This window comes from Homalodisca vitripennis, chromosome 4, assembly GCF_021130785.1.
Source record: "Homalodisca vitripennis isolate AUS2020 chromosome 4, UT_GWSS_2.1, whole genome shotgun sequence".
Lineage (NCBI taxonomy): Eukaryota > Metazoa > Arthropoda > Insecta > Hemiptera > Cicadellidae > Homalodisca > Homalodisca vitripennis.
The window spans coordinates 90,365,543-90,432,233 of record NC_060210.1 but is presented as its reverse complement, the minus strand read 5'-3'; the positions used below and the strand labels follow the sequence as shown (position 1 = coordinate 90,432,233).

Below are 66,691 nucleotides of genomic sequence, written 5' to 3'. Positions count from 1 at the left end.
ACAACTGAATTACAACTGTTTTACTTTAGAAGCAAAATAAATTACAATACTTATTAGAAAAGAATTTTGACAGAGAAGATAGACTAGAACATTTGATAAAAGGATAAAGGAAAGGCGTATCCTCATTTTTTATCCTCAACATTTATTTTAGTTCTGTATATGAAATGTTTGAATGAAACACAAGATCCCAATTATTACTATCAGCAGTTCTATGTGTACTATTAGTATACCAATGTTCCACTCAGAACAGTAGGGGCATTTCTAGCCCAAACAATAGGGGCAACTAGCCTTCTCAATCTACTTGAAATTGACACATTTGATTCATCCCGAGAAGATGACTTGAACAAGTCATCATCAATATCCCAGTATTAAACTAACAATAAAGAAAGACAACTGCTGTACTTTCTTATAGAGCATATTACTATGAGGAGATGGCATGTAACAAATAAAATAACATTTTTATGGTAGACTCATTAAAAATCATTGTATCTAAATTGCAATAACTATATCAATTTGATCTCCTGTCTTTTATTTTCAGTTTTTTTAATAAAATTAAGAATTAAATTTAAAATTGTACAATATTTGTGTTTTTTAAAGAATTATTCCAAAGATTGTTCAGATGAATGTAGAATGGAGAATAACCAATTAACTGAGAACCTTGTGATATTTCCTAAAACAGCTCTACTTCACTACTAATAGTCACTTTGACTTATGAGTGTGGTGCATCTATTACTCCATTAACACAAGTGATTGAGAATTATTTTTATGGAGAGATTGGAGAATAATTTGAGATTATACTTTTTAAATGGTGTTGGTTAATGAACGATTCTGCAATGGTTGTTTCAGAATAAACTAGTTTATATTTGAAGATTTTGTACTTTATTTTATTCAAAAAAACAATAATTGACAAAGATTTTGAGAACTATATGTTACTATTAAAATTATGTTTTACAAAGGAAGTGTACAGCTATGAACTCCAAATTTAAATAATCCATACTCATATACATAATTTCATATTATAACAATCAAATAGGTTTCATTCCATTAAAAAAACTAAATAAACAGAATGAGTTAAGAATTCCCTAATTCACTCATGTATAAAAATTCAATCATCCAATTAGCTGAGCATTAACAAAGCCCATCTATCACTTGAGAGGCTGGAAAGTTTTCATTTATGTCTGTCTGTACGCACAACATCTAATGAACTAACTGACCTATACATTTGAAAGTTTTCATGGAGATTTAATTCCATACAGGCAACACTGATTTTAATGATGGTCCAAGTCACTCAATGGAATTTTTCTGAGCATTAGCGAACATTTTTACATTGGTTCTATGGGTAACATGAAGGCAAAAAGAAAATTGCTAAATAAATAATTTTGTAAACAAGCTGAATATAATCATACCATGGTTTAATGTTTAAGACAGTAACATATAGAATAGCCTAATGAAATGTGCTATATATTTTAATTTTGCAACCTCAGCAAAGCCTGTTACATGAAATGTAAAATATAGCGCCCTAACATGTAAATAGCACATGAAGCTCTCCTGAGTTAAGTGATGGTCATTAATTATATCTTGCATTTTTATAGGTACCATCTTTGGGTACACTTTAAACTAATTGGATACTAAAGCATAAATAGTAGTGTATCAAAGCCCTGAAGTTGATGAATTAAACCATTTCTACGATTACCAATGAGATAAGCTAACTCAGATTTTTATATCCTAAATTTAATTTACTAAAAAATAATTTGGTTGAGTATCTTCTAAGATATCAGTATTATTTAAGACTACAGGGACAGAGGAGCCCTGAATTTAAAGTCCACACTTCTTTCTTAGAGAGTACCTATAATAGAATATGTCCTAATAATTTTTAAACTTAAGTAATCATATTTAATATAAACATTATCTTAGCTGTTAAAAATATTAATTCAAATTTTCAACACAATCATGCATTTTTATGACTGTGATGTTTTCTAAAAAATCAAAGACACGTCTCTGCCATCCCTGTTCACTGTATTATACTATTTCCTTGGTCACCAACTTGGGAACTATATTAATTTATATCTGATAAATATTGTATTCATCGTCACTACAACAATGATTCTATGCACTCCAGATGGTTTCCTCTACTTTCAAAAACATTGTACTTTGATGCTTAATTTGTATGCACTTTTGCAATATATATTGCACTTGTATGTTTCTCAGGACAGTAGTCTCATATGAAATCATTTGTTTTTCAATGTTAATGCCTTTAGGTGACAACCTTGTTCCTACAATCTTTCCTTCCACCATTGTATACATACACTGCTACAATATCAAGAAAACCAATTTTATGAACCTTATTCTGAATTTTGTTGATTAATTTGGGTTTTATCTCAATATTTAAATAATATCACCATTTGTAGCAAAAAAATAAATAATACTTGTGTCACAGATACTTGCAGTACATACTTTAATATTTCATAACATCTGCATTTAACACCTTCGCTACTGTAAGCAACGTATACTAATTTTAAGACTTCCGGAAAAATACTAATAAAAGTTCACAGTAGTCAACATATTATTAATTTATGATACCACTCTATAAATAAAGTATAGTACATGATGTTAACACATTCACTGTATCACAAAACATGTAGGCTACTACTTTGAGACTGCTGTAAAATTCTGTACAAAGAATCCACCACAGTTAACGTATTAAAGCATATTGTATTTTTCAATTAGAACCTTCAATAATTATCTAATATCGGTAAACTCAATGTATAGCAATAAATTTACACAATGGGTCAAATTAATAAGAAGTGTTATTGTTGACTTAATGTAAACAAATGTCTTAACCTCTCTCAAAAGTTCGTAAATCTCCACACATTTAAAAACAAGTGGGAAAGGGCAGCCCTTTATTGATATTCCTAACATTTATACACCTTGACCTATACATAATTTCAGAGTTTAATCTAAATTCATACAAAACTTCTACTCAGTCATCTGGTAGATTTTGCTATACAGAAAATCAATAATCCATACATTCCAACTTTTATATTTGTAATATAAATATAGTAAGATAATGTTTAATGTTAGTTTGTAATAATGTCCATAGTTTTTAAATTTATCTGTAGGAAAAAGGGAAAGTAAAGGCCACACTGCTGGTGAATATACAGCCAAATATTTGGGTTAAACGTTTGCTTGAATGTTTACTGAACATTTGTCACTTGAGTGGAGTTTTTTTTTCAACAATATTCAATTTTGTGGTTCTTTCCATACTACTCGCAAATACCACCCTGAACATTGAGGTGAACCTTCAGTGAGAATAATTTTCAACGATACTCAACTTTGTGGATCTTTCCATACTACTCGCAAATACCACCCTGGACATTGAGGGAAAACTTTCTGTAAGAATCATTTTCAACAATGTTCAACTTTGTAGATCTTTCCATACTACTCGCAAATACCACCCTGGATAATAAGGTAAAACATTCAGTAAGAATCATTTTCAACAATGTTCAACTTTGTAGATCTTTCCACACTACTCATATATACCACCCTGAACATTGAGGTGAACTTTCAGTAAGAATCATTTTTAACTTTGTGGATCTTACCACACTACTCACAAATACCACCCTGGACATTGAGGTGAACTTTCAGTAAGAATCACAATAAACAAGATTGATAACTCGAATGATAAGATCCCTGCTAACAGAAACAATAGTGTGAGATGCTAGCCCTCTTCTCATATCAAACTAAACCTAAAATAAAAAGGAAGTGGTGAACGGATTTACTCAACAGAAACTGAAATAAGTAGAATATGTTATTGTTGTAGTAGAAGCAATAGGGGAGAGGGGGGCACATGTGGACAAATTTTACATTTTATTTTTTTAAATTTTTGTTATGAGAAAAAATTGTCAAAGGTTTTATTTATATACTAATATAGGTGTTGAGGTATGTAAATATATGACATTTTTACTCTTTAAAACATCTTTTGAACTTGTTAATTCTTACCTTTAAAATAGTTAAACGGAGTGTCCACAAGTGCCCCTCCAGGGGGCAGTTGTGGACATAACCAAACATTTTTGGGGGGTAGTTGTGGACAGATAAAAACATCTTTCATATATCTTAAATATGATTTTTATTAATTAAACTCAAACATATGACTCTTTGTACAGTTACAAGGAGTAGTTTATTTCAACCTTTAAGTGAAGAAAGTAATAAAACTAGTAAAAAAATAAGTTCAATACTAACTAACAATGTATACTTTACTTAAAATGACAAAGAAAAACAAATAGGCTATTTAACCTGTGTTATAGCTTATAAAACATAACCCTACCTATGCTTACAAAACAAACCAAACCTATTTTCTTACATATTTAAAAAAATATGTGAAGAGTAAAAGTATGACATCAATTCGTAAAGTCAAGATTCGTGTTTTATTTTTTCCTGCAAGCTAAAACTTATTCTAGACTATTACTAAATTAAAACAAGAATGATAGAAAAACAATATTAATAGCCTACATACACATCAAGTAAACATTAAATTCAACCCATGTTATAGTTTGTAAAGGAAAAATTAAAAGATAAACATACTGACAGCTCTTTCAGTACCTCCTGAAACAGTCGGTAGGGGTAGTTTTACAATTATGTCTTCAATGTCAATGGCACTTACATCTGGAAGATCAGGTTTGACAAATTTAATTGATGATGTCCCTGATCCCTCTTTTTTCTTAAAAAAACTTACATTAAATTCAGTAAGACAAATCTTGTCATTGATTTGTGCTACATAAAATTTTTCACTTTTTTTACATGGCTAGCCGAACTAAAACAAAATCTAAAACATTTATGTTGGATCCATCAGACTCTACATTTCTCACCTTTACTTTCCTCTATATCACTATCTTCACTTAAAACTAATGGGCTCAAGACTTTATCACTGTAGCATTCAATATCATCTTCTTCGTTTTCAGAAGTACTAGAGCTATCCACATGTATTCTGCGTTTTCTTTTTTTCTGTTTAGATTTTCCTTTAGACTTAGACAAACCTTGTTCATCTCCATTAAAAAGTTTTTTCTTGTAGGCCAAAAAAGATTCTTTTATTTTTTTAATTCTTCTTTAATTTTCTTTGATTTTACTGCTGCCTCTATTCTATTTTTTTCAGGGGTATCTGTCAAGATACATGTCTTTCCTTTCTTTCTGCCCCTTGGCTTTTGAGTGTTATGTCTTAACGGTGCTTTTGGGGAATGGGCGAACTTGTTCTGGGGTTACAACTTTTACCTTTTTTTTGGATATTTTCGCACAACTGTTGGAGTGCATTTTTCATTTTCAAATTGAGAAATTTATTTGGTAATTTTCTGCATCCATCTGATTTGTACTGGTGTTTTCACTAGTACTTGCCTTAGGGTTCTTCTAGATTAGGCCTACAAGAACCTTCATTATCTCCATTTTCTTTTAGCCTGGTCTGTTGGCAAAGAGCTGATAAAGTCGGTATCACTAAATACTGAGCGCTGAAATGGAAAAAATTCCGGATTTTGCAAAGCCAGAAACAATATTTTTCCTAGAAAAAGCTTCATCATACGCCATTGACGTTAGATAAGCAACTTGTTTTTATTGATATAGTCATTCCAGGATTTTTCAGATAACCATTTGTTAAAAGAGGTTTTGCAATAACTTTTGAAAAGGTCCAAACACAGCAATGTCGAGAGGTTGCAAGCGGTGGCTAGTGTGAGGTGGAAAAGTTAGAATAACAATTCCATTTTCACGGCAGAAACATAATCACATCCAAGTTAATGTGCGACTCATGATTGTCTAATAAAATGAGGATTTGATTGTCTTTTGAACATGCGGTGTGTAATTTAACATGTTTGACCACCTCAAAGAAAACTTCTTGAGACATCCAGCCAGAACGAGTCGCAAAACCGACACTGCCTGTTGGTGCTCCATTAAGGAAAATGTCCTTATAATGAACACGGGGAAAACACATAAGCAGGAGGTATTGTGTTACCAGAAGCTTTTATAATCCCACAAAAATGTTACAAGCTCTCCTCGCTCTGCGGGAAACATTCTGGCCTACCTGTTTTTAACACCAGTCGGAGCAACCAATCTTTGGAGCTTGTAATACAGTAGTTATGCCAGATTCATCTATGTTTATGATTCTGTCACTAGTAAAGTGATATTTTTCCATAACTGTTTCCAAATTATTGAAGAATGAATCAACATTTTGTTATTAAAGTTTATATTTCTAGCAAAGCTGGTGTTTTCTGGCTTTCTCAGACTCAGTGTAGACTGATGACGGCGCATAAAACATTTTAGCCATTCAATATTTGCTAGTTTTTCATCTTCCCACTTACAAGGAATCTCAAGCCCAAGTTTTTTAGCATATGAATAGGCAAATTCACGTACCTGTCTATAGGTTAGGCCGTACATCATTTTTACTGCATTGAATTAGATAGTCTACTATCATATTTTCTTGTACATCTGTAAAAATCTGTCTGGTGTTATACTTGCTAGACCGGGGAAAAAGTAGATTGCACAGGATCGTCCTCATTTTCAGCGTTTGGCAGCTTTTGAAGTCTTTTGTGAAGCATAGATTTAGAAAGTCCATATGTTGCAGCAGCTCCACGGATTGTTTGGTTGCCATTCCGTATATCCTCAATAGCACATCTGACTGCATCCTCTGAAATTGCAGCTCTCTCGGTTTTTCTTATGTAGGTTCTCACCATCTTCACCCTAAAAAATAAATAAATCAATGTATATAACTGTTGTATTTAGATAAAGATAAAACTAGTTAATCTTAAAAAGCCTTTTGAAATCTGTATTGGGCAATAAATATTGCAACCTCCCTTGATTGATGTGGTGTCAAGGCTTGGTTAAGCTATAATTTACTTAATTTTGGTTATGGGAGCAAAAACAAAATGTTCTAGATCATGAAAATGACTAAAAATGATTCACAACAAGTGTACATGCTAGTTTATTAGCTATACATTTATGAGATGTTAAATAAGTAACTAATATAACACTTGTCCAAAACTACCCCCTTGTCCACATGTGCCCCCTTGAAAGTGTCCACATGTACCCCACCAGTAGATTGTAGGTGGTTTGAATGCATTCTCATCGATATTTTTTTTTAGGTTAGGATTTATGACATCTTCTACACAATAAAATGTTGCTTAAATATTACTAAGTTTATAAAAATACCTTATGTTATAAGGAAGAGCCCGAATAAAATAACTTTTAAAGTTAAAATTTGGGCTCAATTTTTACTTTTTACATAAAAAAACATAAAAAATATTCTTACCTCTTAAACATGTAGCCAAACAGCACTAAATTTATCTGGAGGGAAACAGTAGACCAACACTGTTCTGTGAACAAAGTTTGAACTAAACTGGTTAGTTGCATGGCGGGAAATTCAAATTGTCCACTTGTGCCCCCTGTCCACATGTGCCCCCCTCTCCCCTACTTATATATTTCAATAATATTTTTTTTTAGCAATATTTATATTTTTCCAAGAGTGTTTAATGTTAAAAAAATATATAAAATACATTTTGGGTGTATCATTTAATTAAAGAATAAGAATAATTTATTCACACAATAGAACTCAAAGGTTTTCTGTGCAAGTCAAAACATCAGTATCGAAAGTAATTATTTACAACAGAGCTTACAATTTAAAGGTAAAACACTTTAAATGTCATTAATTAAGTGAGGAATACCCTCTAACTGTCAGGAAGATACAGTGAAACTTATATTTTCATATGCAATTTTAAAATGAATCAAAGTATGTTTTATGTAAATCAATGATGCTGTTGAAATATTGAACTGAACAATTGATTTTGAATAAACTATTTAATAATTTAATTCTTATATATATATATATATATATATATATATATATATATATATATATATAATACATAGGTTGATTTATAAAGTAGTAACTAATCGTTTATGTTATATAAAATAAATTAACCCAATGACTTTAATTATAATGAAGCAGTGTCTGTAACACTGCTACTATTCGTATTTGCTACTATTAAATCCTTAATAATTTTTGCTAACAAAAGATTTGTTTATAATAATATTGTTTATATACAATAAAGCAGGATCGTTAGAATTTAAGCGGCTTTTATGTAGCTAGAACATTTTGGCCATTTTAGACAACACTTGTTACATTTAATCAGTAATAACACAAAATGTTAATTTTTAGGTGTGTTTGTTACAGATTAAGACCACTGTTACATAAGTTTTTAGATCAATAATTTAGATTGCAGGGATATTAACATTCGCAATTATACATAATTGTTATCGGCAATCTTGTGCATGAAACATTGTTCCTACTTCATTCACCCATTATGATTACCGATAACTTCTCACATTTAAAGGATTTAGGTAAGTGTAAATGATTTGTTCAATGTGAACCGAAACACAGACGACATTGTGACTGTGACCTGTCACACGACATCTGTCACTGTCACTGTTGGGGTTGACATCTGACAGCAAACTCTGTTTCTGACAGTGTGCCAACATCGCTGCTAGTGAATCAAGCTCTTAACCACAATCCAAGCATTTGACACAAAAATTTCACAAAACTAAAAATTGCATGTTGTTCTACAGTTATGGATTGGCTAATCATCAATAAATTACCTTGATTCACAGTAAATTTAAGGTCTCGTATTAAATACAGTACTATGTGTCACAAAAATTATAAGAATGCAGGGAAACTACAAGATCAATACTTTCAAGTTCTGAGACTATTTTTTAACTTAATTTTAGGTTTTCTGATTTTAAGACAAAAATTTATTACCTGGCTGTTTATTCTTATATACGTATATAGGAAGTTCCGAGAGTGGAGGGTCAAAGGTGGAGATAATTCAGGAGGTAATTTTCAACAAAAAACACTAAACACATGGTTATCCAATTCTTGGTATTTTCATAATTAATAATATTTTTGTGAGCTTAAACTAGAATTATATGTCTAAAATATGAAAACATTTTGTAATCATAAAAACTAATATCTCTTTTAATTCCATTATTGTTGTGGTAATACAGCATGAAATCCTCAAAACTATAGTAGCCTACTGTAGTAGCTATTTTCATATACTTAAATATAAAAATAGTTTACTTCAACTCTATCAAGTTTAAAATGTTCACCTATAAAAATAACTGGTTAATAACACCTTGTTAAGAAAGTGATCCATCATTTTCTAAACTTCCTATTTAATAAAAACTTATTTTACTAATTTACTTTCACTGTATTTATCGCAGCTACAAAAACAGTAATAAAATCTGAAATTGTATGTACTATTCCATGATTTTAAAACATTTAAATTTTAATATTTTGCTGTGATAAAGTCATACATTGACGAAAACTAAAGTTTTTATCTTTATGAAAAACGAAGCCTATAGCTCATTAAAAAGTTTCTTGCATTATGTAAATATGGCATGTAGGAATATTTCATATTCAGTGCTTGATTTCTAGAACTAGATGTTCCTCTAATGATGAGCTACTCTGCTTTGTTATGTTGAAGGGTATTAGAAATTGTAAAGATATATTCGTTCTGATTGATGGTAACAATTACTTTGACATGCTCACTACTAGTTTGTCTGGCTATCTGCATATATTTATAGGGTGTTACTTAAACTGTATAAACATTATTAGTTTCAACAGTTTTAAGATTCTATTAGTATTGCTTTAATTTTCTTGTGTTATAATATGTGTAAAAATATACAAAATGCACTGATCTAAAATGTTTATTGATTTTTTCACATTTAAGTTAATGTTATGTACTGTCATATATATATATATGTTAATGTCATTTTGTATAATATGTCATTTTGTGTCATAATGTGTAGGGGCCTACTTGATTTTTTTTTTAATTATTTAGAAAAGGAATATTTTCTAGTACAAAAGTTTACATTCAACCATTTTTGTTGCATTGGAAAGCAACAAAAACAAAACCATACATATTTAATAAGGAATTTGCTAAAGACACTTAGACAAACTGCATAAATTTACAGTTATAACTATGATTATTCTAATAGTATTCTATATTGTTCTAATAATGTCTTAAAAATAATTCTTGAAGGATAATATTTAACTAAAAATAGTTGTATGGTTTACCTTTTTAAATTCTTGTTTGAATTCAAGATGCCTTCAAAACATAAGGTATGTATTTATTATCTTGTATGAAATTGCCCATAGATGATAGCAAGGCCTTATTCGCAATTATATCTTGAGACTGGCGAGGCACTGTTGTCTGAAAATCTGAAGTATACTATTCTCAATATGTTCATACACTAGCAGAATATAGAAATCCTTGTTGTATTTCCAATGTCATCTTCAAACTGATAGGCTAGATTTCTCATGTGAATTTCTTTCCAATGACACACAATGACATGTATTATTATGATGACTCATTATGTGTATTCACAATAATCAACCTCGTCTTAAAATTGGTAAGACAAGGTTAGCTGTGAAGCTAAAGGACAGAATCCCAATATCTCCAAAATATTAAGGTTATTTGCCAGTTGTATTACAAATGCTTTTTTTTATATTTCCACCATTATTGAGTTAACTTTAATTTGGATCACGTCTCCAGAACAATTCACAAACATTGAATATCATCTAAGTTTTTCGAAGATAATAAATCACAATTTTAAAGTCAGGCAGGAAACCAGTTTCTTAGTATTAAGCATCTATGAGATAACAAGAATAATTATATAACAATTAGTGTTATCTGAGAAGTTCCTAAACTTTCAGTGTAGCTATATATACTGTTGAACTATGGTCATCTGAAAAAGAACTTTCTAGATTTCAGATATTGCTATTTATTAATACATTTAATATTTTCTAAATAAATAGAGCTACGATACATGTATTAAAATTTTACCTTAGGAAAAACAGGTTACTGCAGTCACCCCAATCTCCCCAACTTACTTAAATGACTAGATCAATTAAAAATATCAGTGAAAAATGAATGCAATGCTCAATTTTAAGACTTAAAAAACAATTGGTATTTTTTTTTAATTTTCCAGTAAAATACAATCAAACAATAATTTAAAAGCTTTCCATACATCGCTTGAAAGATTTTGATTCAATGTTTAAGCTCTGTCAGAAATCTTAATACGCTGAAATTACATCTCTGAAACAAATTCACTTCAAAGCATTTAGTATCAGAATATGTGTAGATATAGTTATGTACCATTCTAAAAATTGACAAAGTCTAGTTAATAACAACTCATTACCATTAAATTACCTGGGATTTTGCACATACCTCTTACAATATAAATACTTACATAACCTGTTTCACTAACTGATTACATATCTGTACCCCACTGTTCTTTATGCAAAAGAAATCACTTTAATATCTCACAGACTATAGAACAAAATTATCTTGTCAAAAATATATTTTTTAAATGACCTACAGTCTCTAATATCAGATCCCAAGATTGTCCTAAGGTATACATTTATGAAATGTTATATAATACTGAAAAAGCTAATATCCTAGAAAAGATTGAGACCCCGCACTGAGGATAAACGCATGCAAAGCTGTGTGTAACTGCTTGTAGCCTATATGTTTGAGAGCTGTGAGAAGAATAATCTATTGTTGTTTTCATTGAATATAAACTTTTATATCATGTATGTTACTAACATAATGACAATCCAAACTTTTTAGTGAATTTGTTGCTCAATCTTAAGTCTCCAAAATAGCTCTAGAATAAAATAAAAATTTAAATCAGGCTACACTATATTAGGCCTAACTGTTCTGTAGTATTTTAGATATTTTTCTATGGATCTAAATAGATTTAATTTAAGATAAACATAAAAGGTAAATCAAAACAAGTGATTATTATAATACAAGGTAGAGTAGTAATAAAGATTACCTTAATGAAAGAATCTCTGCTTCTTCATTAGAGTACTGCCCTGAAGAAAAACCAACAAAACGCACTAATTTTTATTATATGACAATCAACACGAATGGAATCAATAACACAAACCGTTATGAAGTAAACCCAATCATGAGACGTCAATTGATAGATTGTCCACAATCACAATAAACCCTGCACATAATCCAACGCATGATGTTTGACAAGAACTAGGGATATCACATAAATTAAAATTTTATAATATACCACTAACATACAAAACAACACATAAAAACGTAAACACTTCAGCGTTTAAACGAACTAAAATAATATCAAAACATAACCTTTCATAGAAACGTCAATTAACTTACAAGGTCCTCGCGTAAACTGACTAATGCGCATGTGTGATCTGCGTCGTCTGCTGTGAGTGACCGCTAATGTCTGCAATACAGCAGCCATAAGCCAATGAATGTATTAAATCATTTCAAAGGCATACAAGTTGTGATTGTTAATAATCAGTACGAGTTAAACCCATACTGTATAAAACAAACTTTTAACGTATCATACTTTATTACTGATATTAGGTTGCTGTAAACTCTTAGGATACTTTAGTATTATTCAGACGCCATTTCCAGAGGAGGGTTTTCTTACCACGGCCCATAAAAACTACATTATTAAAAAGAACAGACGTTATTTGATTTACTGTGACATATTACATGTCATCAAGACAAACAGGGGCGCAGTGACGGGGGGGGGGACGAACGGTACCTTCCCCCTCCAACAACATGTTGTTTGAAAATACTCGATAGCTTAACAGTCTATTTTCGATTAAAGATATAATTATGTAGCAACTTTGAAATAAATCATTATCAAATATATAAATTAACATCTCATATTTATTTAAATTTACTAAATACACGGAACTGCATATATAAGAATTCAACTTTGTTTAAACCCCTAAATATTTGAATTTTACCGCACGCTTCAACCACGAAATTAAGGTTAGTTCTTACTATTCTACTGGTTTCTACCAGTACCCGGCGAGTCAGTAACCGTGTAATGTACTCGTACTGATTTAGAATCACATTTTAAAGAGTTCTCTTAAAATTGTATACGTTCGTTCCAGGCACTGCTACTGCTAAACTAGTCTGAGTATTTTGTACCAGGAACGGCAGCAAGTGTGTACAGTATCGTAAAGTATCTGTAACAGTAACCTGTACTGTGTGCTTTCGGTTTGCGACAACTTGTACTGTCTGTACAAACGAGTAAACGGTACGAAAAGTATCTTTTGCAATAGTCTCGACGTGACCAGTTGTCACAGTAGTGAGTGACTTGCCAAGGTCTGAACAGTTCTGTAGGTCTACTGTCTTAGTTTGTGGCCAGTTGTTGTCGCTACGAGACAACACCGGCAGTCTGGTAATTGCGCAATAACACGAACAGTTACTGCTTACAGTGAATTAATAAAACTTGCTCAATTTAATCTGTATTAAAAATTCAAGTTTTAATTAGATTTGGATTTGCAAAGCATAGCTTTGATTGAAAATTGTCAAAATCCGGCATTTTTCATTGTTATCGATATAAAGACTGGAAGTTATATTATTAGGCAGTTAAACATGTAGGAATGCAGAAATAAAAAGCTATTTTTAATATAACTTCCGTTATTGTAGCTATATTTCTTAGTTTGTGGTCAACTTTTGAACTCGGATATCTGTACTTTTGATTCGAGAGTAGACATCAAGATTTAGTTTTGGTTTTGATTTGTGGCTTAAAATTGACTATATTAAAAAAAATCTTATGATTAAATTTTGTTTTAGTTACATACTACACTGCATGTAAACTGCGTGTGTTGAAGAATATTTTTAATATCCCTGTTTAAGCTTACCCTTGTTATTGGTAGTAGAGTTGTTTTACTGTAACCTTTATACACTGTGACTTGATAGAATTATTTTTTACGATTTTATGACCTGGTATTTCAAAACTTTTCATGGGGAGGTCTCCAGGACCTCCCCCCAGTATGTGGTGTTTTTCCTTACCCCCAACTCTTTGGTGCTTCGGACACCCCCTGGAGAATATTTCTCGGTGCGCCACTGAGGTCGATCGGTTATGGTTTTAACTCCAAAAAAGAAGTGATGTCGGCGAGGAGGCCACTCTTTCCCTGTCTACTATTTGACATTAAGCGATGTAAGTTAGTAGATTTAGATTAGGTTATCATAAATATGTTGCTATTAGTACCAAAGGTAAATATAAAATATAACATTTACAAGCGCTCACGTGATCTGAGCTTGAATTTCGGTACTATAAAGGGGGTTTTCTCTTTTCCCCCAGAAGTGCGGGGCCACCAAAGCCCGCACTGATAGCTAGGAGCATTCCCGATCTCAGATCACGTGCCGGATCGTCCTATGTGATCTGCATCGGAAAAGTTGAACTTCTGTGCCAGCCCGCACTCCTTGTGAAAAAAAGTAAAACATCCCTCAATAGCACCTAAATTCAAGCTCAGATCACGCGAGCGTTTGTTAAAGGTTTATATTTACAATACTTACCTATGTATTTACCTATTTAGAATAGCTCAGTAATAAATAGTAGATATAAACAGAGTGGCCTCCTTCTCGCCAACATAACATCGTTTTCTTTTGGGAGGCAGATAACAAGAACCAATGGTCATAATGACATGTAATTTTCACAGTAAATCAAATAAAGTCTGTTCTTTATAATAATGCAGATCACTTTCAAAGGCAATTAAAGCTTATAAACAACATTATTATTTCCGTGAAAATATTTCATTTATTTACTTCCAATGGACATACATATCCATTACTCATATTAAATTTACAATAAGTAATAACGACCTAAAAAGAAATAAATAATTTATCCAACAATAGCATACCAAATATCAAGAAATTAAATAACAAATAAGTTAATACCTATTATATTAAGAGTCACAAAGTAACAGAAAATATTACTGGGAAATTAGGAATAAATAATTATTGTATGTACCAATAACAACCAATGTACTTTATAATAAGTATGCCACTTTAGACATGTTTATCAATAATAACAATACACAAGAATTACAAAAAAAGAGGCTATATAACATTGGGGTTATATTGATACTAGTGTAAAGCACAACGCACATTCCGCTTTAGTGTTCTCGCACTATCATTAGTTAACAGAGGTAAATTGTTGCCAGGTTTTTGGTGGTTGCAACTATGCTAGGTGCATAATTTTTAAGCCCTGTAGTGACACCTAGGAAAGATTAGTTTATTAATACGGGTAAGTCAGGAGTATTTCAAAAGTGATCACTTTAAGATTTTGAAGCTAAATAATGTGCCATTCCAAATTTTGGAGATCAAGTTTGCTATATAAATCATTAACTGGCATTTTAAAACACTGGTTTTCAACCTGGGGGATAAAATGTTGTTGGACACGTTCAAATACTTCACATAGATATTTTTGACGAGTTTCTCAGAAAGTTGACCTCAATTCTAGTATCTGACAAATTGTCACATTATATAGCCCTCAGTGTAACTACACTCACTGCTCAGAGAAGTAGGAAATAAAAGCAACCATTTTATTGGACATAGTCGAGACACTGTTCATATTCAGGTTTTAATAACTGCTTGATACCAAGATCTTTCACTTCTTGCTCTCTATTATATGTGATTAATAAAATTAAACGAGGATGGACAGATAAATAAGATGACTCAAAAGCAGGGCAACAATTTGTCAATACTGCCGAACTAGTGTGTAAAGTTCAAATGAATATTTTCAGATGGACGTTTCAGCATGAACTCTGGGTTGCACCTTGTAAGTTATAAACCACTATTGTATGAAACAATTTCTGGATATCTGGTTTTTTAGAATACTAAAATCATCGACATCTAACTGTGCTAAAAATACTAACTGACAAACTAAAGCAAATCATGCAGCAAATCAACAAGATTTTCTTCAATATTTTGTGTACATATGTGATAGTATTTTAGGGACATGTACTCAAATAAGCTCACAGTTCTGGTCTTGCATCATGCATGCTGAAACTAAATTTGGGTAGAATGCTTTACTGACAATGACAAAACAGAAGGGTTTGTCAACTTTTAACTGTTTGAGGTGTGAAGGCAATTATTTGATGGGAAAAAAATAAAAAATGTATTCTTAGTTAGAAACAATGTATTGACCTTAACATGAAAAGTGTAGAAAACTATGAGATGTGTAAAATTAAACACAATATACACTTTTTCTTTAAATCACAATTCTATATGATTACCAATTCTTTTTTTTTTTTGTATAAACTGGTATGTTACAGTTACTCCCTTCTGACCAAACAGGAAACTCGTAGGAGGTTCCAGGGTAGTGTCAAGCCAGGTTATAGTTTTCACCAAATCTCAATAATAATATCTATGATTTTTTAAGCTATGGAAATTTACAACATAAAAACACTCCATATTGAAACATTTATATTTACAGATAAAAATATAACATTAGGTGTATCACAATTTACATTTTGTCAATAACTAAACTTTAAAATCTATAACTTCTATAAAAAGAATGTAAATGTAACGATAATCATGTATAAAGTAACAAACAAAATCACACAATATAAAAAGTGTAAAATAATAACCTAAACTATTAAGAATCTTCAATTTGACAGACATATGGTTGTAAGTAGCCTAGATGAAGGAAGAAGATGGAGTGTCCAGCAATTTTAATTGGCTGGAAGATGTCTACAGTGACAGATTGGAGGGATGGTGGAGAGTCACTGGGCAGTCTGAGTGGAATCCCGTTGAGGATAACTTCTCTATAACACAACATAATTATCTAGTTTACAAGTTGTCTAGATGTAGGAGGACAATTGAGTAAACTCCTTTCATTAGCTATTTATTCATGGCCATGACCTTTCTTGAATCTCTTCAGATGAACATGACTCTAGATTTCTGGATTCAAGTCTGCGACAGCATCTGATTTCAGACGCTGCACTAAGATGAAGGTGAGCTGGAGTTAAACTCAACATTCACATTAATTGTATGTGTGTACCTGTCTAAAATTGGAAGAATAGTAATTTGAAATAAAGTAAGAGAATACTGCTAATTACATATTAAATGCTTTTATACAGGTATTGTTATTTTTCAGTACATCCACTTCTGAATTTATAAATACTAGGAGTAGGCTTGTACCAGGTGTCGCAAAGTTAAGCAATCCGTGTCTGACACATCTACAGTTTGAGCATGGATGAGCACTTCTGATTTGAATAAATTATATTCACGGTGCCAAGTTGAATTTGACATGTAACCCTGATAAAAAAAAATATACATAGGTCTGAGAAGATTATGGTAAAATGCCTCTACTTGCAGCCCCTTGTACTCTACCTCCAGTATAAGGAGTAGAGTGAAAAAATCCCAACATGTGGCTGTACCTTTATATTCAATAGTCAAATATTGTTGCTAAATCCTTCTGCTTACGTCAAACCTTCTCGTTATAAAGGCGAACAGGGTAGACGGCATACATACACACAAACACAGACAAGAATTTTGGAACTGGCCTGAAATGTAATTTTTATGATGAAGGATTTGAATGACAATTATAAAACTCCACCAATAAGTATTATAAAAATAACAAACACTACATTTCGAAACCCGAAATCTGATTTTTTCCCCTCATTTTTGTTGTATCAGTAAAAAAACCTACTACGGCTGATAACAAACAAATTATACGAAATATTCTGACACAACAAAATCAGGAACTAAGACAAAATTATGTCAACTGGAAGTATACACAATTAGAACCAAGAAACAAATACAAATAAAATAATTAAATAATAATAATTAAATCTGACACCTAGAAAAAGATGTAAAGTCAGAGCAGTCTGCATTGTTCTCAGACAACATTCCTTTTTGTGTACTTTTTTTTTAAATTGTAATCAAACTCCTACAAGTAGGAATAAATTTATTTAAATATTATAAAACTTAACTACAATACAATGAATGTTGCCCACTTGATACAATTGAAGTTGAAAGAATTTAGAACTTACTGAGACAGCAAATCTGGTGCTGTCAACTGAAACAGTTGAACTGTGGCAGCTGCAGATTCGCTTGATGTTTCAACCATCAGCTGTTCCGGAGCGTTGCTGAGGTTCACTCCGAACATGACGACTGAGCCATTGTGGGAACAATGAGCGTAAAGACGCAGAGTCTCTCGTACCTCACCCTTCGCTTCGATAGACAACACAGTGGGAGCAACCAACTTCTTGTATACATACGACACCCACCAATCCTACTGGACCATTGGTTTTCATCAGTTAAAGAAAAGCTGGAAATGAATCATTCTTCCATACATTCATATCTTAATTATTATCACAACATTATAACTCAACTTACAGTATACCAAAGCTTATTTCTCCTCACACGTGAATAATAAGGTTTGCTAAAAAAGTTTCAATTGATATATTAAATAACACTTTACAACCACTACTAACTTAGAGTTTGCAAACTCAGAAGTCAAAACGTGACACATTAATAGAATGCCATCTAGCAAGAACACTGGACATCAATAAATTTCACCAAATTACGTACATGACTTTTACATGAACAAAAATAAAATTTTCCATTGTGTTATTTTTCTGATATTGGTAATCTTATTTTGCTGGATAAAATATATTTCACTACATTTTATCTATTAGAATAGAGGGCATCACATCTCCTATTAGGTCTCCATAGGATTGGTGGTGCATGTAAAGACTTTTCACTTTTGGAATAAAAAATATATTATCAAAACACATGAAAATTTATTTCTTAAAAATATAAGTAATTAAAAAATAATTTATAGTTTCCTTACCAGATGAATAATGTTTATCAAGTTTAGTCTATGTAGTTATCTTTTATCTATGTAGTTATAGTATTATTTTATTCTACACAATTGTTTGTAAATTACAAAAGTGAATATAAAACTAATAAATTATATTAATAATGGATCTGACATTATTTATTGTAATCAGCAAACTATGTGTATTTCACTGGAATATGTCTAGGCTAATGGCCTACACTAATAGGCCTAAATAAATATATTCCTTTAGATCTGTTTCTCAAAGTTAGCAGTTAATAAAAGATTTACGCTAAGAAAATAAATAAACTTTTTAGAAAATAACTGTTTTGGGTCATTTCTAAGACTTTATCATTATGTTTAGGGTTAAAGAAAAGAGTAAAAACAAACATTAAATAATGTTTTTTAGTCATGGTAATGTTAAGAGCCCTTTTAATACTAAAAATACAGAAAGCTTTATACATAAACATCAAGTTTAGAACAGGTGTCAAATAAATAATAATAATATAAATGAAAATCAATACAATGTAATAGAAATAAATTGTCTTTAGTTCCTTGTAAGTTTTTATTAGTTGTTGCGGCTATTTGCATGTTCAAGGAATTCACTCATTGAGTGTAAATTGATTTCTTCACAAGCCAGGAATATAATTTTTTAGTTTTTTTTTCCAATTGTAAAAATGGTTGTTACCGTAGCTTTGTATATGCTGATTTAAATGATGTCAGAGAAAAGCTGTTACCGGATTTGGCCGAAGCGTGGTTCGGTCGATTAGGGCATAGTGACCAGCGTAGAGAGACTGGCGAACTACAAGGGCTACCCCTTCCCTTGCAGCCAGCCCAAGTTTGTCAAGCAACAAGAAGCTTGAGGCAAACCGGTTTGATAATCCTGGTACTCCACCTCCACAGACAGAGCCACTCTCTGCTGCAAAACACAATAAAATGTTATTTAACAAATTCTATTTTGAAGTAAAAAATCAGTTATACTGCTATTATTAAAAAGAGTAATAACTTTTTTCAAAAGCCTTTGTTTTGAGTTAAAAATCTAAAAATTTAAAAGCACACATATAACTTTTACAGACCACCATTACGCTAAATTAAAGATTGAACTCTTACAAAAATGTACTACTAACAGATGAACATAAAGGGTCATATACAACAACTGAACAGAGTACAGTATGTGCCAAAATAATCACTACTGGAACTACATCAGCTGTGTCAACTTTTGATTGTTGCCACATTTTTCTGTTTATTACTTCTTTCTTATTTAATGTTAATTTTTAATGACAGGTGCTACCTACTGCAGAGAATGCTTTGATCGTGGAGCATTATTATCACTCACATGGAATTGGACATGTTTGTTACATGCTGAATTACATTTTCACAAAAATCTGCCTAATTGATTACGCTGTAATTGATAGCGTTGTTAAAAAACAAAAAACAAGTAGTTTCGACACAGTGGAAGGTCTGCTCTGGTCACCCAACTATTGGTTACATAAATGAAAATTATGAAATAGTAGTAGTATAATAGGATTTTGGACATTTGCTTTTGTTATATGTTACAAAAGGTATAACACAATGTTTCGAGAATTGGAATCTGTCCTCTTCGTCAGGTGGGAGAGGTATAAGTATTTACAAAAAACCAGAAAGAAGAAAAGAAGAGAAAGAAAAGGGTTCAAACATACTCAAAAGCTGCTTGGAGTCTACTCCAGGATTGTCACTGCAGAGAATGTAAGTCCTGAGCACAATTCACGAGTACGAGAAACACAATCACACCAGCATGGATAAAAGTGGGATATTAACACAAAAATCGATGTTGTTTCTTTGGCACTGTGTCGTCTAAAACAATGGGACAGGAAGGCGATGGTCAGGAGGAGGAAGGGGTAAAGGCAAGCCACTTCCGGCCCAATGTTTTGTTCCTAGACCTTAGTGTCATGGTGTGTGTACGAATTTTGTTGGTTGAAGTTTCTCTAATTGGTATAATCAGAAATCAGAAATCAGAAATTCTTTATTGATAATCTTTAAGATTACAAGTAGCGTCAATTAACAAAAAGTTTACATAGTTATAAAATATAAAAGTTCATGTTTGTCTCTGTCAAGTTGTCAGTCTCCATAAGTAAAATTCCTCCACCACTGTGTAGATGGTTCTTTGCAAGAGCCAGTTCTTTATTGCAGTCTTCATGTTAATGTGATTGTTTCCTATTTTCTTAATTTCTTCTGGCAAGAGCATTAAAAAGTTTTTTTCCCAGCATAGGTTGGTTTTTTCTCAAATACAGCTGTTCTGTGAAGAGGTAGTGGAAAGTCTTGACCATGTCTTGTGTTATGTTCATGAAGATTACTATTTCGAGGGAAAGTCTTTTAATAAGCAGTACAATATCGTTTCCAGAATATATAGAGAAGTCACTGTCAGTATATTCAATTCTTTAAAAGTAGCTCTGCAGCTTTCTCTAGGTCCTAGCTTCCCCATTAACCGGATTGCTTTCTTCTGAATTTTGAGGACTTTTAGTAGGTTAAATTGAGTTGTGCCCCCCCATGCTGCTATCCCATACCTGAGATGACTTTCAAATAGGGCATAGTACGCTATTTTGGTAGATTCAAGAGTGCTTGTTGCATGGGTCCTTCGCAAAGCATAGAGTGATGAATTTAGCTTCAGGCATAAGTTGTCAATGTGATTTGTCCATGTCAATGTATTATTTAGTGTTATTCCCTAAATAATTCATGTCCTCTGTTTCTTGAATACCAGGGATTTCGGACACATAGTTTTTATTAGTTCCTAGAGTGAGTTGTTTAGTTTTCAAGCTGTTTAAGACCAGATCATTGTATTTGCAATATTGTTGGGCCATATTGAATGAGATGTAGGAGTTTATTTCTAGCTGTTCAACATCCTTCTGGGCTGAGAGTAGTACGGTATCGTCTGCGTACATGATGGAATTTGTGTAGTTTTCCAAGAAATTGGCAGGTCATTGGTGAATAAAAATATATAACACTGGTCCTAAGACGGAGCCTTGGGGAACCCCTCGAGTCATAGGTAGTTTTTTCAGATTTAACAGTACAGGTCTCTCCCATTCTTCTCTGTTTAACCTCTACAACTTGGTATCTTTCGTTCAAATAACTCTCAAACCATTTTAAGGCTGACTGTTGGACGCCAAGAGTTTGTAGTTTGGCTAGGATGAGCTTATGGCCAAGACAGTCGAAAGCTTTGCTCAAGTCTAAAAAGATACTAGTGATGGTGTTGCCCTCTTCCAGGTTGTCTGTAATATATTCAACAAGGTCTATTATTGCAGTTGATGTAGATCTTTCTTTTCTGAAGCCATGTTGATTATTGGATAGGAGGTTATTGTCTTGTAGGTGAGTGAGTAGTCTAGAAAGAGTGATCTTCTCTTATTATTTTTGATACAGTTGGTAGTAGTGAAATGGGACGGTAGTTTTGTTGCTTCATCTTTGTTTCCTTGTTTATATTTTAGGGTATACTTTGGCCTGTTTTAAGTTTTTTGGAAATTATGCTCTGTATAAAGGATATGTTAGTGATGTGAAGGATTGGTTTTCAGAAGTTCAGCTTCGCAAAATTTTATGATTTTTGATGAAATCTCGTCCAAACCCGAGGAGGTTTTACTTTTCAATGAACGGATTGTTTGTTTAATTTCTTTGGCTGTGGTTGGGGTCATTTCTGTCATTGTGGTATCTATATTGTAGCATGGACTATACAGTAAGTTGTCATTCGATATTTGGTGTTGCTTTAGCGTGTTTTCTGCTATATTTACAAAGAAGGTGTTAAGGTGGGTCAGCGATTTTCTTTGGGTCCGTTTCTTTTATTCCGTCGATTGATAAATGATTCAAGTCAAGTCTGATGTTGATTGGTTCTTAGCAGCTCTTTCTCTATTTATGAGTTCCCAGACTGCTTTTGTTTTGTTATTAGCGTGATATATGTGGGTCTGCATTAGCTTAGCTTCCTTCCTAAGTCGCCTGAGTTTCAGATCATAGGCCTTCTTCTTCTGGTTTGCCTCAGATTTATCTTCAGTTCTTCCTGTGACATTAAACTTATTCCTGCGCATTGATAAATTCCTTTCGTAATCTTAAGGTTTCTTCATCATAGACTGTGTTCTTTCTAGAGTGGCTTTGTTTCTTGGTCTTGAGTGGGCAGGCAAGATCTAATGCCCTTGTAAAGGTATTAAGGAAGTTATCGTAAGCGTCATCAATGTTGTTCGAATTGCGTCACATTCTCCCAGGTTTCTGTTGCTAGGATAGATTTTAGGTAATTTAGGTTCTCACGCATGTGTTTTGTATGTTGAGAATGTTATATTTTCAAATATTTTAGGAAGGTCAGCTGTGCAATATTGGCCAGTATGATCTGATAAGCCAGTGTTACAGATTTCGACATTTAGTTTACTGGGTGGGAGGTCAGTGCATATAAAAGTCAATAGAGGAGTTAGAGGTGGCTGTGACTCTCGTTGGTGGCAGGGCAAGTCTCTTTAGGTCATGTGAAGCCAGCAGTTCATCTAGTGCACCTTGTTCTCGGTTTCTGGTAAGGTTATCTATGTTGATGTCTCCAGTGATTATGATGTAAGAGTTGTGTGTCTTTTGACTTCAGTTTAAGGTGTCGTCTATCACTTGGAGTGCAGTCTCAAGATTTGCATTCGGTGGTCTGTAATAGCCTAATATATGTATGTCCTTTTTATTACTTTACTAATTTTTATTTTAGTTCCAGTTACCTCACATACCATTTCTATACTGTATTTTTTCCAGGTTGAGAGTGGTGTGGTTTTGTTGGCTAACTTCTTGTGTCTATATATAGCAACTCCCTCCCTTGATATGCTCTGTTTCTGCCATATGCACACACAAAGTCATAGTTACTGAGCCTCACATGATTGATGACATGCTGTTTTAGTCCGTGCTCAGTTAGGACCACTATGTCAGCAGGTTTAGTATGTAGTTGGTGTTCCAGTCTTTCGATTTTATTGCTTACTCTGTCTATGTTCTGATGAAAAACTATGAGCTTCTCTGTTTTTGTGTTACTTAGACAGGTGCGTCGTGAGGTTGGCTTGTTTCTAAAAAATTGCTGGATGTGCTAGAGAAATTCGTAGAAGCTTAAGGCAGATTCCATTGTTAGTGCATGACAGATCACCACTATTACAAGCATACCCATAATGTTTTTTTCATATGCTCCTTATAAGAAGGCAATGTATTTTATGAAGAAGTCATCATAGGTTTCATTGCTTCTTTTTGATACTGAATTAAGTGGAGGAGAATTGCTCAAATTCATCTTTCCATAAGGCTTTCCATTCACTTGGAGCTTCAGTGAATTTGCTTTATCTGCAGCTTTGGCCACTTGAAGGGAGACACTAAACCATGTTTACCTTTTTACCTCTGGTTTTCCGGGGTGTATGTACTTTTTGTTTACTGGTTCCTGAGGTCGGGGGTAGGTTGCAATCTGTCAAAGTGGTTTGCAGGTTTTGTTTGCAGGTTTGGCTTGTTCCTGAAGTCGGGGGTAGGTTGCAATCTGTCAAAGTGGTTTGCAGTTTTTGTTTGCAGGTTTGGCTGGTTCCTGAAGTCGGGGGTAGGTTGCAATCTGTCAAAGTGGTTTGCAGTTTTTGTTTGCAGGTTTGGCTGTTTCCTGACTTGTTATGCCTTTGCAGTTTGCTGCTGCATCCTGTCAAAGTATTAGTCAGTGTTTCCTTGCAGGTTTGGCTGTCTCCTGAGGTCGGGGATGAGCTGTATTCTGTCAATGTATCTGTCAGTTTTTCTTTGCAGGTTTGGCTGTCTCCTGAAGTCAGGGATGAGCTGTGTTCTACTATCAGTTTTTTGTTGGCAGGTTTGACTGTCTCCTTGAGGTTTAGGGTGTTAATAGCTGTCTCCAACCGGTCAAGTTTTGTTTTGATGTCAGACATTTCCTAATAGCAGGAAAGTGGGACTGTCAATTACTCCAGTAGTTTGTGTTGCGGAATTTTGAAAAGTCTTGGTTTTAGTGTCTTGATTTTTTATTTTATTTTTCAGTGCAGAAATCAGTTTTTTCAAGCTCTGTTATTTTCTTAACATAACCATCAATTAAATGACTTAGTTTGAGGTCATGTTCCTCGTAGATGCTTTGCGCTTCTAGGTGAAGGTTTTTCTCTCTTTAGTCAGTTGAGCTTGAATGTCTGCATTCAGCTTGTAACAGGTTTTCTACTTTATCTAGGTGTTTCTTATCTTCATTCTCAAGTTCCTCAAATTTTTCCTCCATAATACTTAGTTTTGTCCTTAGATTGAATATTTCTTCTTCTTTTAAGAGCTCATTTTCCTCTACTAACGCAGACCCTATTTTTGCAAGCCATTTCCAGTTTGTCTTCTTGACTGCTTGAGTTATCTAGTAAATTAAGACTATTTTTCAGATCTTCAATGGTGTGTCTGAGCTATTTAGGGAAAGTGAGTCAGTCAATTCTTGGGTCAATAGGTGTGAATGTTTGTCTGCCAAAACAGTTTGTGCATCGCCATATTCCAATTTTTTGAGTTGACCACTTTTTGAGGTCCTTTTCTATGATATTCTGACATCCTGCATGATACCATTTTTTTACAGAGACCAGTACATTTTATGCCGGAAAATCTGACTCCAATACCACAATTACCACATGGATACTTTGTGGGCATTGTATTCTGTGAAATGAAATGAGTTAGTGAAATTAAGTAATGGTAAAAATAATTAATGTAAGTATGAGGAACTGTAGCAGAACATAAAAATATTCACGGTTTAAATTAGTGGCAGTGCAATGAATAGCAAGCAGATGTCTAAGGTCAGTTACCAGCAGACGCAGTGTCAGCAGCTGAGGTTAGTGCTCCCGGCTGCCTGACACACTTGCTCTGCTGTCTGTTTGTCCGCCACCTGGCTGATTGTAGTGTTGGAAGTTGATGTGTTAACAGCAATGAGTTGGCTGTGACGTCACACTTGGTGGTTATCAGTTGTCAATGTTAAAAAGTAATCAATTCTTCATGTAATAGAAATATATTAATTCTGAAAAACTAAGATCCTTTTCTTGTATTAAGAAACCATAATGTTTCAAGTGTCAAGATTAGTAGTTATGAAGTTGATATGTGTAGCTTCAAATATGAGTATTTTCTGATTAATTTACTTTGTTTTATGAATTTTTTAATGGCTAAAATGACTCACAGTAATTTTCTGGTAAGTTTATAGTCCGTAGGAAGTATTTATGTAGTCACTATTTCCCACTTAAAAACTAAACTTATTACTGGATCACTTTCACACTGCAAGACTAGTCAGGTAGCCATCTTGATTGTGTTTTTCCTAAGATCCTTGATTGTGTAATGTGTTTTGGTTTCCTAGTTACAGTACATCTTTTGTTAATATTGGTACCCAAAGTGGTCTAATCTCAACCGAAGATTGACATAGCGGTTTGTCTGCTAATTTTATGTATGAAGCCTCCATAAGTTTTGTTAAAAAAACATTCTCCTGGCAGTGTATTATGTTGGTTTCATCCAATTTCATTTGACGATTTTCAGACCAGCAATTTTAGACTTTTCTTTCCACTAGTCCTTTTTTCTTATTTTCTTTATTTCTCACATTTAGTGATCTTTTTTTCTTGCCTATGTATTCCCTATTACAAAAACATATTATACTGTAAACACAGTTATTTGAGTCCTGTGTGCCGTTTCATGGTTTTTACGATACTTTTGTCTAGTGTTTTGTGTTCTAAAAGCAGTTCTAACATTACATTTTCTGCCTATTCTTCTAATTTTTTCACATAATCCCAGCACATAAGGGGGGAGGGAGGTAAAAGTACATTTTAAAAAATCCTTTATTTTACTAAGTACAAAAAAACGTCCTGGCAATGTTGTAGAAAGGCCAGAGCTTAATAAGTGTGTAACCATTTGAAGGAGACAAAGTATTATTTTCTAACATAATCACCATACAGATTTAGGTACTAAGCTTCTGTTTAGTCCCCTGAGGCTTTTTACCTTTCATGAAGTAATGTTTTATGAACACATGAAATTGTTCTTTGTCTATTTTTGAAAAATAACTTTCAATAATCACTTTACAAGACTTCCTTGATTGTAATGAATGTCAAACACAAAGACATAGACTGAAACTTGGTGTGTGTTTTTCCAAAAGATGCTACCAACTGAACATAACTTCAATACACACTAGTACTGTTATCTCTTGGACTTTACATGGACTTAGCAAACGATCCTTGTAAATCTTTATACATACAAATCTTGTGTTACAATGTTCATTTACACTAATCTCCGAAACCGCTTGACCGATTTCAATGAGATTTTGTATACGAGGGGGTACCCAAAAGTAACCAGAATTGTATTGCTGGCAGCCGGCAGCGTGTAGTACACATTCCTGCCGCTAGGCGTGTGTCGCGCAACCCATTGCGAGCTCAGTGACCCCAGTTCCGTTGTCCTAGTGCATTCTGTTCGTTCGTAGTGACTGTTTTCGCTAACCCTGTTTTGTTCTTGTTTCGTTTTTTGTCATGGCAAGTTTAAGTGAACAACGTGCAGCTGTGAAATTTTGTTTTTTACTTGGTAAAAATGCTGCAGAAACTATTTTAATGTTGAATACAGCTTACAAAGATGATGCTATGGGGAAAACTCAGGTCTACGAGTGGTTCGCTCGATTTAAAAATGGCGACATGTCGATTGAAGACAAACCTCGTTCTGGACGTCCATAAACCTCTCGAACGGACGAAGATGTTGAGAAAATTCGTGAACTTGTGCTCACCGACCATCGACAGACAATTGAGGAACTATCAGAGAGTAGTGGGTTAACTTGGAGCTCGGTTCAGCGAATTTTAACAAGAGATTTAGGACTGAAAAGGGTTGCTGCCAAATTTGTTCCTCGACTTCTGACTGACCATCAAAAGGCACATCGAGTTGAAACTTGCCGCCTTCTGAAAGAACATCTCGAAAATGATCCCGATTTTCTGGAAAAGGTAATTACTGGTGATGAGTCATGGTGCTATGGTTATGACCCAGAAACGAAGCAACAGTCAAGCCAATGGAAGTCGCCATCTTCACCTCGTCCAAAAAAATGTCAGCAAGTAAAATCAAACATCAAAACCATGTTGATTTGCTTTTTTTATGCTAAAGGCATTGTTCATTCTGAGTTTTTTCCTCCAGGTCAGACTGTCAACCAAACATTTTATTTGAAGATTTTAAGAAGATTGCGCAACAGTGTTCGCCAGTTAGGCAGTTTTTAGCCAAAAACAGCATGGTTCCGTTGCCCCACGCACCTTACTCGCCTGACCTCGCTCCATGCGACTTTTTTTTTATTTCCACACATGAAAAGAGCCTTGAAAGGTCAACGATTTGACAGCGTTGAAGAGGTTAAGAAAAAAACGAAGCTCGAGCTTGCAGCCATTTCTAAAGATGACTACAAAAAATGTTTTGATCAATGGAAATACCGTTGGCACAAGTGTGTAGTTGTAATGGAGATTATTTTGAAGGAGATAAGGTCGTATTGTAAAAAATTTGATAATATATAATTTTTATAAAATAATTCCGGTTTTTTTTGGGTACCCCCTCGTATATGTATTGTTTGGTCCAACTGAAAAGATAGGATAGTTTGTATCTCGATTAACCCTTTGAGTGCCATGGGCCAATGTAATCGGCCTGCCGGGTATGTTTGAAAAGTGCCAAAGGCCAATTAGATTGGATTTTGAATATTTATTATTCTGTTACTAATTTTTGTCATATGCCATGGTACTAAATCTCAAATTAAGCTACAGAAATGAACATCAAAATGCATGTATCCACAGTTTGTTATTACATAGTATTTGTTGTTGTATTACACCTGATATCTAACTAATTGTTACTTTTGTAATTATTATATTGTATATAAACTTTACACCTCCTCATCCCATCTGGGATAATTCCTGCATCTAAACAGTAATTCACTAAAAATAGAAGGCACAACATTAAATTCTTTATAGCACAAATAGACTTACTGATCCAAAGAAGCCTCCAAGACTTGACAGCTTCCTTTATCAGATCAATAGCCTCTTTCAGAGTATCAAAGACACCTGGAGAAAGGACATCTGACAATGATGCATTCCTATGCAAGTAGTAGCTGTAAAAGAATTTTTACTTGTTAATCAAATGCAACTAATATGGTATTTTTTGTATGGTTTATTTATAAAATATAGAAACTTAGTGTTACTGATTTTTTCAACACTAAACAATAGCAAAAATCCAGAAAAAACCTGTTTCCCATTATGCTTGGGTTAAAAAAATTCTATTTTCACTTGTTTTTACAAGCAAAATTATTAATAAAACAACAAATGTATAATCTGGTGCAGGAACTTTTCATCGTCTCAAACAAAACTCAAAAAATTGTTATTGAAAACATAAGGCCAATGGGACAAGGACCCAACAGTGTCTTCTTAAAATTGTGGTATTATCCCCTATTCTGTGTGATAACTCTTGATAGAAAGGTTCTAGAAATTTGAAATTGTACATAGCTACTGTTGGTTCAAGGATAAGCCCTACTAATTTTGGGGTTAAATGTCCAAAGACAATCCATCTGTCTGTCAGTCCGTCCCCATTTGTGCGTTAACTCTTGTATAAACATCACAGAAAATTTTAATCAGTCTATCCATTCTTCGTGATTCTGTAAAGAACCTTACTGATTTTCGAGTTAAAAGGTAATAGAGCAGTCCACCTGCCTATCTGTGCGATAATTATTTACATATAATAAGTATGTTTGTAATCCATAGGTCAACCAAATAAATGACTACATTAATGTTATCGATAAACTCTGTATACTCTTCATAAAGTTAAGATTTATATGAGTGTATCTGAGAATATATCTTATTTTTCTGTATTCTTGATTTCTTTCTAAATAATACCAATTATAAATAAGCTCTCCAAATCAAATTTAATACATTTTGAAAACATTTCTACTGATGATAATAAGTGCAGTAAAGTGTAAATAAGTTTTTAAACAATAAGGGCAATCTCAATGATAAGATTAAAAAACTATTTTCTTATGTTTTCACAATAAATTTGTATCAAGTGTTAAAGCTGAAAAAAATTAAGCTGATATCAAGTTGAAGTGGAATTGTTTAAACACTGTCTTGTACTGAAATATTCTTCAAGAGTTTTGCCACATACGAACAATGTCTACCTCAAGACAATATAATATACTATAAATGCTTAACTGAAACTCACTGATGCCAAGCAACAGCATCCACTGGCTGACTTACACTGCCAGATTTCATAAATTTGTGAAGGAACTTCTCAGCTGGCATTGTGACTTCTTGTAAGGAAGAGTGAGGGGAAGTGACATCCGGCCCAACTACCAGAGCCTTTTGATACTTGGGGTAAGAGTTGAGCAGATTTCGCAGAGTTATAAAGTCTTTCGCTAACTGGAATGGTGACACTGTCTCATTAAAATTGTGTTGGAAAGCATTTGGTTCTGAAATAAAAATAATAAATTTAATTCACAGCAATCAAAAAGATAATGAGCCTAAACAACTGTGAGAGGAAATAATTTGTCTTATAGCTCACTTCAGAAGCACTGACAAGATCAGAGAAAACTTCCAAACATTGATAAGCTATATTGGTTCTCACGTTCATCTGTTTGAAACTTAATGCAATTAATTAGTTATTTTTGTAAGGAACCATTATACATTTTCTAAAAGAAAACTCAAACGCAATGTTTGTACACAAAAATTATCCTTAATCCCTCTTTTTGAGTTGGATTGACTAGCAAGCTCTTTCAATCCCAATGTCTATGTGTATACAGACAACAATGGTGCAGTGCACTGGTTGTCACAGGATAACTGAGTTAAGCATTGCCGAGTGTGCTTGAATGGGTGACCACTGAGTGTTTCTGTCTTTGCCTGCCTACCCAGTTAATGGTAGTTTGGAAGTCCTCTGAATTGGTATGTTGACTCTTTCGTGTTCCTTAGTGTTTTGATTATCGTGTGAAGAACCTCACAGACAAGATGCTCAACAGGAAGCTCAACGACTGGCCATCACATAGATCTTTTTACTCACTGCAAAAGTATATACATCATGAAAACAACTAAAACTATTATGATTTTATATAAATATTGTTATACATTATGACGCCATCACAACTATTGATGTTTTGTGAATACGAATAAGGTATTAGGAAAAGAAGCAGCGAGATTACTTCTAGATAATGCACCCCCATTCATCCCACTGAAAACCTGTTAGAAAGAGAAGATGGACGATTTCGAGCAATGTTTTTGCTACCATATGTAATGAGTTTGTTGCAGATGATGGACCAGTTGGTTATCGAAACAATACAGTGTCATTACACGAGACAATTGATTAGAAAACTGTTGATGGAAAATGAGGATGAAGGCATTTGTGGCTCATCACAAAAGAATATTAACTTAAAAGATTGCTCATATATAGTGGCGGAGACATAGAATATGTTGAGGAGGGCTTGGAATAAATTGAAAGGAATTTCAACTAAGGAGGAGTTACAGAAAGAGAAGTAAGTAAAACAGTGATACCCAGCAGGGATCACTTCTGGCTGGTTTATACCTTCCAGTTGAACCCACCACTGGGCACATCAAAAACCGATGTGACACTTAAATCTGGGCAACCTCATGGATGTCCAGGAGCGGTACATCACTAACCGCAAATGTCAAGATTATGGGGTTCATGGGCAATTCGATAGGTCTAGTCTACTGTGGGAGATATCTGTTGGAGTTGGTGGGGTTTGTTCCCTAACCTCAGAGGTTATTGCTAGCCTCAACAAGGGTATGCCACTCCCTGCCTACTTTGACTGGAGAGGCTGGTTCAGACCTGGCCTCCCCTTCTTCCAGGGAGACATGACTTTGAGATGAAGTGTCCTAATTCTTCCTCATGGATCTCAATAGGAGGCGGCCCCTACTCCCTAACCTTACCCATCCTGAATATTCTGTCACTCCAGAAGCAGCGCAAAGGTTCTTACAGGACTAAGTGCAATTTATAAGCTTCTTGTCCAAAGAGAGAAAAAAAGGTAAAACAGTGGCAAAAAGAAGAGGAAGAAGAGGAAGAGAGAAGGAAAATGACGAAGTTGTCAATGATGATGAACTCATCCAAAGTGCTGTGACAGTAGAAAGTGATGATCTAGAACCGGAACATGAGGGCTTCAGTACCGAACCAGACAAGAGGCCGACTGCGAGTGACGAATTTGCAGGCCTAAACACCGCGCCAATGGATGGAGTGGCAACCAGAGTTTGACCACCTACAACTGCTCAAAGTCAATTGAATGGGAGACTTGGCGGCAGGAAATCAATTTAAGGCACCAAAACAGCTGATTCTGCCTGGTATGTTTAAAATATAATGTATTTACTGTGATTTATAATTGTCTGCAATGTTACGCAATACAAACATTGTAATTGATATTGATTTTTAATAATAAATACTGTAAATGTTAGCTATTGTTTTGTTTACGTTTTTTTTCCTAAAAACGGCCTTTCCCGAGAAAAATCCTACTATCTAGATTTGTTATTATTTGGATTGGGTACGGTCCCAATTAATTTGGATAATTGGGAGTTATACTGTACTCCCAACCCACCTCTTGTCGTAATCAATCTGTTCTGTGTTACGTAGTTTGCTTTTTTAGCATTTCTTCCGCATTTCACTGTATTTAGAGGATTTTTCGTAACTGTTTTGACTCATATTTAACAAACCCCCAAGAAAACGTAAACAATAAAAACACAATAATGAAGGTACATCTCCAGAAAGTTTAAGCACTATAACAAGTTATTATTAGTCATAAATACTGTATTTAAATACAAGATTCTTCTAGTTTTAAAAGACTAAACAAAAAAAAAACTCTAAGCCACTTGGTACGACTGTATTAAAATACAACCAATTACTTAATTACTTCAGCAAATAATCCTCACCATTTCCAAGTTGCCAATCAACTTTGTAACCCTTGCTTGCAGAAAAGTCTAGCAGACTTTTAGCATTAGAGGAATCCCAACGACTACCATTCCTCAGCAGTACATTTAAGTCAAACAGTACTCTGAACCCAGATAGTTCTGCAAATCTGTAAATTTCAGTCCACTTCTTGTCTGTAAAAAGAAAAATAAACATAAAAAGCTAAATATAAAGGATATTTTTTCCTGCAGTGCAACTAGCTAGACAGCATTACATGTTTCTTTATACATGCTCACTTTAAATAACTACTAATATAAAATATTATAACTGTTTTTATTAATGTCCGGAAACCGGGATGCTTGCAGTCTAGGCATAAAAGTTGATGTTTAATTGTTGGACGTTTGCAGTTTTGTGTAGTTTTACATCTTAAAATATAGACATTGGCAGTAAAGGTGTTGAGTTCAGAAAAATATTAGATTTAATTACACTCTTCAATTGCAAACTTCTTGGCCTCTAGCATCTACAACCAGAGTTGGCAATTTTTGGTTCTAAAACTTGAATGCAATCAGGCTTTAAGATTTCAATTATTTAGGTATTTCTAAATAAACTGTGAGAATTTACACTAGAGATGAGCAAATGTATCACCTGACATATTGAATGTATCTTGTAGGTTTGAATTAGGTCTTGATCTTGATACTGAATTGTTTTGTTTGAAGACAAGACGATCAGCATCAGTACCTCCAATCCGTAAGTAACCAGGGGATAAATATGAAGTCAATCGAATCAGTTCAGAATTACTGAAAACAAAAAAATGAATGAGTCAGATTCTCGAAGGGATCATTGATAGCCCAGACACCAGAGAAATCAACAATAAACTAATCAATGAAATGGTGGTTATAAAATATTGATATGTTGTACTGGCTGAGAATTATAAGTGTAAGTTTTTTCATTATAATTTAAAAGAAATACAAGCACAGCTTTCAAGCATCATCCATCACCATTTATCTAGTACAGATATCAGCTCCTAGTAATCTAGTAATGTTAGGCTTAGCTCCATTTCAACTACTGCTTAGTGCAACATCTGAGATCTGACATTGTCACTGATTTCACTTTTGGGGTAGGGAATCCTTAACCGTCTGAAGAGAGTCATAAAAAGTTGGTAACGATGTTGTTTAAATCAAACTCTTTACATTGTTCTAACATCAAAAGCACCTAGCCTACAAATCAGTTCTGTCTGGTTTACGCACAGGTTGATTCAGTGTAATCAAGATTAAAATTGTATTGTCTCGTCTGGTGCTCAATTGAATACACTACAATGTTTCAGACATGATCCCAAAGCACCACTGAGTGACTGAGTTTTCTACACATAATAAAGTTATGATAGGAATAGTTGATTCAATGCGAATTGTGAGTTTTGGAAGTGAAATGAATTTAAATTCAGCATTCGCAATCAATCAATCCCCCCCACCATAGCTATGTTATGTCCAGACAGACATGGTAAACACAATGTTTTCTTTTATTGTTTTCCAAAAAAAAGGCAAATAAGATTATAAGATAAAGCTAGAAGAATAACGCTCTGCTATTTCTCTAACTCCAAATTCTTCAAGTTCTTTTTGTTATAAAAATCAATGCATTAACAATAAAAAAAATAAGATGTAACGTTTCTATTGAAACAATCACAAATAATTTAAAATGTTTATATGGAATTAACACTATTATGTAAGGTTCAGACTAGTATAATCTTTCAGCTGAATGGTGAACTTCAACAGGGCATTCAGTTCTAGGAATAGCTTAATTAAGGGGGGGGGGGCTAGAGATGAGGGCAGATAGAACACCCCTCCAAGGCCTCAAAAATTAAATAATATTCTTATGACAGCAATCTAACTTATTTGAAATAATGAATGTTTATTGTAGGGCTTGTAACTATTTGCATGAAGAAAATTATTATCAATACACTCAAAATGTTTAAAAAAAACCATTAACAATCTACATACCTTAAAGAGGGTTTGGATAAACCGTGCCTTATTTGATGAGAGTCAATTGAAAAACTTAAAAACAGTTTGTTTGTTTTATAGAGCGATCCAGAAGTATTCAATACATATGTTTGCACTCTTGAATGGTAATAATAGTTTAAATGGTAGTTTCCTCTTTTTATAGTTGTAATAATACTATGTGTGATGGATAGAGTTATTATAATAAGAACTGGAAAGTAAAATTTTTCCATTGTGTGACTGAATCTGAAAAAGAAAAATTACATGATAAACAACTTTTTAAATTAACATATAATTAAAATAAATTATATTTAATATTATAATTATAATCTTTACGTAACATGAAATCTTGTACACAGGCAGTAAAGGTTTACCAATATTTACCAAATATTGAAAAGTTATAAAAGAAATATATTTTCAGCCCAAGCCATTGATTTTCATATATCACCAAGCCAGGACAGGATGGAGTTTGATTGGGAGAACAGTATACTGTATTTAAACATAAAACATTGTATTTGTACCATCTCATAGGCCAACTTGTTGGATTCAAACTGAGGTTACGATCTCACATTACTCATTGATGTTTTTTTTGCACTTTTATTGAACCCTGAGATAAGAGTAAAAGAGAGTTTAGGATACTACTTTATTTGCATTATTGGACTCTAAACTGACTATAAATTTCTTAACATACATTAACACTAAAGTGAAATAATATAAAATAATGACACAGTTGCTAAATTGGAACAATTGAGAAGAAAAACAAGTTGGGTAAAAGGATCACACTACTGTATATCTGGAAATTTATTACAAGTTTATATTAGCCTACGCTGACAGATATTTAATTTAACATACCTATTTCCAACCAAAATTTTTGAACTGGTGTAATTTAAGTAAAATTAATCAACTGTATCCTTTAAGAATATTAACTGGAGCATAGGAGTCCTCCTTAGTCACAAGATTTTGTTGCTTTTTAAATTAACATCAAAGTATAACCTAATCTCAATTGAATTAGCATAGCTTTCTGATGTATTCACCAATCTGTCTAAAAGACACTGTAAGCATACAAACAATAAATCAACCAGAACTCTAAAATCCATTTAATATGTTAATTTACAACCAGATCATTTACATGTGCTTGGAGCAAGCAGCAACAACAATCAAATCATTGATATTTCTGATTGTAAACTGTTGAACAAAACAAGTCCAAAATGTTGAACCAAATTACACTGGAGCTTTTGTAGGTATTTCAAATTAGGCTAGTACAGGTCAGTTATGTTTATACACAGTATCTAAAAAAGTCATAATTTAATGATTATTTTAAAACCACCTAATGTGTGTTTATTAAATGTAACAAAGTAGTGTAAAATGTACTTACTTCTAACTATTATAGATGGACTGTTAAAGCTATTATAATAAACTTAACTTGTCTGACAATTTGTAACACAAATAACACAAAATCGTCTTGTACTTGCAGCCATCAATTAAATAATGTTACTTTGTTTGAATTTTTATTTATTACATTAAAGGTGGTAATAATTAATTGCAAATAATTACAATAAGAATGGTTTTGTATTTAATTAATAGTTTAGGTATTTCTAATAAATAATTTGGTTTGCTAATTTGATTGTCATGGTGACCACTTAGTACACTGCTGCCTTTAATAATTAAATGATCTAACATGAATTAAATGGGTAGACTTTAATAAGCGGTCTCCACTCGTTATTCAGTTGTTTTATGAAATGGTTTGATTGTTTTTATCTGAAGGAATAATTCAATATTACAATTTATTTAACTTAGCATGTGATTTCTACTTAAACAGTAATTTTAATGTTAACAATAAACAACAAGGAGTAACTAATATTTTGAGACTTTGAAAGTGGCGGTGAACATGAGGAAAATATGTGAGATATTTCTCACAAGTGAGAGATTTGTTTAAGCGGCTTCATCACGTGGGTTTGGCTCCTGGTAACCCGTGGAGAGAATTCTTTCCTCCATTTCACATAAGTGGTTACTCACTGATATCAAGCTGGGCAAGTTATAAGTATTGTAATGTTTCTTTGATATCTAAGTCCAGGCCATAGTTAGTTTTGTAATATTATTGTTAAATTTATGGTTTTAAAATTGTAATGTACAATTCCTTCTTGTTGCAGTAATTTATTACAACTCTTATTGTGTACGATTTTTACACACCGAAGTTGGATAATATGTCAAATTGTTCGGTAATAGCAATGGAATAACGGGTGTAGGCCACTCATTAAAGTCTCCCCAACTAAATTAATATAACAATATGTTACTGGAAATATTTGCTATAAGTTGACAAAGGGTAGACTTTAATAAGCGGCCTACACTCTTTATTCTGTTATTTTTATTGAATGGTTTGATTGTTTTTATCCGAATGAATAATTTGATATTACAATTTATTTAACAAAACATATGTTCCTACTTATTAGTTACAGTCATTTGTCATATAAACAATAACCAGCAAGAAGTAACTAATCTGTTGAGAATTTGAAAATGATGAAATTATGTGATCAATTTCTAGATAAATATGCGTTTGGTTACTGCCTTCACAAAAGCGGTTCCTCACTGCTATCCGCGCAATCTATACGTATTTCTGATGTGTGGGTCTAGGCCATAATTGGTTTTGTTATTTTATAATGTTACTGTTAAATTTATGTTATTAAAAATTGTAATATATTATTCTTGTTGTAAATGTATTATAATTCTTGTTTCGTACGATTAATATATAATAACGAATTCGGATAATATATCAAATTGTGCAATAATAACAACCGGGTAATTCTAAGCAATATATGGGTCAACCTCGTTTTTTTCTCATATTACAATATAATGTTCCAATAGTCAATTAGAAAAGGAAATGACTAGAATTTCTTGCCGGAAAGCAGTTATAGAGAGCAGGCAACTCATATTACAATATAATGTTCCAATAGTCAATTAGAAAAGGAAATGACTAGAATTTCTTGCTGGAAAGCAGTTATAGGGAGCAGGCAACCGCGAGAATTACCTATTAGTGATCAGGGGCACTGACGTGATCTGGGCTTCAAATTTGGAACTACTCGATTTAATTTTTTTTCTAAAAGAGCAAGCAACGTGAAGCGCTGCGCAGCGGGCAAGCATCGTGCGTGATCTTTGTCTATACTGAATTGATTCAGGCCAAAGGAATGACACAGATTCCTTTACCAGATTTTTACGGAGATTTTGTATTGGGCGGATTATATTGGTTTACTTTGCTTTCCAGCATGTAATTATGTGTTTAAAATTGTTTTACATACATTACCTACATTATATTGTAATATGTAATAACAATTTATCAGAAATGTTTAATAAAAAAAGGATCACGCACGATGCCTGCCCGCTGCGCAGCGCTTCGCGCTGCTTGCTCTTTTAGAAAGAAAATTAACTCGAGTAGTTCCAAATTTGAAGCCCAGATCACGTCAGTGCCCCTGATCACTAATAGGTAACTCTAAGCAATATATGACCGTCTGGCGGTTGCCTGCTCCCTATAACTGCTTTCCGGCAAGAAATTCTAGTCATTTCCTTTTCTAATTGACTATTGGAACATCATATTGTAATATGAGAAAAATCGAGGTTGACCCATATATTGCTTAGAATTACCAACAACCGAATAACGAGTGTAGGCCACTTAGTAAAGTCTCCCCATTGACAAATGACATGTATCCTCCTAGGAGATTATACTGTAGGCTATAGTATGTCCTAGTTTCAGAATATGACCTTAGAATAATTAAATATTGAAAAAAGTATGAAAAAAGTAACTACAACTCGATTTGAATACACTTTAATATACAGTCTCATTGTTTATTCATAACTAGAACCATCAGAACCGTTACTATTAGTCTTAACCCTAAGGACCACAGGTGACAATGATCACTGTGATTTTGTTGGTGTGTGTTATGTCCACCAAGTCCACAAACTGCCTGTATGTGATAATAATCCTAGGCCTATCAAGGCAATTCTACCCATATTTTAGGATTTAAAAACCTGAAAACAACAATGGCTTTAAATGTATCAAATAGATAAAACTGACTGATCTTAGTGAAACTTACTATAGACTATGTGAGAAGGAATATTAGGGTTAAGCTATGTGGTAAACACAACAAAGGAAATAATCAATTCATCTTCAGATAATTAAGTTTGCAAACTCTCCCTATTTTATAATCTAAAACAACTAAATGGATAAAAATCTATAAAGACAAAAATAGTTGTATTTATTAGGTGAATCATTAACTCTCCGATTAATAGCACCTTACCTTTCAAAATTACAAACAAAATATAAACAATAAGATAATTATAGTTAGTTAGTAAAATTAAAGATTTAAAATACACTCATTGAGTAAGCTGACATAATACATAAAATAATATGTAAATAAATAAGAGTTCTAATTTACGAAAATAAAGTATTCATAAACTAAACCTAAAAAATACAGTGTTTTAATAAACTGAACTGGTATTCTTAAAATTCTTTTATTGTTATGAGATCTTAGCTGGTTTCGGTTTTGTTGTTTACATTACAAGCAAAACAGCTGATTTGTTTACACCAGCGTTGCATTTTACAGACAACTGGACGACACAGAAGGACGTTTTTAAAGATACCAACGCTGCTTATGAAACTTCCCGTATTGCATATAATTTTTTTATATTAGAATATGTAAGACAACTCCTACTTGCCCTAAGCAGATATATGTACGGTTTTTGAGACCACTGATCACAAACTATGACGTTTTAAAAGTAGTATGCAAGATGTTGCAACTATAGTGTTGGCGACGCCCTGACATCAAAAATTGTCTGTTAGATCTAGCGGGAATTAATGATAAAATAATCAAATATATCCTCAAAGTAATCGAAACTCATGAAGGCTTTTAATATATCGAAATAAACTATCGTCAAAATAACTAGCAGTTACCAGCGGCCTAACACGCTATTTCGTAGACTATGTCGGTGTATGAGCTTTTTAGGTTCGAGTGAATTATATATATTTTAGACACCAATGTTGAGTTTGCCTTGTTGCCATATGTATCTATAAAAAAAACAAATAAGATAGGTTTTGTAACAATCTTTAAATTCATAGTAAATGTCAAATAGTATCTTCATCTTTAATATACAATATTTACTAAAATGTACAGTTAAAAGTATATTTTTAATAAAACTTACTTTTTTTATTCCGATATTTTCTTACTCTATGTTCAACAGCGGTTGCAGAGAAGATTGAAAATAAGTGTCGGGAAATTCAAGCTTACTCTATGATCTCAAGAATATAAATAAAAAAATAGTCGATAAATTATTTAAACATGTTGTGTTGTCATCATAAATTAATGTACACAAGATCAGTTGATTAGATTTAACAGACCCTTTCAATCTATACTATCGTATAAAAATATTTGTTTTCCATTTGCCTGAATTTTTCGTGAACTTTTTCGATACTGTAATAGTTATTCTGCTATTCGGGGCGGAGATGAATCCTACAACGTAGAGATCTTTATAATCAGTACAGCCTGACCGATATTCTCTTGGCTTAACGGGGTCAGTGGATCTAAAAATTTAATTTTTTCCCAAAATTGGTTTATCTTACAAATTTATAGTTTAGAATCTCCTGTTTCCAACGATATATAACAATTGAACCTAATTTAACTGTAAAGTTACAAAAAGTTCAATTTTAGGAGAGTATGTCAGCTGTTTTCCAGCTACAACTCGAGCAAAACCGTCCTCAAATGCCACAGATGTCGCGCTGCTTATTATATCATAATATAGTGCTATGTTTTTGTGGGTGTACTATTCCTCTTTGTCGTGTTGGCTAACCTGACCAAACCTGGTCTGCTTCTACCAGCTGACTGACAGCTCTAAAAGTAAAAAACAAAAAAGCGTCCGAACGAAAAGTTTTTAGGTAAAGGGCGCTTGACAGATGCTGCGGTGCTCAAGATCCAAAATTATTATGGACTAGCCATCAGGAGGAACTGCTTAAAAACAGTTGATGATATGTATAATGCTGTGTGGGGAGAATATTACCATATAAAATCTTCAAATGAAAGATCCACAGCATGGTCTGTGTCCTGATGATGATGAGACGTGGTGTAAGTACCGCAAGGCAGAGAAAATGAAGGAAACTTACGACCATACCAAACACTTCCACTTGCCACCTGACATCATGTCTTTTACTAAACCAATATTTGAAGACTTGTCAGACAAGAGTTTACTGGCTAGATGTTTGAGGGGAAAGACTCAAAATACAAATGAGCCCTTCAACAATATTATGTGGAGCTACATCCCAAAAAGAGTTTTTGTGCGGCTAGGGATACTAAAACTAGGAGTAAACTTGGCAGTGTGTAGTTTTAATGATGGAGGAGTTGGGATCTGCAAAATATTGACGGGCAGTGGCCTAAAACCAGGGAATCGTCTGATTGGGACCATGGAAACACTGGACAGACAGCGCATCCGGAAGGCTGAGAAGGCGGAGGATGAGCTGGAAAAGAAAATAAAGCAAGGCAAAAATTTACACAAAAGGAAGTTAGAAGACAAATTTTAAGAGGAAGAGGGGGATGAACCATCATATGCACCAGGAAAATACTAATGTAAATATTTACCTTTCTATGTAATAAAATGTGTTTTTCTTTCATATTTTTGTGATTTTCCGAAAGTTATATTTTTTAACACTAATGTTCCTTTTTCTCAATAACCAATGATGGTACGACCTTGAAATTTGTTTTGCTTATAGATATAACTTAGATACATCACTGGAATTAAAAATTGATCTTAATTAATTGACAAAAAAAATGTTTTTTTAATTAGTTTAATTGTTTTTTTAAACTAAATGCTTTATTTTATTAAATTATAAACAAATCAGGACATGCCCAAATTTTAGTTAAAAACATTCCAAATATGTTAGAAGGTCTGATCTTTCAAGTAAAATAAACAGAAGATAACTGTCTTTAGTAGTTTTCTTGAAAAAGGAACATAAGTTAACAAGTACCGGGATAGGATGCACTGACCCCCTTAAATGGTGTAACTAACCCGACATTGTTTGATGCATATGGATATCACTATTATTTTGGAACATTGTTACCTTATTTATATAATAATTTATGTTTAAAGTGAAATTAATACTTACAAAGAGATACGATGATTATGTATTAAGAATTCGATAGGGAATTCTTAAGATGTAATTGGCAGTCCGTTATGCATCTGTCCAACTCTTGATAGGTCCTAGAAATTTACGTACATAGATACATAAGTTTGTCTTGGTATAAGGAAGACCCATATTGATATGGGGTTGAAAGGTTAAAAGGCATTCCATCCATCTGTCTGTCCGTCTACCCGTCCGTCTGTAACTTTTGATAGAAAAGTCCTAGAGACTTGAAACTTGGTATATGGGGCCCTCTTGGCCCATATAAAAACCCTGTTGATTTTTGAACCAAAATGGCAGTTCAAAATCTTTCACGCTAGCGTGTCTGTCTGTTCGTCTATTCTATAACTCTCTCGTTACATCTTGCCTCTTTCGATTCTCGGGAGATTCTTGAAGATTAATTCCCCAAGCCTCCACATATTGAGATACCCCTGAAACTGGAAAATTCCAAACGCCAACAGCTGTTATAGGCCATCTAAGATCGAGTAGCATTTGGCATAGCTATTTATGCCAAATACTTTGAGCCTAAGGGCTTGTAGAAACCAAGAAACTCCTTTAAGCTGGGAATTTCCACATACCTGAAAACTATAGATAGAAAGATTCTAGAGAAAGAAAGTTTCCAAGAACACAGAATTTACTATAACAGTAAGGTCTGATAGGCCCAGTGGTTTCAATAGGCCGAGAGCTGCTAGAGCTGGTGACTTCTAGAGACTGAAAGCTTTGATACCCGGAAAACTAAATGACAAATATTTCTAGAAGTATAATGTAAACATATATAGGGATTCTTACTCAGATACAGATATCATAGCTCTCAGAGACTAAGTTCCCTAGATTTAAAATGGTAATCATTTTGTCATAAGCTTTAGAAGTTAGATTATCCAAGATATGGTATATGGTACATTCAGGACTAGAATCGTTCAGGTACCAGGTTATTCAATAACCAAAACTCCTGGTCCCTTATGAACTACGATAACATTATGTGACTGAAGGCCAAAAATATTGTTTTCATTAGCTATTACGTGGCTTTTAATGTACTTATGTATCTCTCAGCGTCTGGGAGTTCTCAGGCACTTCCAGCCTCTAGCAGTTGGACCTCTATGATATTTAAGCCTACGAGAAATACTGGCCATTGATTATCCATGACCTCTAGGAGCATCCATATCTTTAGAATCTTTCTACCGACACTCATGGTGTACGGACCCGGCATCTAGAAACTTTCGGTTAAACAAAATCAGACCCTGGTAATCCAAGGCCTCCTAGAGGCTCGAGGCCTTTGCCAGATTGACTATTGCGTTGTCATTGGTGAATATTCGTTTCTTAAAATGCCTATTCTGGTTAAAATATAGAGGTGTCTAGGGATGTTATACAGAAAACTGTCACAATCCTTATTATTGTGTAGAAGCAACATTCGTTCGTAAGCTTCCCGCGTCTATAGTTTTATCGCTCGGCGGAGCTTGGCTAGTTTTGCGCAATACTGTAGACTTCTGCATTGAATACTGTTATTCATTGCCTGGATTTCCACTAGTAAAAAACCATACTATCCCAAAAATTCTCTGCCATGATTGTTCATTGTGACAGGCATCACACTGATGTCCAGACCCAAAAATGAATAATCCTTTCGGATGGGAAGTTTATTCTCATCCAACGCATAGCCCTTATCTTACCCAAAGAAATATCATATATTTCGTAAAATCGCTTTGGTGGGAAGCACTTCAACCTATCCCTATCCTCTATCCCCTTTATTAGTGGCCTTATGGGCCACTGGAACGAACGAACGACGATGAACACAAACATCTTACCATATATATATTCTCTTTTTGTTAGAAAAACAAAGAGTAACATATATTCTTTCATCTGGTGTATCTTCAGTATAAATGATATATGCACTATGTGTAGCTTAAAAAGACATGTAACACGGCTACGCAGCTAGCGATCGTGGCCCTAGAGCTGAAATACGAAAATATAGATTCTAAGAAGAGTACTGCACGATAAGAAGAGAGGTAGATTGAAAGAAAGAAATAGGATTCCATGAAAAATGATTTAAACAAAATTGGATAAGTAAGATGAGAGAGACTAGCACAAATTTGATTTGATCATTCACCACTGGTAGAAGATTACACAATTACGGCGTGATAGACGACAAATACAAGAAGAGCTGCAGAAAAACGAAGTTAAGGTGATCGAATAAGTACTGAAATGGCACTTATAATTGCAAGGCAAAGGACTGTTAGAAAAGTACTGAAAGAATGAATAGGATGGTGGATACGTATGAAAACAAACGAGATGACGTGGAAGATGAAATACACAGAGTGGGAGGGATATAATTGAAAAGAATATCATAACTTTGTTCCAATGGCTCATTCAACATAAAGAAGTTCGATGATGTAAAGCGGAATACAATGCCACTAGAGGATTATGACAATGAAGGCATGGATGACAAGACATAAACTAGAAGTATAGGAATATACAATGGAAAGTGAAGTGAATCTATGAGACATATTGATAAATTAAGTTACAATGGATTTTGAGCAGGTTTTTGTAACTTGAGTCAGCATTACATTGAAGAATAAAGAACTTTAATACTGGGAGATGATAAAAAAACACGGAAACTTAAAGAAAGGCGCTTAATTTCAAGGAAGATAAGTTGAAAAAGTATAACAGAACTTTAATTCTATTTCCTATGGTTCCCCATCGCTGGGAAATCGTTTCAATAGTAATGCTGAGGACGTATATACAGGGTGATTCATGAAGTTCTCCCCCCACTTCTACAGCACATTGTACTAGTAAAAATAATGAAAAAATGTTATATAAACATAGGTCCGAAAATGCTTCGTTAGCGAGTTACAGCTAGCGAAAGATTTCGCCTGAATTCCTGGGTAAAGAGTAAAATAAAGCCATACTGAACTTTTGGAAAGGTTAATTAACTAAGAAATATCGTGGATTCTTATGTATTTTTACCTGATAAAGCTAATAAAATAGGTTTCAGAACTGTACCTGTATTAGTTTTTGAGGGATTCAGGGTTAAATGCAAAAAATTGGGGCACGAAACAATGTTTTTTTAAGTTTGATATACAATAACTTTGTTAAATTGGTAATAACATTAATTGTAGAGAATTTAATTCTGAGAAAATTGGTATAATCAAAGTCTAAAATAAAACAGAAACAAGTACCAAAAAATCGATTTTATTCAGTATAATACATTACTAGTTTTAAGCAAAATTAATCAGGTTGGGCCAAGCGTACGCACCTTTTTATAATAGATGTTCGAAAATGAGGCCATCATTATCAGTAGACCTTGCGCCCTTTGCGGACCGCGCCCTGATTGGTCGAGAGGGGGTCACGTGATCCAAGATGGCGGCTAAGCTCCGCCCCCTGCGGGAGAAATTCCCACATGTGCGGGAGAAATTCCCTCATGTGCGGGAGAAATTCCCTCCTCACACTCTTATCCTAGTGTTTTGGGGTGATTTTGGGTGTCAAAATCGTTGTTTTTTTCGTAAAATCGGTGATTTTGGGTGTCAAAATTGTTGTTTTTCGGTAAAATCGGTGATTTGTTGGGTCCGGTGAGGGAGAAACGAGGGACGGAGGGAATTCCAACATGGCTGCGCCCATGTATCACGTGATCAAAAAAAAAAACCATTATGGCTGTGCCCACGTAAACATAACCTCACTTTTTTCTCGGCGGGGATTTCAAATAAAACGACTCAGTAAAGATAAGCTATTTATTGCTACATAATCAGTGGTCACCGTGGTCAGCCTCCGGGTCCCTTGCGGTTACCTGTAAAAAAAAACCAGACATGTAACGACTGCAACCGCAAACTTCCTATTGGCCGGAATAAACGCGTCTCTGATTGGTCTAAAATAGCCGCCAAGCACTCTGATTGGCCGGTGTTCTACACAGTCGGCAGAGATTTCCCTGTCTCGCCAGTCTGGAGGTGAACGTCAAAGAGGTAAGACCTATGTCGCTCTGTTCCTTGATATTGCACAACATTGTGTAAAATTATCAAGACAAGTAAACCTCGCTAATTACTAATATAAAATAAATAAGACAGTGCTTACCTACCTAGTTACCCAGATATTATTTTTTAATATATTACTGTTGCAATGGAATCTCAACCTATTGAAGTGGGTCCAGAGTCTCGTATGGAACTGGATCCTGTAAAAGTACTAGGAAAATACGAGACGTATGTAAAAAGATACAGAGTTTACGGTACCAAGACCACCTTCAAATTTAATACAGTACCAGATAACGTAAGTGAAATAGACTGGATAAAAACCGGATTTTCCAAATTAGTCGATGACATAAAATCAAACTGTTCAGATTCAGACTACCTGGGATTTACACTTCACAGTTTAAATTTGAAAACCAAAGAGCCAGGTTATGTAGCGTTTCGGCCGGCTCATCAAGTCAAAAGTGATGTTTTATTCGAAATTTTTGGTGGCATAATTCAAAGTAATGCCGATTCCGTAAAGTCAGCTGATACGTTTAGAGTAGAGTGTACTAGAATTAATCTTCCTGTAGGTAGTGCTAGAGTAAGACCAGGTTTTTATAATAACTTTGAAGAAGAATGTAAAGCACGTAGAGGTATCGTAGTCATTAAGAATAGCGATAGTCTGTGTCTGCCCCGAGCTATAGTGGTAGCAAAGGCCAATGCTAAAAAAGATCCCGAGTATGAATTGATAAAAAAAGACAAAGGCGCGAGACAAACAACAAAGGCGAAAAAATTGATGGCGAAAGCCCGAGTTCAAATACCGAAAGAGGGAGCGGGGGTCCCCGAACTTAATAAATTCCAAGACCAACACCTCAAAAAATATAATATTACAGTTTATAACTACAACCGTAAAGGCCGAGAAGTGTATTTTAATGGTAATAATGAAAGTGCTTTGTACAAAATTAACTTGTTGTATCACGAAAACCATTATAATGTAATAACTAGCCTAACTGCAGCTTTTGCGTGCCGTTTCTATTGTGAAGCATGCCATGTCCCTTACGACCACAAAGGTGTACATAGGTGTTCAAATATCTGTCCTGCATGTCAATCCGTTTCTCTTCTCCGCCTTGTAAAGAGGAGCATGGGGGAATTTTGTGCCCTGACTGTAACATGACCATGAAAAATCAGATTTGTTTCGCGGCCCACAAGAGTGAACGTTGTAAGTCGGTAAAAAAATGCTTACAGTGCCAAAGACTTGTGTTTTTGAACAATCGTAAGTCAAAACATGTGTGCGGTGAAGTGTTTTGTAAAATCTGTAACGAGTTCATGGCCCCAAACCACCAGTGCTACATGCGGGTCGACACAGGAAAACCCAAAACCAAAGACTTTCTTTTCATTTTCTTTGATTTAGAGACCCGTCAAGATGAAATTTTAACGGAAGAATCTAGAGTTCATAAAGTTAACCTTTGTGTTTCTCAACAATTTTGTTGGAAATGCATTGGTGGGGAAAATTGCCAAAATTGTACCTCCCGCACTCGTGTGTTTAGACAAGACCCTGTAGTAAGATTCATGGATTACGTAATGGAGGAGAGAAAAAAATTCAAAAACGTATGTGTAATGGCTCATAACGGTCAGGGTTTCGACTTTCAATTTCTGTTAAAGTACGTTCTCGAACAATCAAAATTCACTCCAGAGCTAATTATGCGTGGCACTAAAGTCATTCTTATGGAATTAGATAACGTCAGATTTATCGATTCGCTAAATTATTTCCCCATGGCCCTCTCTGCACTACCCAAAGCCTTTGATCTCCCCCCGGAGAAGAAGAAGGGTTACTTCCCTCATCTTTTCAACACTTTGGCAAACCAAAATTATGTAGGCCCCATACCACCCAAGGAGTACTATTGCCCTGAATCAATGTTTGAGAAGTCTTACAAAGATTTTGAAAATTGGCACAACGATCAACTTAAACAAAATGTAGTTTTTGACTTTCAAAAAGAGTTGGTCGAGTACTGTATCTCCGATGTGGAGATACTGGCGCAAGCGTGTATTAAGTTTAGAAACATGTTTTTGAAAGAATGTAATGTAGACCCGTTCATAGAAGCCGTCACCATAGCCAGCGCCTGTAATTTGGTTTTTAGACGGAATTTCTTAAAACCCAACACTATTGGCCTAGTCCCAAAGAACGGATACCGTATGGTTGATAACCAATCGCCTATTGCTTTACAATGGCTTACTTGGGAGGAAGACCAACGCGGTATTAGGATCCAACACGCAGGACGGGAAAGAGAAGTAAAAATCGAGGGATTAAAAGTAGACGGTTTTGACGGGGAGCGCGTATACGAATTTCAGGGCTGTTATTTCCATGGGTGCCCAAAATGTTTCAGATACGATAGGGAAGCATCCTTGCCCGATGATCCCTCAGACTCCCTGCACTTAAGGTTCGAGAGAACCAAAGCTAAAATGGCTCGTCTCCGAGCATCCGACTATGAAGTAATTGAAATGTGGGAGTGTGAATTCAATAAAATAAAGAAAGAACAAAAATTGGATTATCTAAATTCTCTCCCCATCCTAAACACACTCCCGCTCAATCCCAGAGATGCCTTCTTCGGGGGAAGGACAGGTAATGCTAAAACCTTCCACAAGTGCGAGGACGGGGAAACAATTCAGTATGTAGACGTTTGCTCCTTGTACCCGTTTGTCAATAAGTTTTTTGCCTTATGTTTTATCCCATCCAAAAATCTTTGTAGGTGACAAGGAGTGTAGAGAAAGAGGCATGGAGGCCGAAGGACTCCTAAAATGTAAAGTATCGCCTCCGCTAAATTTGTACCATCCCGTCCTCCCTACACGTATGAACAATAAATTAATGTTTGTCTTATGCCGTACATGTGGTCTAGAAATGCTAAACACAGACTGTAATCATAGCACCGAAGAAAGAGCATTGACAGGGACATGGACGATGCAGGAAATGAGAAAGGCTGTAGAGAAGGGGTATACCATCTTAGAAATGTACGAGCTTTGGGATTATAAAATCATTACTTACGAAGACGGTGGCCTTTTTACCGATTTTGTAAATAAGTTTCTAAAAATTAAACAGGAGGCATCGGGCTACCCCTCCTGGTGCCTCACAGAAGAGGATAAAGCCGTGTATATTCAAAATTATTATAAACACGAAGGTGTCAGACTCGACCCTTCCAAAATTGAAAAAAACGGGGGTCTTCGCTCTCTCGCAAAATTGATGCTAAATTCGTTTTGGGGAAAATTCGGACAGAGGGAGAACCAAACTAAAACTTCCATCATTAGAGAACCCGACGAGTTTTTTAAATTACTAACAAGTCCCGGGACACAAGTAAACGTCATTCAAGAAATTAACGAAGAGGTCCTCCTTGTTAACTGGCAGAACATAGACGAAGTCGGTGAATCCCTGCGAACCGTAAATGTTGTGCTCGCGGCCTTCACCACCGCACACGCTAGACTTAAGCTGTACAGTTACTTAGATCGAATAGGCAAACAAGTACTTTACTATGATACCGATAGTGTATTGTACATACGTAAGGAAGGTTCGTACAGTGTCCCCACAGAGGACTACTTGGGCGAAATGACCGACGAGTTGGCCGACTATGGTCCAGACTCATACATAGTAGAATTTGTTTCCGGAGGCCCCAAGACTTATGCCTATCTTGTTTGGTCCACTAATAAAAACGCACTAGTTGAAGTTTGTAAAATAAAAGGCCTTACTCTAAATTTAAAAACTAGTGAAAAACTAAATTTTTCAAAATTAAAAGAAATGGTACTTTCTGAAAGCAAGCAATCATTAGAGATCACTGAGAACCGCATTAGGCGTACTAAAGACAGAAACATAATTACCGTAGAAGAGACTAAAATGTTTAAAGTGACTGGACCAAAACGTAAACACGAAGGTAAGTATGAAACTCTACCATTCGGTTACAGTAAAAGGCTAAAAACTTACAAGTAACTACACTCTGATCCCATTAGTCGATTCGCTCGCATCTCCTCTGCTATTCTAAGTACACTCCTCCGATCCTCCGTAAGTTCACAGACCCGCCTTCCACATATCAGTGAACTTTTTCAAAGTCAAGGTAATAACTCTTTGTTCATCTGACATGCTGACACTAACTAACTAACTAACTGACTGACTTATAAAGACGCACGAGCCTCATACTCCCCACTATCACCGTCACCAATCGCAAGCGTGAGTCCTGTTCCATATATTGATTCTTAAAGACTTGCACATGACAAGGCTATGCCCCGGACAGCTTCAGGGGTTCTGGAAGCGCGAGTGAATGAGACCTCTAAGGCCGGCGTAAAACCTGTAAGCCCTGGGGTCACGAATGAAGGTCACTGGCGCGGCCTAACAGCCCGTAAACCTGAATGTTGTGTGTGAATGAGACCTCTAAGGCCGGCGTAAAACCCGTAAGCCCTGGGGTCACGAATGAAGGTCTCTAAGGCAGGCCTAAACTCTGTAAGCCCTGGGACCTGAATGTTGTGCGTACGACAGAACCCCTGGAGGTACCCCACTGGCACGGCCTGACCTAGAGAGAGACTATCTTAAGGACTTACCTACAGCCTCCAAGTATTTCAAGAACATTGCATTGTCCTCCTCTTCGTCGGAGTACCACCCGACGTCGTAGTCTTCTATAGGTCCCTCGAAAGGGACACGAGACCCTGATGCTGAAAAAAATCCGATACTCTGAGTATCTATCTGATTGAAAATCATTAGTAAACTTTTGAAACAAGTATTACGTACCTTTAGCGGTCGGCGATGGAGGCGGTGGCGGAGGAGGCGGTGGCGGAGGAGGCGGTGGCGGTGGAGGCGGTGGCGGAGGAGGCGGTGGCGGTGGAGGCGGTAGCTCCTTGGCGAGGTACTGCCACAATACCACCAGCACAGTTGCCAACATTGTAACTGACTGACTGCGTTACAGAACGCGAGAGCTTTATGGAAGGGAGAGGTCACATGACCTCAAGTCAATGTCGCCGGGGAGGTGCGAGTGTTTCATTCTAACTCAAACCATGGCCGAGTCTAGACCATTCCAGCCACACTCCCTGTTTGACCTCGCTAAAAAAAAAAAACCGTGGTCAAGCAGTTCCGTAATGACTTCCGTGCCCTTATGAATTTAGAGGTACCACGAACGGTCATGGACGCTCTCATGGAGGAGCACGGTAAATATGACTGCCTCAGTGCTGAGTGTGTACTGTACACACCACTTGGAGGTTCACACTCTTACTGCGACCTAACGTGTGCCATCACAGGTCTGGCTATAGAACCTTACTTCCGGATGTATTTTGAAAGTCTACGCCCCAACGCCTCCATTATCCATTTGATAAGATACCGTATGACCCCCAACAGTTACCTTCTCGGTACGGAAAGAAACCTTGCGCTAGAGCCGGAAGTTTTGATCCATACGGAACATGTATATTACTTTTTCGCTATCTAGCGATGATATTGAACATCTAGACAGGACATTACGCTGTAGGACTTGCAGAAGGTCTCTGCTAAAAAATGCGTGGAGAGGTAAATGCAACTGCCTCCGCTAAACCGTCTAAGCAACAAGGGATGGGACAGTATTTGATCACCGGGCGACAACCAGTTACTTCTGGACTGGCCCTCAAAATCAAATACTGTTTAACCTGGGCATCGAGCATGCTAGTGTTCGATGTGGGTGTTCCAAACCACACCACTTAGACGAATATAAATACCGGTATACAGATTATTTTTTCTTCATTTACAAAATGGACGCGATAGCGAAAGAACTGCACAAACCGGCTAGGCGTAATTACCCCAGACGCAGGGTTACGCTGAAAGGAATTAATGACCTGTATCAAGCCGACCTTGTAGAGATGATACCTTACTCGAGAGTAAACAGAGGTTACAAGTATATACTGACGATGCTAAACTGTTTCTCAAAATTTGCGTTTGCCGTTCCTATAAAGAACAAGACCGGCGCTGAAGTCGCGCATGCACTAGAACCTATACTGTCTAAACACAAGATGAAAAACTTTCAAACGGACCACGGTAAAGAATGGTACAACAGTCACGTTAAAAAACTTTTAAACAAACACAGCATTAACCATTACTCTACCCAATCACATTTGAAAAGTTTCTATTGTGGAACGTCTAAACAGAACCCTGAAAGAAAAAATGTACGAGAGATTTACGGCACACGGTAGCTACGAGTGGTTAAGTATTTTACCAGACATAGTCAAGGAGTACAACAGTAGTGTGCACAGGACAATCGGTATGAAACCAAAAGATGTTAGACGAAAACACGTAAAACAGATTCTCGCCCGCATAAATAAACATAATAAAGTGGTTAAAACAAAAAATCCCAAATTCCGTGTAAGCGATCAGGTTAGAATTAGCAAATACAAAGGTGTATTTAAAAAAGGATATCTACCCAACTGGTCAAATGAAATATTTACAATATTTGCGATAAAACCTACAAAACCTGTAACGTATATATTACAAGACATAAGAGGTGATATTTTGCAAGGCGGTTTCTATGAACAGGAACTGATAAGAACCGCAACAGGAAATGCCTATCTCGTTGATAAAGTACTCCGGCGGAAAGGCTCCAAGGTCTTGGTGCGGTGGCGCGGTTTTGACGATACTCACAATAGCTGGGTAAACTCCAAAGATATTATTAAACCTAAAAAAGAAAGTAAATTATAAAACATGATGCAATACCGTGGAACCGTCATTACCAAAATGAAGCTCGTAAAGCAAGCCACGACGTTTAACGTCCACAACATGGACGAGTATATAGGTAGCGGTTTAAGTCGCAAAAACAAAAAACGGTCCGCTTTTACCAGACTCGATAAGAGGTTTAATTGTAGGTCCTTCAAACTGTAGTAAAACAAACGTGTTATTCAATCTGATCACCGATCCGAACGGATTACGATTCGAGAATGTGTACGTATTTTCAAAGTCATTGTACCAACCAAAGTATCAATTACTGACTAAAATTATACCGAAGGAAGTAGGGTATTTCGCGTACGACGATAGCTCCCTGGTCATTAAACCGGACGAGGCTAAGGAAAACTCTTTGATGATTTTTGACGATATAGCTTGCGAAAAGCACGGCAATATCCGCAGTTACTTTGCTATGGGGAGGCACAAGAACGTAGATACATTCTATCTCGGTCAAACCTACAGTCACGTACCGAAACAGCTGGTCAGAGACAATGCAAATTTCATAATACTCTTCAAACAGGATGATATGAATCTACACCACGCTTACAGTGATCACGTCAATACCGATATGAGATTTGAAAAATTCAAACAGTTGTGCAGTATGGCGTGGAAGGACAAACACGGTTTTATCGTCATTAGCAAGGACGATGACATTGATAAAGGGAGGTACCGAGTAGGTATAGACAGTTTTGTTCAAGATCTATAATGGTGAGGATCTACACTTATAACGACATCAGAGGGTTCTCGGACCAGAGACTCCACAAAGTCAACTCAAATCTGTGTACGTGGTACTACCCGGACAAGAAAAAATTTTGCGGTAATTACTGTAGCAGACGACCACCACACGGTTTCCTTTTCAATAGAAGGTGTTGGAGACACAAACGCCAAGGACAGTACAGTGCAACCATTCCTCCTGTAATTCTGTTAATGATTTCGTCCAGCGAACGGTTTTATAACCGCGATATCTGGATAGAATTTTTGAAAAAGAGCCAAGAGAAAGGTGTACCGTTTGAACTCGTTGTATACCACGAAGACATGTTAAAGTGTACTGTGCGGGAATCGCAGAACCTCTTGTCCCGATTCAGACCGTTTCCAGACCAATTCGGTAAGCTTGTACCGTTGAGAAACGCACACGGCGGTATATACTTTGCCCAAGTCTGTATAAAGATGTTGGAGTACGCTTGTAAAGTCCCACACACCTCACGTTGCATCATTCTCACGGAGCGAACTATACCTATTAGGAAACCCGTTACAATCTACAGACAAGTATTGGCCTCGAAATGCTACAGCGACATCAGCTATAACGTGGCGTACGGGCCGGTCCCACGTGGACTACCGAGAGGCGAGAGAAACAAAGAGTTTGCGGCTGTAAATAATCTGTGCCAGAGCCTCTTTACTTCAGAATTTCTAAAGGTGGCCTTACCAACTGTCCCTATGTACTGTGAAATGTTCGGAATAAGTCTGATGGACGGAGTGTATAGTATTACAAACCGTGATCAGTTTGAGGCGTGGAGGAGATTTACAGGAGCCAATCCTTGTGAGTTCTGGCTACTCAACTCATACCTGATCCATATACACGGTAGGGTGAGGAACCCTATCGCTCGGTTAAAAGAGTACATGGATAAGACGGTAGAGAATGACAAGTACACGGTGGCTGAGATCCCGCAGTGGAGAGACGGATGGAAGAGGACGTTTGTATTTAGATCACGAGCGCAAGTGCAAATACCGAGATCAGTCTACTTCAGGAAAACTGGGTACGGTAGCGTCACTTGGTGACATTATACACTACCTTAGAAAACACAAGAAACGCGCAATGTTTTTCAGACAAGTCGAACTACCGTAGTTAAAAGTGTCAACTCAACACGGACACGGTCAGTGTGCAATATGGAGCCAAACAAGAAGAAGAAGGTAAGATTTGACGACAGAGTGAAGGTTCATTTCGTTCCAAGATACGATGAGTGCAGAGGTATTGATGTATCACATGTTTTTTGAGCAAATGAGGAAAGCGTATATAAATGTTAAACGGACAGATGGTGGCATCATTGATAAAAATGGAGCGGAACGAGAAACAGCTTACAGCCGAGATATCAAAGTTGAGAACGGCCATCAGGCGAAAGTATAAGGAGTTTAAACAAGGGACTCTGTCTACCGAGATACGTCTGGAAAACCAGTACAAACCACTCCTGTCTGAACTGCGAAAGAAAACCAAGAATTCCGAAAATATAAAAATCGAACCTGAGGAAGAGCAGCAGGAGATAAAAGAGGAACTCTTCTCTCCCGCTGTAACATCATCTCCGAGAGTATCCGCTTACTTACAGGACGACGAAGTGCTGGAGACTAGTGATCCACCTTTACCCGAAGCAAGCGATATCCTTTCCACCGCTAAAGGACAACTAGAGGCTTCACAATGGGTGGAAAACACATTCCAAAATGCACTTACAGTCAAGTACATGAAGTCACTGATGAAGGACATTCCCAGTCAAAGAAAGATTGATTCCATATACGGACCACGCTATGATAACGGCACACTAATGATTGGAAACAAAGTGTTAAATTTCGATAGTAACGGCAGTATAGTCATAGATGATGTGTACTACAAACCTACGAAAGGTCTGTACGAATTGGTCTTTAAAAAACGCGCACCGTTACATTACGATGAAACTGATTTGGTCACTTACAAGGATACATTGAACAGGACACACGCTCACAAAAGAGGTTACAATTATAAAAGTACCATAAACCGTAACAAATCGACAAAATACGAACTTGTCATTTCAAAACTATTTCCCAAAGCTTACTCGGGCAAAGGCTTCAAGGACATGTCAAACCCTGATCCCGTGTATTACGACGATCCGAATGAATTGTGTGAGAGATTAAAGGTTTTAATAGGTTCAGCTGAGGCGGGTAATACGGGTCATAAAAACGAAATTATAAACATCGTGGAAGAGTTGAGGGAGTTGAAACTCATTCGTGGTAGAGGAAATTCCAGGTATAGAGCATTGGTATAAAAAGTAAAGGATGTTCTCTTAGATTACAGTTTTCAAAATGAGCGTGGACAAGTTTGGTCGCACCGGTGGCGAGACCGGTAAAAGAGGCCCTCCTGGGGTCGGGTTTCGCATAACGGTAGACGGTGATTACGATATCAAGGGCAAGCGGTTATGTAACGTGGCCGACGCCCAGCAGAGTCTAGACGCTATAAACCTGCAGACCTTGGACAAGAAATTAAATGGCACTAAAACAGATATGACCCGGTCTATGCTCAAGACACTCAAACTCGATGCCAGAAATAACAGAATACCTAACGTAGCTAACCCTACGAACGAAGCGGATGCCGTCAATTTGCGAACGCTAAATAAAAGAACATTAACGTTCGATACTGAGATAATAGACGCTAAAAAGAGAAGAATAATCAACCTGAGCGATGGTGAAGGATTAAACGATGCCGTCACTCTGTCACAACTACATACTCTTACACCTATGAAGAGTATTAGAGATTCTAACCGTTACTTTCAATAATTTCAGACTCTGCAGCGTTGGATGGCCAGTCGAGCCTAAGGACGCTACGACTAAACGGTATGTAGATAGTCGTATACCCCAAATGGGCAAAGACGGGCATTGGAGTTTTGGACATAAGCGTCTGAGCGAGATTGAAGAGCCTCTATACGAGGGTGAAGCTGTTAATCTCAAATACTTTCAAAAACACGCCATGACCAGAGCGGTGCAAGATTGGAACGCGCAAACCGGTAAAATCACTAATCTGAGAGATCCTACCGACATGAGTGACGCGGTGACCGTGAATTACCTAGTGAGAGTACTGAGCGAAGTCTATTACGGTATGTACAAACTACTGGCTCCGACGCTGGACGCTATACACTTAACCGATAAAGACGAGTGGATCAGGTTCAACATTGTCAACCCATACTTTAGAGACCCGGTGAGCAGGGTGGTGAGATCGAGATATAAGTAGGTTGTTGACATTTTTACCGTCAGTTTACTTTAGAACCTGGCGAGATGCGGTTCTCGGTATTAATTCTGTGTGTAGCTCCTCTGATAGCTGCTAATAAAACTTTGTTGTACTTGGAGAAATACGGCTATCTCAACAGCAACGAAAACATCGCTGACTAACAATATTAAGGACGCCATTACGAGGTTTCAGGAGACGTTCGGACTACAGGTGACCGGATATGAAAACGAGGAGACGCTGAAGCTGATGGACACACCCAGATGCGGTAACTCGGACGAAGGCATAGCCCCGTTTTCCGTGAACCCATTAGTTAAATGGAACTCAACTCGGGTCACGTGGAACATGATTGGCTCTGGCATCCAGTATGCCAACATCGTTGAGAGAGCGTTTTCCTTGTACTCCAAGCACTCTGCTCTCGAATTCCGTAGAAGTTACAGTAATCCCACTATAATGGTAGTGATTTCCCCTAAGAAACACGTGGCGTACTACCTTAAAAGCACTTGCAGTTACGATTTTGACGGTCCGGGCGGTGTTCTCGGCCACGCTTTTCTCCCTCGACCGTGGCTGAACCAATCGGATATACACCTTGATTTCGAAGAGGACTGGGACTTTACAATGAATATACCCGCACCGGAGAAGACTTCGTTTCTTTACAGTGATGGTCCACGAAATAGGCCATGCTCTCGGTCTTCAGCATTCGTCTGTGTTACGATCCGTAATGTTTCCGTCCTATTACCAGCCATCGGGTATCAACAACTTGTACGAATTTGATTTGGACAGAGACGAACAGCTTGCAATTCAGGTTTTGTACGGACCGCCTGTCCCCTCCTCCTCCTCCTCCTCCACGTCCACTACAACATCCACTACTACTACGACAACAACAACATCAACTACCACTAGGTCTACCACGCCTACACCTACAGAATTGGGACATTTGTAATTTACGGCACAAACTCAACACGTTCTTAGTAGTGAGAAACAGACTGTACGCGTTTTTACGGTAAATACGTTTGGATACTCAGCCTGAACGAAGCCCATAGAACGCGTGAAGAGTTTACCAATCCTCTGATAATTACAGAGTGGTTGACGTTCTTACCGTCGAACTTTAATAATGTCTCAGCCGTGTACCAGAGACCGGACGGAGACGTAGTCATGATTGTGGACAGGACTTTATACGTTATAGATTACCCGTCACTTAGACTGTCCAATCAAAGACCCATTAGCAGAATCGTACATAACAGAATTAAGAAAGTCAATGCAGCGTTAAACAGTAATATGGGTAAGACCTACTTCTTTGTCGATGACAAGTTTGTCGTAGAGTTGAAGGAATGCACCCTCACAGGCACCATGTTAGGGATGACCTCAAGCGTACTCCCAGGTGTTCCAGGATCTATAAAGGGTGGATTCAGGTATATAAACGGTCGTATTTACTTTATAACAGACAGTTACGTGCTGGAGTTTGACGAGTTTTACCGGTACTGTCACGAAATCCGAGGCGGACATCTTCGACGTACTGCAGATTACTTGTGTGCGTGAATCGCTACTCAAACAGTTGTATAAAGTGATACGGTATATAAATGGCGAATCACAAGCGTAAATCAAACAGAGTGAAACGAGCTGTCAAGCGGGGCAGAGGTATAGTGACCAGCGCGCTGAGAAACGCACTGCCCGCTGTAGGCACCATAATAAATCGTGCTGTTGACGCTTTACCAGTTGAGTTACACCTCCCCGGCGGTTTTCGGTACTGTGGGCCAGGCACCAGGTTGTCTGAGAGACTTGCACGTGGCGATAAGGGTATTAATAAGTTGGACGAATTCTGTAGAATCCACGATATAGCGTACTCGAAATATACGGATTTGGAACACCGGCGAGAGGCCGACAAAGAATTGGCCAGAAGAGCTTGGCAAAGGGTGAAATCAGGAGACGCTAGTGTAGGAGAAAAGGCTGCGGCCTTAGCAGTGACTGCGGCCATGAAAGCTAAAACAGCGTTTGGGGGTGGGAGAAAGAAAAAAACAAAGACAAAGCGAGGGAGGGGTAAGTCAAAAGGGCGAGGTCTCTACCTGAAACCTTACCCAAAGAGGGGAGGTGGTGGTGGGGTGAGGAAAAGGAAGAGGTGTTGTAAAAAAAAAACAACAATCTCGATACCGATAAAACCTCTAACAAACCACGAATTGATCCGTTACGCGAGGTTACTCGATATTCCGAACTTTCGAGGTGTATACATGAGGGACACACTGCCCAAGACCCCGCGGCTGTACGAGTCGGCCATAGTAAATCTGGACAGTTCACGAGGTGAAGGAACGCACTGGGTCTGTTATAATAAACTAGGAAATAGAGTGTACTACTTTGACAGTTTTGGTAATCTGAGACCGCCGGTAGAACTCGTATCTTACTTTGGGTCCGGTGTCAGTGTACAGTATAACTATGAGCGTAAACAGTCTGATGACTCAGTAGTCTGCGGACACTTGTGTTTGAAGTTTCTAGCAAATAATGTTTTCACTTAGCGGTGTGGCCCCGCACGTATCTTGTGAGGTCTTTCCACCAATGGATTTGAGCGATGGGGAGTACGAAATCGGCCTAATTGACCTGTCCACGTACTATACAATTCCGAACATTGAAAAGGGTGTAAATGACAAGTTTCACTACGGAAACGGTAAAGAGATAGTAATAGATGAAGGGTCGTACGAAATTGAAAACATCGAAGAATATATCAAGTCGCACATTGACGGAGGCGTGACGTTCAGTCTTAAGGCAAACAATAACACTCTAAAGGTCCGAAGTATCGTGCAGTGAAGCGATACATTTCGAAATATCGGGATCCCTAGCTCCTGTACTAGGTTTCACCGCGAAAATGCTCGAGCCTAATAGAGTCCACATGTCCGACCTCCCCGTCAGTATTATGACGGTAAACACGATACGTGTTGAGTGTAATATCGCCCGAGGATCCTTTCAAAACGGTGTAGAAGGACACGTGCTGCATGAGTTTTACCCTGAAGTCGCTCCAGGGTATAAAATAGTCGAGAAACCGAGCACAGTCATCTATTTACCTGTGAACGTCCGTAGGGTGAACAATATAGCTGTCTCTCTCAAAGACCAGACCGGTGAATTGATAAACTTTAGAAACGAACCGTTATCGTTACGTATACACATAAGGAAACGGCAATGGGCCTAGTATTTAGAGAAGTGCCGTACACCGTTCCCCTCATTCGATCACAAAAGACCGCGGTGTTAACACCTAAGAACATCAAGTTTATTAGATCGCTGGGTTTTTAAGTATGGCTCTGCTATCGATAGAATCGGCCGTCGAGTACGATGAGGCGATAACCGGTTGGGAGTTTCACTCTCACAAACCGTACGCCTCGTCAACTCTAAAGAATAACGACGAAATCAGGATTCCAATCAGTCAACAGGATATAATTACAGCACCGTTCGAAAGCAGTTTACACATCAGCGGAAAAGTGCGTGCCAAGAAGGCAGATGGGGCCGCGGTCAGTGTTACATTAATAAACAACGCTATTGCATTTTTATTCGACGATATAAGGTACGAGATCGGTGGTATAGAGGTTGACAGGGTGAAAAATGTAGGTATTACAAGTACAATCAAAGGACTGATTTCCATCAGGAAAGAGGAGGAGGCTGGTCTCTTGAATGCATGTTGGCTAGGTCCGGGTGAAACCGGTCAGGCCAGTGAATTTACATATTCAGTGCCTCTAAAACTGTTGCTGGGTTTTGCCGAGGATTATAAAAAGATCGTGGTCAATGTCAGACAGGAACTGATTATCTTGAGGTCGGCTACCGACATTAATGCGGTCAAAAGCACGGATGCGGTTAACCTCGACTTTGAAATAACCTCGCTCTACTGGCGTGTTCCACACATTACTGTATCCGACAGTTACAAATTGAAATTATTGCGTGTTATTGAGAAAGATACTCTGATTCACCTGCCGTTTCGGTCCTGGGAAATTCACGAATACCCCTCTTTACCACAAACGACTCGTCAGAGTTGGACGATAAAAAACGAGCTCTCAAATTGAGAAACCCCGCTACGTTGTTTTGGCATTTCAGACAGGAAGAAAAAATGATCTGAAAAAGGATGCGTCTTCTTTTGACCGTTGCGACCTGACAAATGTAAGACTGTATTTGAATTCGCAATATTATCCTTACGACAATGTCCACGGTGACTTGTGCATTTTTTACGAGATGTTTACAAGATTCCAAAGCTCGTACTATCAGAAACCGGGAGCGCCTACCGTTGATTTTGAAAAATTCAAGTCCCGCGCCACCGCTCTATGTGATTGATTGTTCTAAACAGAACGATTCGATCAAGTCGGGACCAGTAGACGTGAGATTGGAATTTGAGGCGAAAAATAATTTTTCCGGCAAACACGACGGCGTACTGTCTCCTCCTGCATGACTCCCACATGGCGTACACCCTGCTTACCGGTAACGTAAAACGTATGATGTAATAGTGGTGGTGGTGGTGGTGGGGATCGTGGTGGTGGTGGGGATCGTTAGGTATAAATTGAGCGACTCCTACGCCGATGTACATTACCTACCCAGTGTTGAACACTCTCGCAACGATGGTGCGGTTATACATTCGCGGTTATAAGGAAGAAGAAGAGAGGAAAATATTGGGACACACCTCGACTGTACTAATTTTACATCCTATACCGACTTTTACGATGTTAAGGACTTTACCAAAATTGAACTTCGTTTTGAGGTAAACGATGAGCCCGAGGCCTACGACACGGATGATGAGAATAGTCCTATTAAACAGGCTCTAAATAGGTATAGGCAGGGTATAAAAGCCGGAGTGTACACTTCCTTGTGGAAGCACGGCAAGATGAAGATATGTAAATACCTCGACTGTGCTAATTTCACACCTAATAGCGCGTTGTATGATGTGACGGGTTTTTGACAGAATTAGGGTTAGATTTTGCAGAGAGGATGATGTGAAGCTGAATGGGTATAAAAAGGGTATAAAAAGCCGGAGTATACGCTTGCTTGTTCAAGGACAGAAAATTTAAAGGGTGTAGATCCATTGACTGTGCTAATTTAACATCCCATCGCGACGTCTGGGATGTGAGAGATTGTGACACAATTTATGTCTCTTTTTTGATAGATCCTCTCACATACGAACGGGAGGAGAAGGTGGAGGGGGAAGCACCACCTGCTAAAAAATCTCATTGGTCGGAATAAACTCGTCTCTGATTGGTCTTAATTTGGAGGTTTAAAAGTATATAAGGGGTACTGTGGGAAGGTACGGTCATACAAGACCGAGACCGAGACCATGGAGGACCCATCAACGGCTATGGACCTGGAGCCTACGAGGATCCCAAGACGCAAGGAGCCTATAAACTCGTTAACGGGAATTTTTTCTTAAGTCTGTTTACTTTATTGATTGTGATCTTTCAAAGTGTGTGATTGTGGGTTTTGTTAAAAACCGGGGTGACTCTCTCGGAATACTGTTTAAGGGTAAAAAGGGTTGCGTTTATTGGTCATTCGATGTGTTTAATGAGTTTTCACAAACACTTCAATAGCATTAGTCTAGCCTTGGAGACCTCACATAGGTTTTACGTAAAGGCGGATGGTGGGGAGGATATCAAGGTCATCAACGTATTTGGTAAGCAATGTGTGTTCATCTACGACGGTGAACATTCATTAACGCTTAACAAACACGAGTGGAATTAGTTCACTGCCAACATCCCACTGATGCACATCGTATTGAGAGATCTGTTCTTGATTGAGGAGCCTGTTAAAACCGCAATTGAAAACAGTGACAGTGACCTCCTCCCTAGTCACATAGCTCACAGGCTGTCTCTCGAAATTGAACTTTTCAAACGGTGGCCAAATGGAGGCGATAGTTGAGTTTCACGCTTTTAAAGATAATGACAATCGATTTATTGTAAAAGAGTTTGTAATAATCAGTCATCTCTTTCGTGCACACATCGTATTTCAAACCTCCATACGATAAGGGGGAGTTAAATTCTAAAATGGCCAGAACCGCTCGGTGGCTGGAGCGCCACTTTCACAACATCAAGTGGGAGGAGGGTGGTATAGAGTACGACGAGGGGATTATACGAGCTCTGTGTAAACCCTTTGTCACTGTATATACTAAGGGGTTAGAAAAAGTTGAATTTTTATCTAATTTTCATAATAACGTAGTTGATAGAAATATTGTAGATAGTAAGGTGACTATCGTTTCCAATACTCACTGTATTCTGCCTCAACATAATAGTGGCTTCACTTATGCTTGTGCTTTGAAAAAAGCTCTAGAGCGGGGCGGGGTGAGTGAGTGGTAAGCTCCTAAGGCAGGCCTAAACTCTGTAAGTCCTGGGGGTTTCAACTGCTCTTACGGCAGGCCTAAACTCCGTAAGACCGGGAGCAGTTGTGTGTGTGTATGTGTGTGACAGATACCTCTATGGCAGGCCTAAACTCCGTAAGTCCAGGGGTATGTACCTCGCTCTAGATGCTGTAAAATAAATAAAAATAAAAAAATAAAAAAAGTCTTTGCGAGTGTTTTACGAGTTACATTGAAAGGCTTCTCCGAGTAAAGTTACTTGTTACACTCGCGAGGATAAAAAAATAAAAAATAAAGTATAAAATAAAACGTATCTCACCGAGAGACAGGGTTTTCGGCATTGAGTTGAGAAGTCCTGTCATTGGTGAGGTACAAAAAAATATGTTGGGAGGTAGCAAATTTGTCATGGAATGGCTACCACCTGTGATGAGCGATGGTTGGGGCTCATCACCCGAGAGGTTAGGCCTACTGGGGATGCTCTCGGTTAACAAAAAGAACGCGCCTAAGACCTGACCTCATGGGTGGTGTGGAAACGAAGGTCACCTTGTACCAGCACATGTGACAGGATGCGGTCCGGCTGCATATAAGCAGAGGACGCGTGTGTATCCTGCACTTTCCTATCATGTCCGACTGTGAACGTTTTAGCCATAGTCTGCTTCCTCATGGCCACCACCATGTTCGTGGTCATGCTGGGAGTACTGTGTTGTGCCCCTAGAGCCAGGATCGGGAACACTACAGTATTGCTGTTGATTCTCGCACTCCTGAGTGTGGTATCAGCCGGCAGTGAAGACGTAAGTCATGCAATAATTTCATGTAAATGTTATACTGTTTTACTGATGTATTTAGTAATGTTCGATTAATGTTTAGGAACAACCCTCGACGGCGTCTACAAACGGTTGGACAGGGGACGATGATGGAGCCATAGACTTGGTACGTTTATATCCAACACCGTTATCCCTACACTTTAATGAAATCTATTACTGATACAGAATTATTTGCAGACTCGACCATCGACATCGCGTGGAGGTTGGTCGGCGAGCGGGTGGTCTCGCAGAGGTCAGGAAGTGAGTGTTTGTTTCGTGTTTGTTTTCTGTTGTTGTTGTTGTTGTTGTTGTCTAGCACATGTATCGCATAACTTATAAATATTGTTTTAGGACCCCGTCAGACCCCGCAGTGAGCCGGTACCCATTCCCACTACGGTACGTAAAATAGTACTAATGTTGTTTTTTTTTTTCGTCATATGACAGGTTTTTTCAATTTTTATATCCTCTGTATTATTTGCAGACGGCGCGACCTATCTGCGTGATAGAGGATGTCTTTTCGTTGGCTCCTCACCGTTTCAGGCCTATTGTGAGTTTTACTGTGATATTTTACGTGTTTACACTTTACGTATGTACTACCTTAAGGAATTTATGACTAACGGGTTTGTTTGTTTGTAAAAGAGACGTGTGGAGGACTACATGGAGTTCTGTGACGAGGATCTTGGGCAGGTAATAACCATTCTCTCATCTATGTACCGATATTGAACGGTTAGCGGCGTACACTGATGATTCTCCTCGTGTTTTACAGATGTTTGCAGAGTCCGACCTTGTCGAGGCTCTTGACCGGGCGGAGAGTCAAGAGCACGATAGGGAGATCACGGAACTGCTGGATCGCCTGAACGAGCCGCAGGAGGTCTGGGATGAAACTAGTCTGGATCAAAGGGTTAGTTCCATCAATTGAAAGTACAATTTACGGATGTGTGATAAATAGCATATCTGAGGGTGTATGTATATGTACAGATCAGCTCACTGCAGCCTGCATTGCTGTCTCAATCACAGTCTGCAGCTGTTCAGAGGACAGGCGTTTGGGGATGGTCACTGCCTGCGGGCAGTGACGATAACAGCTATGACACCTCTCAGAGACGCCGTTCCGTAGACGCCTCTGTCGCACCGTCACCCACTCCTCCGACTCGCCCGCCCTCCCGGTACCACCCCATGATGGTCCTCTCACCGACCGGCGGATCGTCAACGGAGTCTGCCTCTACGTTCCTATCGTCGCCAGAGTACGCCCCCTCAATACCCCCGTCACCGGAGCTCCCACAAATTCGGCCTACGGTACGCGATATTGAATTACTCGAATTGTACATTATGACTTGTTTACAAGTGATGTAATCTTTCTTCTTCTGTTTTAGCCCAGGGTCGTGGAAGTGGCGAATCCCTCTGTCGCACCGTCAACCACTCCTCCGACTCGCCCGCCCTCCCCGGTACCACCCCATGATGGCCTCTCAGGCCTCTCACCGGCCGGCGGATCGTCAACGGAGTCTGGCTCTACGCTCCTATCGTCGTCAGAGTACGCCCCCTCAATACCTCCGTCACCGGAGCTCCCACAAATTCGACCTACGGTACGCGGTATTGAATTACTCGAATTGTACATTATGACTTGTTTACAAGTGATGTAATCTTTCTTCTTCTTCTTCTGTTTTAGCCCAGGGTCAGTGATTGGGAGGCGCGGGAATGTATTGCGGCCCTCCACAGTATCCGAGTACTGATGCGGGAGCTGCAATGGACGGCCAGTCGCATCCTTCTAGATACCGACCATAGGCGACAGATCAGACTCGCCCCGCAAACTTGGCGGGAGCTTCGTGAGGACTTGGAGAATTTCCTACGATCCGTTTGGGGAAAGAATGGAGGATGCCAGGCGTAATAACACCACTCCTCCACCCCCGGACGCCGAGGAGACACCTCTGTCACAGCCGCGTAAAGTTGAGTGTCCTGTGTGTATGGTGAATCTTCCCACGGTTGCTCTTCGGCTGTGCGGTCATACTCTCTGTCGGACCTGTGCCGACAGAGTACACACATGTCCCACGTGCCGAGCGTTAATCGTGGGGAGGTTCAACATATACCTCCCGAGGTAACTCCAGCTCTAACTTCAATTGGTTTCAAAATTCACTTTCCATTTTAAATTCTTCAATTGGTTTCAAAAATTCACTTTCCAAGGGACGGGGCATTATCGGGTCGTGGAAGTGACAACCAGTTCAGACTGGACAGACTCCTATACCTCGGTAATGCTTAACCTGGGTACTGTGTTCCATACACAGTACGAGTGTTCCGCAACCACACTCAGATAACGTCTTACTTAATTTTTATCTATATTTATTATATATAAATAATTATTTTGTAGTGTGAGGGGAACCCTAGGGAATTTTTCCCGCCAGCGCGCGCCACGGGCACCGCCATCTAAGAAAGTGAGGTTATGTTTACGTGGGCGCGGCCATAATGGTTTTTTTTTTTTTGATCACGTGATACATGGGCGCAGCCATGTTGGAATTCCCTCCGTCCCTCGTTTCTCCCTCACCGGACCCAACAAATCACCGATTTTAACCGAAAAACAACAATTTTGACACCCAAAATCACCCCAAAACACTAGGATAAGAGTGTGAGGAGGGAATTTCTCCCCGCGCATGAGGGAATTTCTCCCGCACATGTGGGAATTTCCTCCCGCAGGGGGCGGAGCTTAGCCGCCATCTTGGATCACGTGACCCCCTCTCGACCAATCAGGGCGCGGTCCGCAAAGGGCGCAAGGTCTACTATTATCAATACATTTTGCAGCACGTTTGTGTATTGCTTTTGTTGCGTTTCTTAATTTTTCAGGACTTCCCTGTATCTGCACAGCCGAATCCATAATACGGGCAATTAATTCATCACGAGAATTCACTTTTGTCTTGTATACAATGTCTTTCATCCATCCCCAGATGCAATAATCCAATGGAGATAGATCTGGTGATCTTGGTGGCCAAGGGTGAGGCCCTCCACGACCAATCCAGTGTCCAGGAAATTGATGATTTAAGTAAGCAGAAACGGCACGTTAAAAGTGGGGAGGTGCTCCGTCATGCTGGAAGTACAAATTTTGTCTGAGATGTAAAGGAACATTCTCTAACAGCTGCGGCAACTCTTCTTGAAGGAAATTCAAATAGAACTCAGCATTTAGGCGTCCAGGTAATATGAAAGGTCCAATCAGCCGATTGTGCAAAAGGCCACACCAGACATTGACGCTAAATCGGTGTTGAAAGTTCTGTTCCACTACCTCATGTGGATTTTCTTCTTGCCCATGAGTGTTCATTGTGCAAGTTATTGACACCATCCCGAGTGAATTGTGCCTCATCCGTA

General features: G+C 37.0%; 2 protein-coding genes across 4 annotated transcripts; one reads left to right on the top strand and one right to left on the bottom strand.

The window, feature by feature from the left end:
- Window positions 1-16,284: 16,284 nt before the first annotated feature.
- On the bottom strand, window positions 16,285-39,026 carry LOC124359750 (heparanase-like). 3 transcript variants are annotated; one of them, XM_046812754.1, is made up of 9 exons: window positions 38,969-39,026; window positions 34,488-34,730; window positions 33,139-33,290; window positions 32,517-32,687; window positions 29,815-30,061; window positions 28,593-28,714; window positions 19,398-19,579; window positions 17,873-18,114; window positions 16,285-16,642 (listed from the first exon to the last, which is right to left on the bottom strand). In XM_046812754.1, the coding sequence occupies exons 2-9, from the start codon at window positions 34,715-34,717 to the stop codon at window positions 16,474-16,476; spliced, it is 1,515 nt and encodes a 504-aa protein (XP_046668710.1). In that variant the 5' UTR covers window positions 34,718-34,730; window positions 38,969-39,026; the 3' UTR covers window positions 16,285-16,473. The 3 variants fall into 3 exon arrangements, with proteins under 3 accessions (XP_046668710.1, XP_046668708.1, XP_046668709.1); XM_046812752.1 differs by having other exon boundaries at window positions 38,774-39,008; XM_046812753.1 differs by lacking the exon at window positions 38,969-39,026 and adding an exon at window positions 38,570-38,754.
- Window positions 39,027-50,722: 11,696 nt separating this feature from the next.
- Window positions 50,723-61,441, top strand: LOC124361116 (matrilysin-like). The gene is made up of 3 exons (XM_046815151.1): window positions 50,723-50,865; window positions 56,362-56,957; window positions 61,365-61,441. Exons 1-3 carry the CDS (start codon window positions 50,723-50,725, stop codon window positions 61,439-61,441), a joined length of 816 nt encoding a protein of 271 aa, XP_046671107.1.
- The last annotated feature ends 5,250 nt before the right edge of the window (window positions 61,442-66,691 follow it).

What these genes read in the sequence shown, in the direction of transcription:
- LOC124361116 (XM_046815151.1), top strand. Translation starts at nt 50,723, where the DNA reads ATGGACGCTCTCATGGAGGAGCACGGTAAATATGACTGCCTCAGTGCT. An exon ending in ATAGAACCTTACTTCCGGAT is followed by an intron (nt 50,866 to 56,361) that starts GTATTTTGAAAG and finishes TTGTACTTGGAG; the next exon opens with AAATACGGCTATCTCAACAG. An exon ending in ATTCGTCTGTGTTACGATCC is followed by an intron (nt 56,958 to 61,364) that starts GTAATGTTTCCG and finishes CTTTTTTGATAG; the next exon opens with ATCCTCTCACATACGAACGG.
- LOC124359750 (XM_046812754.1), bottom strand. Translation starts at nt 34,717, where the DNA reads ATGGAAAAATTTTACTTTCCAGTTCTTATTATAATAACTCTATCCATC. An exon ending in GATGCTGTTGCTTGGCATCA is followed by an intron (nt 28,715 to 29,814) that starts GTGAGTTTCAGT and finishes ATTCTTTTACAG; the next exon opens with CTACTACTTGCATAGGAATG. An exon ending in GCACCAGATTTGCTGTCTCA is followed by an intron (nt 16,643 to 17,872) that starts GTAAGTTCTAAA and finishes GTTGTGTTATAG; the next exon opens with AGAAGTTATCCTCAACGGGA.